This window comes from Quercus suber, unplaced genomic scaffold (genome assembly GCF_002906115.3).
Source record: "Quercus suber isolate HL8 unplaced genomic scaffold, Cork oak 2.0 scaffold_204, whole genome shotgun sequence".
NCBI classification, from domain to species: domain Eukaryota; kingdom Viridiplantae; phylum Streptophyta; class Magnoliopsida; order Fagales; family Fagaceae; genus Quercus; species Quercus suber.
In genome coordinates, this window is record NW_027069662.1 from 1 (window position 1) to 70,510 (window position 70,510).

General features: G+C 32.2%; 3 protein-coding genes across 3 annotated transcripts; 2 read left to right on the forward strand and 1 right to left on the reverse strand.

Moving 5' to 3' along the window:
• The first annotated feature begins 35,891 nt into the window (after positions 1-35,891).
• On the forward strand, positions 35,892-42,391 carry LOC111996855 (uncharacterized). Its single transcript, XM_024028892.2, has 7 exons — positions 35,892-36,583; positions 37,298-37,397; positions 37,871-37,936; positions 38,878-38,992; positions 40,356-40,438; positions 40,760-40,821; positions 41,811-42,391. Exons 1-7 carry the CDS (start codon positions 36,363-36,365, stop codon positions 41,920-41,922), a joined length of 759 nt encoding a protein of 252 aa, XP_023884660.1. The 5' UTR covers positions 35,892-36,362; the 3' UTR covers positions 41,923-42,391.
• Positions 42,392-46,894: 4,503 nt separating this feature from the next.
• Positions 46,895-54,331, forward strand: LOC111996856 (uncharacterized). Its single transcript, XM_024028893.2, has 11 exons — positions 46,895-47,697; positions 48,209-48,333; positions 50,162-50,295; positions 50,394-50,596; positions 51,146-51,427; positions 51,509-51,567; positions 51,894-51,930; positions 52,076-52,147; positions 52,296-52,446; positions 53,316-53,459; positions 53,634-54,331. Exons 2-11 carry the CDS (start codon positions 48,216-48,218, stop codon positions 54,048-54,050), a joined length of 1,617 nt encoding a protein of 538 aa, XP_023884661.1. The 5' UTR covers positions 46,895-47,697; positions 48,209-48,215; the 3' UTR covers positions 54,051-54,331.
• A 5,418-nt stretch (positions 54,332-59,749) lies between these two features.
• Positions 59,750-60,256, reverse strand: LOC111996850 (pistil-specific extensin-like protein). Its single transcript, XM_024028882.1, has one exon. It carries the CDS (start codon positions 60,254-60,256, stop codon positions 59,750-59,752), a length of 507 nt encoding a protein of 168 aa, XP_023884650.1.
• Between the last annotated feature and the right edge of the window lie 10,254 nt (positions 60,257-70,510).

Sequence of the window (70,510 nt, forward strand, 5' to 3'; positions counted from 1 at the left end):
AGTTTCTAATTTCTATTAGGAGAAAGTTATCACGGGTACCCGTACTTTCAATTAGCCTGACTTCAGGCATAAATCTCTTTCAACCGTACTTAACCCACCCAAAACTTATGATAACAGAAACACTAAAAGAATATATATTTAATTAACTTCAGCTTGAAAGGAAATACAATTAAAATGTTAGGAATTTTTATACAAATTCAAATCTGTCTTTTTTAAGATTTAGATTAGACATTATTGAAGGCTAGCTTTACCCAAATTCTATTTGACTATTAGTTAGCTGCACGTAAATTGTAAGCATGAAGTGCCATGAATTGATGACCCACTTGCCCAATTGGATATAGCTATATACAGAACTGTAAAGAAATATAACAAGTTGGGTTTTGGCTTATAAAGACTGATCTTAATTAATGGTCAAGTTTAAAACATTCATCACGAAATTAGTAAATGAAGCAACGCGTTGGCTAGCAACCGACCACTGCCATACAATATGCCCAACTCCATATGTCAAATATTAGAGTAATTGCATCAGTCTGGTCAAATTTTTCCGTTTATTTTACACTAAGAATTAATTTTTTTTTTTTTATTTTACACGGCCACTTTTTCAAAATACTCATATCAGTTTATTTATTTTACAATCCCCTCCATTTAAATAATAATATTGTTTTAATTTTTAATTATTATTTTATATTTTTATTTTGTCCTTATCTTTTTATCTTTTCTTTTATACTTATCTTTTTTTTTTCTTTGTCCTTATCCCATCTCTCGTACCAATCTTTTGTCCCTCTTCTACTTCTTTTTCTTCCTTTCACGGTAACTTCTCCTTCTTCCTTTCAAGGTCAAGGTCAGATCACCTCCCTTCAAAAGTATCCTTCTTCTTCTTTTTCATATTCTATTTCTTTGAATTTATATTTGTGCTCAATATTAGTATAATATTTTTTGCTTGAGAACGAAAGGAATTTCTAACACTTATTTTACAAATTGATATCAATTTGTAAAATAAGTGTTAGAAATTCCAACTTTTTATTTTAATGTTGTTGAAGAGACACTAATTATATTTATTGTCATGTAAATTTGTAGATATTTTGTAGTATATTTGGTAATAACTCTAGTGTTTTTTAAGAAAATAATTACAGAGGGAATCATCTTTTATCTCTGTCGGGGAAGAAAAAGTTTCCCTTTTGACAAATGAAATTTATGTTGGGTTGGGGGGTCTAAACCGAAACTCGACGATGGGCTTGACGCACAGCCCAAAGGCTATCGGTGAAGATCCAAGAAGTTCACTATTTTTATGCCTTGGGTCTAGATTGAAATTGACAAGAATGACCCATAAACAATTCCTACAGCAGACACGTTAGAATGGTAAAAATATTCAACAATAAAATGTTTCTGCAGAAAATAGCCCAGTGGTAAAGTGTTTCTGCAGAAGATAGCCTAGCAGTAAAGTATTTCTGCGGAAAAGTAAAGTAAAACAAGATAACCTCCAGTTGTTATCTACTTCACAGATTAAAGGAAATATCTACACTTTCAGACTCATCATTCGTTAGCTCTGGGGAAGAGTCTTCTAATACAACAATATGGGGAAAAAATTCTATAGTAACAGCTACATCATAACTATTAATAGTAAATGAGTAAGTAAATATCATGGGTTCCATAATAACAAATAATGGAGAAACTTAGTGTGGGATGAAGGGAGAGAGAGAGACCCCAACTAGTGCAACAAGATCATTATGGTGCCATGGCATGCTTATGGATATAGTTTATGTAGTGAGTAGAGAGAATCATTTTGTGAGTAGTAGTAATGAGTGAGAGAGTATAGTGAGTAGTATGAGTAATGAGTGAGAGAGTATAGTGTGGTTGTTGTGGAACTTTCTGCTGGGAGTAAATAAGTGTTTATGAGTAAAACTATGAGGAGTGTTTGTAAGCTAGGAGCTAGGGAAACTTATTTTCTAAGCTTGAAAACTAAGAACTCAATGACTTTTTCAGAGCTTGGAGAAAGCTTAAACAGAACGGTTAAGGAAGAGTTTCTCTCTTGGTGTCTATCTTAATCCCTTGGAGAAGTATTAATGGAGAGTTCTATTTATACCTGGGTTTTTTAGGGGGTGATTAGCAAATAATCTTTGCTAAATCTTTCTCAATTTTCATAAAATCTTTTAGAGAATCGTTCTTATGATTTTTAGCTAAGAGTAGTAAGCTCAACTTTCAGAAGGTTCTTACTGTTTTGGGTAATAACAGTTGGGATTCTGGCTTAGCATTGAATGTTGATTAGCCTTGGCTGAAGGGATTAGAGCATGCAGATTGGACCACCCCAAGCCAGATGTCAACTTTGGAGCCCTTGCTGAAAACTTAGCTGGGATCTCCTTAATGCCCTCCAAACCACATTTCCTTAAGTTTCCCCATTTGGGGTTCATGTACTTGGTCTATGAACCAGAGAATACAAGTTTTTAGTATAAAAATGAATAGATTTCATGTTGTTTCAAGAGCTTTAAAGGCCTTGTCATGGCTACTCTTGACTGGATGGGTTGGAGAAGAAAGAAAGGATTGCTGGCTGAAGCTTCCCAGCTTTCTACCACATTAGTTTCAGCTTTATGTCACATGAGAAATGATGGAATTTCAACTTGTGGAGGAAGGGTTTAACCCTTGGTGAACACGTGTCCTTTTTTGATCTGATTGGACAAGTTGGGACTTGATGGAAAGGGGTTCCAGCTGTTTGATTGTGCTGAGATTTTTCTGGTTACCTCATGTGACCTTCAGTTGCTAGAATTTATGTGTGAGTTGGGCAGGTCCAGCTGGGTTTTGTAGTTAAGCTCCCTTGGGCTTGGTTGTCCCTACAAAATGAATAGTTTTGCCATGGGTGATATTCATGGGCTTTTGTAGTTAGTTGATTTATGAGAAAGAAATATTCTTGAGAGATGAGTAATTATACTTTCCATGAGTGTGGGATTTAGTATATGTAAAACAAGTTTCAAAATAATATTTGAATTTGTAATTATGTGCCAAAATAACATTTGTACTTTATAAAATAGTTGCCAAAATATAATTTGGGCTTTATGAAATAGTGCCAAATTATTAATAGTGTCAAATATTAATGTTTGGGCTTTGTGAAATAGTTGCCAAAATAACATTTGGGCTTTATGAAAATAGTGCCAAATTAGCATTTGGGCTTTTATAAAAATAAGTGCCTAATTATTATTTGGGCTTTGTAAAAATAAATGCCAAATTATCATTTGGGCTTTGCAAAAATAGGTGCCAAATTAGTATTTGGGTTTTATAAAGTGATTTGAGATTTTGGTAAAAATATTGTCATGTAGCAACGGACTTAGTAGAGATGTCGCATCGTAGCGGGCTTTGAATTTGCCACGTTGTAGTGGGCTTTGAAGTTGTCACGTCGTGGTTCGTAGTGGGCTTTGAAGTTGCCACGTCATAGTGGGCTTTAAAGTTGCCATATTGTAGTGAGCTTTGAATTCACCACATTGTAGTGGGCTTTAGAGAGTTTGGGCTTTCTTTGGGTTTTGCCCACAAGCTAAATGATGTTGGGCTTTTTATAGAGGTGGCATAATTTTGTGGCCCAATATGGCGATGGTATGGTGAGTATTTTGTGTGAAAATTCAAGTTGGATAACATGTGGGATATAATGGGTAATATTTGTGAGAGGGCCCAAGGCAATTTATGGGCTTGTGTGTGGAGCATTTGTGAATGCCAATAACATGGAGAATATTTGGGTAATATGTGGGAAATATTTATGTGAGCTTAAAATAATGTGTGGGCTCATGTGGGTAATTTTGTGAGTGGGCTAATAAAATCAAGGCCCGAAAATTTGTACTTCAACAATCTCTAAAGAGATTGGAATAGTTCTTTAACTGAGCCACAATGGAGCACGGAGAGGCCCCCTAAAATATTGAAAAAACAAAATCTTAAGTATGTATCATTTTAAAAAAATATAAGTATCTTGTATACATTTAAAAAAAATCTTTAACTAGGTATAATGTATTTATTTATTTTTTGGTTTAATAGAAAGTATAATGTTGTTTTGTATTCATTTAAGTATAGTCATAATCTCATTTGTGATAAATTCTAAATACCAATTACTTAAATTAATTGCCCCTCAAAAATTACTTAAATTAATTGGAAACATATAAAATTATAATTACCACATAGTTATCAAACAAATATCTTTAAAAAAAAAGAAAAAAAAAAGGGATTTGAGTTCTTACACTTCAAGCCTTGTGATTTTAATTAATTGAGTTCAAGGATTAGCACAGCGATCCTCTTGTCATCATGGTGGCCATCGAGGGATTCAATACAAAAAGGGTATTGGTGGATAATAAAAGCTTTGCTAACATCATGTGTATGACGACCTACTAACAGATGAAGCTGGACCCGAAATGACTCCAGCCATTTGAGTCTCCTCTAGAAAACCTCAGTAGAAGTCGAATCTACCCCAAATGGCGTCATCTCCATATCCATCACGATAGGCAGTTATCCAACACAAGGAAAAAAACAAGTAGATTTCTTAGTGGTCAACTGTCCTTCCATTTACAATATCACCCTGGGACAATCAACTCTCAATCATCTAAAAGAAGCAACCTCCACCTATTGCCTCAAAGTGAAGTTCCCAACTCCCAATGAGATTGGAGAAATCAGTGGAGGTCGGCCCTTGACCAAAGAACGTTATAATGCTATGTTGGGATCCAAAGAAAACCATCCTTGGATGATAGAAGAAGAATTAGAGACGACTGACGAAGAATATATGCCTGCGGAGGAAACCTTCCATTTGGAACTGGTTAAAGGTGACTCATAAAAGGTCAGAAAGATTGGGGGAGAGCTCCAGTCTCCATTGAAAGAAGAAATCATAAACTTCTTAAAAATAAATTTAGATGTCTTTGCTAGAAGTTGTGAAGACAAGCACGTTATTGACAGACAAGTAATTAGACACCGCCTGAATGTCGGCCCAACCAAGAGGCCCACTTAGCAAAAATGATGAATATTCGCCCCAGAACGAAATAAAGTAGTAATGGAGGAAGTAGACAAACTCCTCATAGCAGATCTCATCTGCGAAATCTACTATCTAGAATGGCTTGCAAAACATCATCGTGGTTAAAAAGAAAAAAAAAAAAAAAAAATCCTATGGAAAATGGAGGATGTGTATTAGTTTCAAAAACCTAAGTAGTTACAATTAGATACTTAGGAATGAGGAAGACCAAGAGAAGACCCCATTAGTAACCAGCCAAGGTCCGCATTGCTACAAAGTCATGCCCTTTGGTCTGAAGAATGCAAGAACTACATACTAGAGGTTGGTAAATCACATGTCTAGCAAGCAAATAGGCAGAAATGCAGAATTCTATGTGGACAACATGCTCGCAAAGACTCGAGAGGTGTGTATTTGGCCTTAAGAAAGGATTGAACCAAACCCAAAGAAGGTAAAGGCTATACTGAACATGCTTCACAAAAGAACAGCAAAGGAGGTACAAAGACTGACGAGACGAATTGTGGCCTTGAACAAGTTCGTCTCTAAAGTTACAACTAAGTCTCTGCCCTTCTTTAAAATCCTCAAGCAGAATGGATGAGTGCGAAGTAGCCTCAAGAAGCACTTAGCAAAGCCTCCTTTCTTGAGCCGTCAATACAAGGAGAAGATCACTTCTTAAATCTGGCTGTATCCCAGACGGCAGTCGCTTCAACCTTGATTCGTGAAGAAAACAAGATCCAACGGCTGGTTTACTACACAAGTCAAGCTTTTCAAGAGGCTGAGATGAAGTACCTAAGGATGGAGAAATTGGCATTTGCTTTTCTCGTCATTTCAAGGAAGCTTTATCCATATTTTCAAACTCATGTCATCATTGTAACGACTGACCAGCCCATTAAAAATTCTATGAGTAGGCTCGATGCAGCAAGGTGCATGGTTCAACGGACGATCGAGCTTAGTCAATTCGACGTTGAGCACAAGCCAAAGACAGCAATCAAAGCCCAAGCTTTGGCAAACTTCACTATTGAATTCACGCTTCCAGAACTAGACCTTAAGATAGAATGCTGGATAGTGTATTCAGATAGCTCAACTATTACAGGCCCTGGTAGGATCAGCTATAGTCATCATCTCACTAGAGAAGGATATCCTCAAACATGGAATACAACCAAAATTCCAAGCCAACAACAATGAAGCAAAGTATGAGGTCGTCCCCACCAGCTTAAGGATAGTCAAAGCCTTGGGGGCAAAGGACTTCAAACTGAAAACTGACTCCAAGCTTGTCAATTGGACAGACGACCAACAAGCAACGAAGGCGAAAGAGGAAAGAATACAAAATAATTTAAGACTAAATGAAAAATTGGTTGACTACTTTGATGATATCAAGATTGAATAGATTCCAAGGGAAAGCAAACTCGAAGCTAAAAAAACTGGCTAGGCTAGCCTAATCTAGTAATGTCACAGACCAGCAAGGAGTACACTTGGAAATACAGACGACCTCAAGCATGGAAGGACTACAAACCTTTCCAAATCAAGGAAGATTATTGTTTGTAGGCTAGGAATCCCAAGAATGATCGTCTCTAATAATGGTTGTTAGTTCAACAACCATAAATTCAGAGAGTTCTATGGAGATTTTGGCATCAAAAACCATTATTCATCACCTAGGAAACCCCAAGTAAATGGCCAAACAAAAGTCACAAATCGAACTTTATTGAAGATCATCAAAGCTCGACTTGAGGGGGCAAAGGGCTATGAGCATTTCTTTTAAGTATGATGAGGCTCTCAACAACTAAAGCTAAAACTGAACTGCCTACCTGAAGTCAGAAACGAGGAGTGGCTTGATACTAGCAAAAGATGTCAAAACATTAGATAAGCAGAAGTTTTGTTAAAGCTTTTCTTTTGAGCATTTCTTTTTAATCAAGTTATTTCCCTTACAATCCCCTTATTAAGGTGAATGAAATAAAAGAGGTTCCAAGCTATTTAACTGCGTGATTGTTCAAAAGTAATATAAGCTCCAAGGACATTAATCAAAGCTTTACTATAAAGCACAAAGCTTTAGTTGCAAGTCCATGATACAGACTCTACTGATGAGTATAAAGCTCAAGTAGTCAATCTACATTAAATCGTCAACACATATTCTACTGATGAGCATAAAGCTCAGGTAGTCAATTTACATCAAGTCATTGATACAGATTCCACAGATAAGCATAAGCTTCGTAGACAATCTACATCGGACCAACGATATAGATTTTATTGAAGAGCATAAGCTCAAGCGGTCAATCTACATCAAAGTAGATTCTGCTGATGAGTATTAATTCAAGTTGGCAATCTATGATACAAACTCTACTGCCAAGATCAACTCTGAGGTACAAACCCCATTATGAAAGAGCAAATCGTTAGTATCCAGCTTAAACCTACGCAGTGATATAAACTCTACTGTCAACTTGTTAGTAGTCAGTTTATGTCATCTCAAAACTACAAACTTCACTGACGAGCATAAGTCCGCATAGCCAGCTCGTAACACCTTTACAAAGCTTCAACAACATGTTTTCACCGCAATTGATGGTACAAACTCAATTGATAAGCTAAACTTCACGAACAAGCTTGAACTATGCCTTTTATTGACGAGCTTAAAGCTCAAATATACATTATTCCAACTCTATTGACGAGTTTAAAGATGGTTAGCTTATGTTATCTTTATAAAGCTTTGATAGCTTATTTGTAGCATGACAATGTTACAAACTCTATTGATCACATGACAAACCTCAAAGTTGTAAAATTCCTAAGGGAATGACACCAAGGTTTAGACAACAAGCTTTAAGCTTTAAAATAGAAAGTATGATAGCAAAAGCGTTAAAGCAGAAAGCATGATGGCAAACAAAGCAGGAAATGTAAAAGCCTCAAACAAAGAGGCGACCATTGGTTTTTTTTTTTTTTTTTAACAAAAACAAAATAAGCCTCAAAACATGAAGGCCATCATTGTTTGGAAATAAAAGCCTCAAAATAGGAAGCACCCATTGTTCATAACTTTGAAATAATGGAAATAAAAAAGAACTAAGCTTGCCCTGAGGGATGATTTCTAGATGCAGTGACGGTCTGTCCATTAACACCCTCGTTAGTAGCATCACCTTCTTCGGTAACAGCAACAGCCTCCACACCAACAGCAGTTGTCTCAACTTCAACTTCAGTTTCAATTTCAACTAGAACAGAAGCAACTTTTTCAACAGCTCGTTTCTCTTCCTCCTGGGCTTCATCAGCAATCATTTCTGTGTCCATAACTTTGAAATCCAAAGCTGAGAGGTAAATGACTTCACCTTGGTGCTTCAACATCCACCTACGGAGAAGTTCAAAGCCCTTGAAATACTAGTTGAACAGAAGGTCGGAGAAATGATCGAACTCTTGGTACTAAGCAATCACCCTTTCTCTGGCCTCAGCAGTCTGAAGGAAATCAGCTTGGAGTTCATCATCCTTTTGAGCAATGAGCTTCTTCTCAATCTTTAAAACCTTTTGAGCTCATCCGCCTTCTCTTTGGATTTCAAGGCCTAGTCCATAGCTTCCACTAAGTCCTTTCTTAGATGAGAACTTTCAGCCCCAGTAGACTTAGCCTTAGATTGAGTGACGACCACTTTCTCCTTAACACTCAAGTAGTCAATCATTAGTCGAAGGGACTCACTAAGGACCTAGAAGACAAAGACATGGCCAAATCTCACATCTTTACAGAATGAAATCCAAAGAAGCGCTGAAGGAAAAGTAAATAACATACCTGTACCAATTTTTGGATATGACAACCAACAAGCTCGTGAGAAGGTATAGAAGAAAGGCCCCTTAGCTCCTCGTCAATGACGATGTTGTGGGCTCGGTTAACGATGGTAGCTAGGTCCTCCCAAACACTCTTCCCAACCTTGCCTTTACCTTTGGAACAAGTAACAGGAGGAGCGGCAGCTGATGAAGGAAGTGCAGGCACCACCTCCAGAGAAGGAGTTTGGGAAACAGGAGCCTGGAGCAACATCGAGGGGTAGGCTCACTTTTCATGCTCCTTAAACGAGTGTACTTGTCCTTACTTTACTTAGTCTCCATTTCTGCACAAGTCGAACACTTGTCATTATAAAGATATTTTCTCGTCATAAGAAGTGCGTAATCATCAGTATAAGGAAAATTGTTTGTCATTCAAAAGTAAAAAGAAAAAGAAAAGAAGAGCATGCTCTTTTCTTGGAGATCAATTTTTTCCAGCGCTAATTCGGAAGGTTGAGGTCCAAGATAGCACTTGTGTAACCGACGAGCACCTACAAGACCCTTAAAGTCCTCAGACGAGAGAGTAAGAGCAAACTCCAAAGCAGCTTCAACGCATCCTTGGTATCACTCCTCCAACTCAGGTTGATTAACAGCTGTAAAGCAAATAAGAAAGAAGGTTAGAAAATCATAAATGAGCAAAACGAAAAGAATACAAAAACAAGAAGAGAAAAGAGTGCACCAAGAGTGGGTATTTCCCATCTTTGCAATAACCTCAGGACCTCACCCCAAAGGTCGTTGCTCAACGTCTCAAATTCTCCAGACACTAAAAAGTAACATGATTTCCAATCACGAAAAGACGTAGGAAATTCGTGGACTATCTTGGTCTGCTTATCCCAAGGAGAGAGTTCAAAGTACCCGTAGTGGGTATAAGGTTTCAACTTATATAAAAACAGAAATTCATTTAGGGTGATCATTTCCCCGTCATGAACCATGAACCATATGGCCATACAACTAATGACTGTCCTCTAGGCATTAGGAACAAGCTGCCTGGGAGGGATATTAAGATTGGATAGAAGGTGGTGTATGAAAGGGTGAACAAGAAACCTTAATCCATAGGAGAAAGTAGCCTCATAAAAGCTCACCACCATATGAGCAAAGCTATAAGCTTTCTCACCATTATGAGGCAGCTTAGAGATGACCTCACCAGGAATTTGGAATCTCCCCCTAATGGATTCCAAATCCTTAACCATCTAAAAAACATTCCTTAAAAAGAGCATGGAATGGAGTCACAGATGAGGATGAAGAAGCTCGCAATGAAGAGTGAGCACGTGAAGAAGGAGTTGAAGACTTAGGAAGTTTAGAAGGAACTGAAGGTCTCAAAGAAGAGGATGGCTTTGCCGAAGTAATTTCAAAAACCGAATTGCTGCTAGAAGAGGAACTAGACTCGAATTCACTAACCCTAACCTCAATTTCTCTATCACCCATCTCTACATGATAAGAAATCAAGGAATGACGAATCAAGGGGTAAAAATAAAGAAGCACTGGCCTAAAAGCAGCACAATTATGGGGAAGAAACAAGCCAACTCGAGGACATTTTCCACCAGTCTTCTCACGAAAAACTCCTAATCTAGCAAAGAAGAAGGAAACAAAAGGACACTCATGTTCAACCAAAGACAAATCAACCATAAATGGATTTCTAAGAAGGAGAATCTTACCAAGATTTTGAGAAGTAAGGAATTTTGATACTTCAAACCTCAAATATGGAATCGGTGCAAAAAGAGGAAGAAAGAAGATGAAGAGTTTTCGTTTATCTAAAAATAAAAGCTTGGTTTATGGTGCCAAAAGCTCAAAACACATAAAAACCCTCACATGCACAACCAAGGCCTGAACTACACGTGGCCAGTACTTGACAAAAAATCACATCTCCATTAATGAGATAGGATGGAAATTTCGGGAAAAGGAAAAGCAATCAGAAAACACCAGAGTTATTCCTCTACTTGTCTCAAAGAAGGAACGACTAAGGAATAAGGGGGCAACTGAAGAGCCACATTTGATCAGCAAACCATCAGTTAATTTGGTCAACTGAGAGATTGTAGGTTGTCAGTAAAATGGGTTGTCAATAACACTGATGGCTATTACACACATTAATAATCCGGTTTTAAATCCTTTCCTTAACAAGGTCTAAACGTTACGGGCTTTAGAAGACAGCCTTAGTTAGCTAAGTTGTCCGTTGTAAAACTGTTACAAGACTTTAAAAAAAGGATATAATGGCATTCAACAGGCTATTCAAAGCCTCCAATGTCTGGCACAATAAATGCCCCAAGCATTTATTCACAGACATGCTAATAAGGCAAACAACAACAAGTGAGCAAAGGGGAACGTATACACTTATGCACTATACTCAGACTATATCTTACTTTATTATGTTTTTCAAGGAGATAAACTGACTTAAGCATCGGAGGTTCCCTTGGGACCCTAGGTGCCCTCTTACATTATTTCTTTGAAACAGGTACTAACAGTCTTCCATACTAGTGACGAGGAGCATACTAACAAGCAGCAGTTTTCTGCTTCGTCATGTACTATTGGAACTTGCCATGGCAATTATTGGAGAGGTTAATGGGATAGTTTGCTTCACTCCATATCAATTTTATGAATGATTCCATCTAAAAACAAATGCATGACTTGTAGCAGGAATAGACACCTCATAGAAATGTGTTCACATCTCTAACCTCCTACCCAAATGAGTAACACTAAATTATGAACAACTTTTTGGGCCTGGGTACTATGTTTAAAATATATAGATTTGCTAGCATCCATCATTTAATTAAGAGGAGTAAATGCAGGAAATATTTTTAGAAACTGATAATATGATTTGTGATTGAAGTAACATCACTCTCACGTTATTCTACCACTAATATCACTTTATGATGAGAAACAACTGAACAAGGTTGAATATACCCAACACCATGTTTCAAGGAAAAAAAAAATTATAAATATCAAAGATATTTGGAGAAATTTGAAAAAATAACATAACAAATTACTTTACTTATAACATTTTTAGATATAGATTTTATTCTACTATAAAAAAAAAAAAAAAAGTTTAAGAATATTTTTTAGTACACTTATAATATGCTTCATCACTTCTTTTGTAAATATTTCCCCTCCATCGTTCAAGATGTTGAATGTGAGAAATGGTATATGACAATTGTTTATGGCACAATTCTCCCATTTTTTTGAGTCTCAAGCAGCAATTGTTGTCCAAGCTCTCTCTCCTGTAAAAAATATAATTATACAATTGGTGCCCACATTGGACAGTAAAAACATTTATGCATTTTCCTAAACGTCTGTAATATCCTCTCCAAGGTTGTGGAGGAAATTTGTGGCCATGCCAATATATTGGCTTTCCTTGATCTTCTGGTGCAATTGGTTTACGGCCCTCTGAGGCTACAAAAAGCACTGCCACAAATATAAAGAACATTGCCAAAATGGCTGGGAGCTTGCAATTCAGATTTGCCATGATGTGAATCAATGGACAAAGCTACCTTTCTTGGTGGAAGAAAAAGTTTTTGAGATGGTTATGTTATGCATAGTTTGGGGTATTGGGTTTATATATGATTTGTGCAAGAGGTAAAAAGAAACTGTCATTATGTTTTCATCGAAATGCATTTATTCTTCATCTATGAGTTTTTATATAGGCGAACTTCTGAACAGACGAATTAAATGCAAAGTAATTAATTCAGTATTTTTTTTTGAAACTCATTTATACTAATTGCACTCCAATTTTGTGTAAGTGTCATTTTATTCTTACTTATAGCTAGATTCATGAATTAAAATTGGGTCCTGTTAACGTGTGTTATCATGACATTTGTTAATTACCATTTTTATATAGTTTTGATACCTTTTTTTTTTTTACAGAAAATATAAAAAATTGCCAAAAAAATGAGTTAATTTTTCATTTTTCCATAAAAGTTTCTAAAAATTATTTTAAAACCAATTTCCTTAAGGTATCCATTAGCTTTTCCCATCAAAATTTCAAAAAAGTAAAAAGACTTGTTAAAATTTATTAAACTTTTATATGACATTTTTTTTTTTGTAATGTAGCACTAATACTTCTAACATATTAAAATTATTTAAAATCCATGTAAAACTACTTCTAGTTTTTTCTATATATATATATATATATATATATATAGCCAAAACTCAGAGAAAATACAATTAGATATAAGGATGACAATTTTTCGCCGCATATCCATGTAAGATTTTAATTTTTGTGGCAAGTGAATTATTTGGTGCAAAAAACGAAGAGTTTAAAATCAACTAAATTCTAAATCATATATATAATGAGAAACTATTATATATTTTATAAATATATGGTTTGAAAAAGCATAAATTAATACCATGTATAAAAAGTTTAACTGTATAATTGTGATTATTTTTAATTGTACCCGTGTATATGCATGAGACTAGATACTAGTTTAAATAACATTTGAAACCATTTCCAATCCATTTTAAAAAAATTTAGATTTACTTTAAAAAAAAATAAAAACAAAAATTTCGATGAAAATTTTAATCATGATCTTAAAAGTCAATTATTCATATCTTATCTGTAAAGTTTACACATAAAATAATTTTTCACTTCACAATAACAAAATTAAGTTAAGAAGTAATTTTTTTTTCATTAAAAAAAAACCATTAAGAATGAAAAATTGTTTTGGCAGGTCATCAAGAATTAATAATTTGAATATTCTACTAAATAATATCCTTACAATTCTAAAAATGGTTATCAATATTATTTGTAAAGTTTACATATAAAATAATTTTTTTGCTTCACAACAACAAAATTAAGTTAAGAAGTAATTTTCTTTTTTTTTTTTGATAAAACAAAACCATTAAGAATGAAAACTTGTTCTGACAGGTCATCAAGAACTTATAATTTGAATATTCTACTAAATAATATCTTTACAATTCTAAAAATGGTCATCAATATTATTAAACTTAAATAGAAATTTTAATATACATCTAATGATGTTTATTTTTAAACACTTCCTTGTGTATACATGAGTCACAAGTTAGTTATAGATAATATGTAGCGGAAAATATTCTTTTTGCATAAACCAACACTTGATATAAAAGGCTATTTATATATTCACTTTCTTAAGTGGTGAAGTAAGTCAATAATTATCTTATGCATATGATATATGTATTATTTTCTCATATATAATATGTATATGTGTAGATCCTATAGTCATGTAAGACCTACATTAATAGGAATAATGCGAGTATCAAATACATGGAATATGTCCATCTCAAAATATGTTCAGTTCTCTTGCTTCCTCTCCTCCAAACATGTGCAGAGGGCCCGTGTCTAGTCTTCATTGACTTTAATTTCAAGTCCAGGATAATCACCATGACTACTTCACTAGTGAGATCAAGACCAATATAACCTATTGGACCTCGCTCTGGCAATTGTTAGAGAGGTTGATAGAATGGCCTGCTTCACTCCATATTAATTTTATGCATGATTCCACAAAGGCATGATTCGAAGCAGGAGTAGCCAACTCGTAGAAAATGTGTTCATATCTTTAAGCTCCTACCCAATTGAGCAACACTGTGAATTTTGTGCAACTTTTTGGGACTGGGTACTATGTTTAAATTAAATTTATAGATTTTCTAGAACCCATCATTTAATTAAGAGAAAAATAATTGCAGGAAATGTTTTCAAAAACTGATTACATGACTTGTAATTAAAGTAACATCATTTTCATGTGATTTTATGAGTAGCATCATTTTTATTATTATAAACAACTCAACAAGGCTGTATACACCCAACACCATGATTCAAGAAAATAAATAACAATAACAATAAATATAAATACTAAAGATATTTGGAGAAATTTGAAAAATAACATAACAAATTACTTTATGTATGATAGAGTTAGATATAAATTTATTCCACTTAAAAAAATAATAATCAAAGGTTACATCAATTTAAGAATATTTTTTAGCACACTTATAATAGGCTTCATCACTTCTTGTGTAAATATTTCTCCTCCATTCTTTAAGTTGTGGAATGTGAGAAAGGGTATATGCCAATTGTCTAGTGCACAATTTTCCCATTTTTTTGAGTCTCAGGCAGCAATTGTTGTCCAAACTCTCTCTCCTGTGAAAAATATAATCGTACAGTTGGTGCCCACATTCGATAGTTAAAACATTTAAGCATTTTCCTAAATGTTTGTAATATCCTTTCCAAGGCTGTGGGGGAAATTGGTGGCCATGCCAATATATTGGCTTTCCTTGATCTTGTGCTGCAACTGGTTTACGACCCTCTGAGGCTACAAAGAGCATTGCTACAAATATAAAGAACATTGCCAAAATGGCTGGGAGCTTGCAATGCAAATTTGCCATGATGTGAATCAATTGACAAAGCTTCCTTTCTTGGTAGAAGAAAAAGTTTTTGAGATTGTTATGCAGAGTGTGGGGTATTGGGTTTATATATATTCATTCATTTGTGCATGAGATAGAAAGAAACTGTCTAAGTTTTCATTAAAATGCACTTATGCTTTAGTGACTTTATGTGAATTTCTAACTGGACCAATTAATGCAAAGTAATTAATATAGTATGGTTTTTTGAAACTCCTTCATTTTATGCTATTTATGGGTAAGAATTTATTTTCCCACTCTTAATGTTTCATTCTATAGTTTAAATTTTACTAATTACAACTTGTCACGCATTATTTTTTTCTCTATAATATAATTATAAAAAAAAAGGGAACATATGACAAATATCAAATAGAACATCGTAAGAATATTATAGAAGATTTTTATTAATTACCTATACAAAATATATTTAAAATCTTATGACAAATTTTATATTTCATTATTTATTTTTTGTAAGGAAGTGATGCTTCTCAAGTGCAAAAGGCCAAATTCATGTTGGATGAATTCCAAACGGCCAACTTGCAGATATCTCGGGCTACAGTTGTGGTGGAAATAAGATGGAATCGCCAGCACCTTTGAGGTATAAAATGAATTGCGATGATGCCACTTTTGCAGTAGCTCAGTTAGCTGGGGTTGGCGTGGTTATCCGAGATAATACAGGCTAGGTAGTAGCAGCATCGAGTAAGCGAATACCTTATCCGTTAGGTCCATTGGAAAGTGAGGCTATGGCAATGGAGGAGAGAGTTCTTTTCGCCTGGGATGTTGGTGTTTGTGAAGTAGTGTTTTAGTGTGACTCAGATTGTTCGCGACGCGCTTCTTGGACCAAGTGAACCTCCAGTAGTTATAGCTAATATCATTGAAGGAATTCAGCATTACCTCAGAGATTTTAGGCAGTTTTTGGTATCTCATATTAGAAGACAAGACAATTGTCCGGCTCATATCTTGATTCCATATGTCAAGCATGTTAATTCTTATGTAACTTGAATAGATGAAAATTCTAATATTATTGAGCTTTCATTGGCTCAAGATGTAACGGTTTTATTTTCTTCTTAATAAAATTTTGATCTTCTTACAAAAAAGAAAAAAGAAAAGGAATTACAAGTATTTTGAACATTCAAGCTTAAACCCCTCCCACTAAGGCCCCCCCCCCCCCCCCCCCCCCAACACCAAAAAAAAAAAAAAAAAACTTTATTTGGGTAAGTACATTTCAGAGGAACAAGATTTTCTTCATTACATGATTTTTTTTTTTAATTAATAGTGTGCGGAATGTTGTACTATTTAATTTTTAAACAAATACTACTAAATACATTTTCAAATTTTTTTATATTTAATCTAACTATAAAATGGATAATTTTTCTTAATAAAAAAAAAATGTTTACCTACTAAACATTTTCAATCCAGAAATTTCAGATCAGCATTATTAGTCTTTAAAATTTTAATTCCTTTAATGGTTCCAAGGTGTCTAAGGTACTCTAGGATGTGGAAACCCCGCTAATAAAAAATGGTTGAATCTTGCGGTCTACCTCAAGCCTACTTTTCCAATACAAAGTATATTTTGGTGCAACACTATTGGAAGCAAAAGAGGTGGCAAAAAGGCAAAAGGGAGAGGGAGGATTCATGGTCTAGATTCTATGGGATGAAAAAGAAAAAAGAAAAAAAAGGCTATTTGAGTGACTTTTGCATGTATAAATTATAATACATGCACAAAATTTTAACTCTATCATTTCCCATAAAATTATAAAATAAAATAAAACTCCATGTATTTCTTAAAATTAAGAATGAAGTTGAGTGTGTGTAGTGTATTTAACTTCAAGCATGTATTTAACATAATCTATATATACTATAAAACTGAAGTGTATTTGATATAGTCTATATATACTATAAAACCGAAGTCTTTGACCAATATTTGACTTTTTTTAAAGCTTCTATATTTTTACACATCAGTATTATTAAAAAAAAAAAAAAAAAAACTATTCGTAACTAGGGGTGGCAATTTGTGTTCATGTGTTAGGTTCGTGTCGTGTCAACTCATGAATATTCGACTATATAGATCAATACTAACCCGACATATTTATTAAACGAGTCAAGATTCCTCAACCCTAACATGATCCATTTATTAAACGGATCAGTATATCAGATTTTATCAAAATGAAAAAAAAAATGAAAAAAAATAAATATTTTTAATTAAAATACAGAACTAATGAGTAACTACATCATAAATAATAATTCAAAACTAAAGTATATTTCAATATCACAAATAATCAATCATAATATGTCAAAGAAAATAAACTACAACAACTATATGTTAAATACTAACCCAACCCGTTTATTAAATGAGTCAATCATGACAATCCGAATATAACACAAATCTATTAAACCTTAATTCATAATCTGCTAATTTTGTGTAATATCTTGTCATATCAAATTCGCAAGCCATGTCCAATTTTGCCGCTCCATTCCTGACCCCCGAAATTAATGTGAAATTAACAGAGGAGAAGCTGATGAAGTTCTTAAAGGTAAAGTCAGAAAGGGACTTCTTTTTTTTGTTTTTGAGAAAAGTCAGAAAGGGACATTGAGAAGTGGGAAAGCAAAATTTAAAACTAAAAAGTAGAGGAGAGTCACGTGGGATGGAAAATTCCAGAAAGGAACATACTTTGTAAATACCATTACATGCCTGCATATATACAAAAATGCCACATTTTTTTTTCTCTTTAAAGAATCAATCAGTTTGGATTCTTTGGAATAAACAAAAACATAGATCAGCAGTTTCAAACACGAATTTGTGGGCCTTATATTTGGGTTGTTATATATGTATATATATATATATATATAGGAGGAGTGTCTATGACTGATGACCAGTTAACTGTTGAAAAAGACGATGTCCTCCATCCTAAACCGTCTCCACCTCCACCTCCACCTCCACCTCCAACTCCAATTTTTCCTCTATCACCTTTTGTCCCCAACAGCCAAACCCATTTAACCCACTCATCAAGCACATATTCAAGACATCTATTTACCATTGATAATATTCCTCCTTCCAGATGGCATGATGAATTTATATATATATATATATATATATATGAAATTCACTTAAATCACCCCATAAAATCAATAAATAAAAAAAAGATCCTCAAACTCATATAAACCGGAATTGACTCCAATCTGAGTGATTCGAGGCGAAATTTTTATTTATACTGGGAGGACTGCTGATGTGGTCCTCCCTAACCAATAAGATGATATCATCTATGCAAATGTGTGTGTGAGCTTCCTAATCAGCACAAAGAATAAAAAATAAAAATTACCAAATGATGTTACATTTGCATAAATAACAACATTTTATTGGTTGAAAGGTCAGGGAAGGCCACGTCTATAGTCCTCCTGATAGGCCTAATAATTTCTCCAAAATCAAACTTTTTGAAGAGAGAAAAAAAAAAAAGAAAAAAAGAAAAAAACAAAACAAATCTCAAAGTTAACAAAATGATACCAGAAGAAGAAAAGAAAAAAAGAAAAAAAAAATTGGGGGAATGAAATTGAAAAGAATATACTTGCGATGTGATAGAAGAGAAAGTCTAATTTGAAGCCTGGGCTAAAATTTGTTAAGTTAAACTTATAACAACCTTCACGATAGTCCTTTTGGCCGGCCTTCGTATCCATTTTGTGGTGTCTTCAACTTGAACCATAGAAATTCATGTAGATGCCTTATAATTGGTTATCTTTAAAACAGAAAACATATATTGGTGTGTAGTATACGTACTCTGTCCTTGCCGTAACATGTAGTCTATAGTTATATCTGTAGTGTGAGTCAAGCATAAGTTGCTTAAATTGCTTTCTTTTATAATTTTAAGTATTCTTTTCTTCAAAAACAATATAATATAAAACACCCGAAAAGAACCTACTTGATTCTATTTTTCAACCTCAAATTCCCAGCAAACAAATATGTTTGTATTTTTTATAAATCTGATAAGCGCATTACTTTTTTTTTTTTTTTTTTTGAGAATTGAAGATAAGACCATTACTAAGTGAGAGATAAAAGGAAAAAAAAAATCTTTTGAAAATATATTACTACTATTTTTGTTTTTATATCTCTTTAAGTATTCTTCCTATACATCGTATGAGTTAACAACTAGTTTACTATATACATTACTACCAATCCATGTAATATTCATGTTGAGTCCAATACTATGTGGAATCTATGCATGAGCACAAGCCAAACGCTTAAGTTTTATCTTTATTAGCTTACCAAAGTCAATAGCGGGTAGGGGTGTGCGCGGTTCGGTAGGGGTGGTTTTTTTTCCAAATTTATTACCGAACCAATAGAGATCGGTTTTTTCATAATTGGAACCGATGCACACCGCCTAGGGTCAGTTTTCCAACCTATAGCGGTGTGGTTTTTTTGTAGTTGGTTTAGTTGGTTTGGTCGGTTTGAAATATTAAAAAAAAAAAAAATTATTTTTTTTAATAATAAAAAAATTGGGCTTTCAAACCCAATATCAATATATCAACCTGTTCCAGATTTCAAGTAAATACAAACTGTTTTTTTATTTATTTAGCAAGCCATCAAAAATCTAGTTACACATAAAACAAAAGCAAAAGAAAAATCAAATTAAAAAAAATAAAAATAAAAATGCCTAATAATATTTTTCTACATCCATCCAACACACAAATGCATTTTCCAACTCATACTTATACCATAATTACTCATTACTCAATGAGACACTAGCAATATACATTCTCAATCTCAATATATATAACCTAAACAACTACAATCAGAATGTAATCCAAATAAAATTAATATCGACTTCCATGTAAAAATAAATAAACTAAAGCCAATGCCTAATAGGTAGTATGACAGTACCACAGTAGTTACACTAAGTAGCTCAAAATCCCCAAGTCAAAAAATATAAAAATAAAAATACAAAAATACTGAAAAAAAAAATATATTGAAATACTAAGCAATATTTTGAATCATTAGTGATTATAGCTCAAAATCTTTCTCAGTGAATGGTTGAAGAGTGATAGCTCTCTCAGTCTCCCTCAAAATCAAATTGCTGAAAAAAAAAAAAAAAAAAGTTGAAGAGTGATAGCTCTCTCAGTCTCCCTCAAAATCAAAAAAAAAAAAAAAAAAAAAAAAAAAAGATGTCAGTTCTCGTGGACTTAGAGTATAGAGAAAGAGAAGAAAGGTTAATTGTTTGTGACTATGAAACTCACTGGCGGTGTTGCAGCGGATTGGCAGGGGGTGAGTACTTAGCAGCCGCAGAGTGGCGAGAGAGAAAGAGAGAGTTCTGAGGTAGGGTATGTGAAAAGAACCATTTGTATACTTGTTAAAATTTGTAACCCTAAAGTAAAACTACATCGTTTTATTTTTTTATTTTTTAAATAGCCCTATTAAACTGAAACGTTCCGTTTCATTAAGTCATATATTAGGAAATAAGAATCATAGATTCATAGCATCATCATCTTTATTAGAACTGTACTCAGATTAGAAGAACTAGAGAAGTCGAGAAGTGGAGAATGATATACATGCAGGTATCGGCTCGGTTCAGCATGTATCGGTTTTGGATTTCTAGCTCTGGTGACCGCACTACACCGGCATCGAGATTCCCTTCGCGCTTCAATCGCCGGCATCGGCTTCGTCGGTCGGTTGCAATGGCGATGCGGGACAATCGGCGCTGGTCAGTAGGATCGGTGTCGGTGACTTTCTGCTCACCCCTAATAGCAGGTGTGTCATTATGAATCAATATATAACAAGAAACGACTTAGTAATGTCAATAGATGATGTATCTTGATGAACATATTTTTTTTATAGATAATTTCAACGTATAGGATATGATGCCCAATAATAGAAAACTTTATCAATTAAGATAATTAGAACCTACTGTCTTGATGAACTTGTTAATATAAAAATTATAAGTTAATAATATATGATATGGCCAAATATAGGTCGTGCACGTACCATATATAAAAGACAAGAAGATGAGGAAGAAAGGTAGGCGCACGAAGAGAAAGAAGGGTATGCAGTATATGTAGAGACTAGAGAGGTTTTATTTGAAGAGAACAATTAAATCTAAGTGTACTTTTAATATTGATGGAGGAGAAGAACCCTCCTTGTGTTGAGCATATTCTGGCTTACTATGTATAACTTTTAACAATTTTAATAAAATTTATGTCGTCTTTACCTCAAAGTAAATCTATGTGTATTTTTTCTTTTATTAATTTTATTTTTATTTTGATAATCTGATTGTTGAGGAAGGGAATTTGAGTTTGAATGTGTTTATTAGAAACACCAGAAGGTATAAGTTGAAAATCTAAAGAAAGAGTAATACAACCAGATTTGTAAATAATCTGGAATAAAGCAAGTATAAAGTTAAAAGGTGGATGGCAATGGATTATGGATATGCTTGAGATAATTTGTAAACAAATGAACATAAATTTAATTTAGATTCATCACTACTGAATGCTACATTACCTTGAGTTTCTCAAAGCCTAAGCCCTAGAGTTAAGAAGAAATTATTAAGTGCTCTTGGAATACATTAATGTGATAATTTATTCTTTTACATTTATGGTAGATTTCACAAAAAGTTTAATTAATATTATGTCATCGTACTCCGAAAGTATATAATAATTACTTAGAATTACGACAGAGGAGTTTTGACCTTGAATGATAGATTTTTCAGTTTTTTTATTATTAGATCACCAAGTCCTCTGCCCAAAGTTAACTTCGATGGAGCTCTGTTTATGGGTACTTCTTATGCTGGCATCGGTGTAGTGATAAGGGATTTAGTAGGAAAAGTTATAGGTGCGCTGTCGGAAAGGATTGCACTCCCTACAACAGTGGATGATGTTGAAACTCTGGCTTGTAGGAGAGCAATAGAATTTGCGATGGAGAAAGGCATGCAGCAGGTTATTTTCGAAGGAGACTCGGCAACTGTCCTAAATTGTATTCAGGCTGGCTCACCTTGTCTGGCACCTTTTGGGAAAGTTATTGAGGATTCCTTCTCCTTGGCTTCGCACCTCAGCCACTACTCGTTCTCCCATGTTCGACGAAAGGGCAATGTTATGGCTGATAAGCTAGCTAAATTAGCTAAGTATCCTATGCACCCAAAGTTTGGTTGGAGGTCATCCCTAGTAATGTTAACTTCCTTGTATTGATTGACAGCAGTTTTGCTGAAGTTTGAATAAAATTTCTTGATGGATTTCTCAAAAAAAAAAAAAAAAAAAAATCACCAACACAATGTTGTATAAAGGGTTTCAATGGATTAGGCCCAACGACAAAGGATGGAAGAACTAAAGTGAGTGGGTTAGCAACGTTTTTGGACCAAAGTGATAAATTTTAAACATAAAGGACTAAAATGACAATTGAACAAAGTTATCAAGTGTAAATTTGAAAATTTTGCAAAAAAAATAAAATAAAATAATAATTATTAGAGAGACTTACAGATTGGAGTCATTGGACTGGGATTTAGAGGCAAACTAGGATACTAAAAAAAGGGAAGAGTACAATTGGGAAAATTTTGGTATCCTAGGAAAACACTACTTTTTCGAATTTTATATTTATATATGTATTAAAGTATAAGTGTTTGTAGAGTGTGGAGAGCAGGAGCCAGGGTTCAAGTTTTTAAGAGGGAATTTCACACACATATACACTTAGATTAGACTATAGTAGAATTTCTATCTTGTATATAAAAAATATATATATTTATACATGTGTTAAAATTAAAATTTGTGAATTTTGTACAACCATTTCGGTGTTGGTACTATGCTTAAAATTTATAAATTTTCCAGCATCAATCATTTAATTAAGAGAATAGTAATGGTCTCATAAAAAAAATAAAAAAGAGTAATGGTAGGATTTTTTTTTTCTTCAAAAATTGATAACATGACTTGTGATTGAAGCAATATCACTTTTCATGTGATTCTACCTAATGCCACTTTTATTATGAGAAACAACTCTACAAGGACAAATTTACCCAATAGGTCAACACCATGATTCAAAATAATAAATAACAATAAAAATAAATCTAAATGCCGAAGATATTTGGAGAACATTGAACAAATAATATAACAAATTACTTCTAACAATTAGATATAGATTTTATTCCACTATAAAAAAGAGTAATAATATACTTATAACAGGTTTCATCACTTCTTGTGCAAATAATTCCCCTCCATCGTTCTAACTGTTGAATGTGAGAAAGAGCATTGCTACATATATAAAGCTTCCTTTCTTGGTGGAAGAAAAAGTTTTTTTGAGATGGTTATGCATAGTTTGAGATATTGGGTTTGTTACTTTATATATGATTTGTGCATGAGATAGAAAGAAACTGTCTTTATGTTTTAATCAAAATGCATTTATGTGTCATCTATGAGGCTTTATGTGAACTTCTAACTGGACAAATTAAATGCAAAGTAGTTAATACGATATGCTTTTTTGAAACTCATTCATACTAATTGCACTCCAATTTTGTGCCAAATGTTATTCCATCATTACGTATAGCTAGATTCATGAATCAAAACTTTAAAAATGTAAAAAGACTCTTAAAATTTATTATACTTTCATATAGCATTTTTTTAATGTAAAACTTTAAAAATATAATCATAGGTTACATTAGTTTAAGAATATTTTTTAGCACACTTATAATAGGCTTCATCACTTCTTTTGTAAATATTTCCCTTCCATCGTTCAAGATGTTTAATGTGAGAAATCGTATATGACAATTGTTTACTGCACAGTTCCCCCATTTTTTTGAGTCTCAGACAGCAATTGTTGTCCAAGCTCTCTCTATTGTGAAAAATATAATCATACAGTTGATGACCACATTGGATAGTTAAAACATCTATGCATTTTCCTAAATGTACATAAAATCCTTTCCAAGGCTGTGGAGGAAATCGGTGGTCATGCCAATATATTGGCTTTCCTTGATCTTGTGCTGCAATTGGGTTCCGACCCTCTGAGGTTACAAAAAGCATTGCTGCACATATAAAGAACATTGCCAAAATGGCCGGGAGCTTGCAAAGAAGTTTTGCCATGATGTGATTCACTCGATAAGGATTCCTTTCTTGGTGGAAGAAAATGTTTTTTGAGATGGGTTAGTCCATGATTTAGGTTATTGGGTTTATATATCATTTGTGCATGAGGTTGAAAGAAACTGTCTTAAGTTTTCATTAATGTGCACTTTTGCTTTAGTGACTTTATGTGAATTTCTAACTGACCAATTAATGCAAATAATAATTAATATTGTATGGTTTTTTTTGGGAACTCATTCATTCTATGCCAGTTATGAGTGAAAATTTATTGTCCCACTCTTAATGTTTCATTTTAGGGTTATACTAACAAGTGTCTTTAGGGCATTGTTTAACAATCCAGTTAAAAAAAGTTTTTATGAGAAAAGAAAAGAAAAAAAAAACAATTAATGTTTAGAAAGTTTTTTTTATTTCTCATAAAAGTGATGTCAAAACTTTCTTAAAATATATTGTTAACCAATGTCTTAAGGGCACTCGTTAGCATTTCCCTTCATTTTATAGTTTAAAGTCTACTAATTAAAACTTGCCACTTATAAAATAATTTTTTTTGAAAAAAATTCTAATAAAATAATTATTAAAAAAAACACATATAACAAATATAAAGCGAATCATTAAGAATAGTATAAAAAAAATTTTATTAATTACCTATACGATTCCATTTAAAATCTTATGACAATTTTTATATTTCATTTCTTTTGTGTGGAAGCGACACTTCTTACAGATTCACACAATTTTGAGTATTCAAGCTTGATACCACACTTTTAGAGGTACAAGATCCTCTTTATTTCATGACCAAGAGCTCTTTTTTTTTTTTTAATCTAACAACATACAGAATGTCATACTATTTAAAAATACTACTAAATACATTTTCAAATTTGTTATATTTAATCTAACTATAAAATCGATAATTTTCCTCAAAAAAAAAAAAAAACACCTATTAAACATTTTGAGTCCCTAAAATTTTAGAAGTATTATTAGTCTTTATAGTTTTAAAAATGAGTGTAATTAGTCTCTTTGATTACTTATGTTAGTTTCTTTGCATATATGTCTAACAGAGTAATAATGTGACATTGTTTGACAATGTGACAGCTTCTTGTATTTAAAAAATGTATCTAAGTTTTGTCCATAAAACTGTACCTAAGTTTCTTTGCATATATGTACCCATAGTTGTCAAAATCTCAATCTGGATCTTACGATCCTACAATTTTATGATTCCACCTACTCAAAACAATCTGGATCTTTCAAGGATATATTAACGATCGTTCAAGATTGGTAGGAGCGTACAATTTTGATGATCCTAAACAACCTTAGTTTCTTATAATCTTCTTTAACTTGACAGAAGACTCAATTGATCCCAAATGAAAAATAAAATCTCAATAGATCAAATTTTTCCACTCCAATGCAGAGAGAGTGTCAGTTGGACCCAAATAAAAGGTATCCCAATAAAGTGTCACATTTTGAGATTTTTTACCTCTTTAAATAATGCTTACAAATGGATGTAGTAATGTATGATAATTATATCAATGAATGTATAATTTATGTAATTATTTAACATACTAATATGTTTTTTTTTTCTTAAATAATGTAGGATTTTATGATCCACAATCTAATCTTATGATCTACGATCCCATTTACCTCTCACGATCCTACGTAAGATCCTGATTCTGACTATCTTGTATATATCTAAGTTTTGTCCTTAAAAAATTATACATAAACACCCATCAACCCAAACCCATTTTATTTGGTGTACCCACACAATTCAAACCTAAACCAATTTCTAACAAGTTGATTTATTCTCAAATTCAAACACACACACTTAAACACCTATACCACATTGACGGCTCCGATGTGGGTCTAACGCACTTTGTGCACACTATTAAATTCACGTAGTACCATTTTGGTGCAGAATCATTTCAGGCTATACCCAAATCCCATCCCCCACTACTCTTCCTCACTTTGTGGACACTTTACATTAAATTTGTACGAGTTTTTTTTAAGTAATATTTGTTTTGTACCTATATAATATCTAAAGAAATTAATTCCCTCAAATAAACTTGATCTTGAATGAAAAGAAGGTCCAAATTAATATATAATTTTCCACTTTCTCTTACAACCTTTACAAGTGGTTCTAGGGTTTCTAAGGCCCTCTAAGAAGTCGAAACCTCGCTAATAGAAAGTGTTTGATTCTTTTGGTCGACGTCAACCTAACTTCTCCACTACGTAGTAGATGTTGGTGCAACACTATTGGCAGCAAAAGAGATGACAGAAAGGCAAAAGTGAAAGGGAGAATTCATGGTCTAGATTATAAGGGGAAAAAAAAGCTAGCTATTGAGTGACTTTTGCATGTATAAATTATAATATATGCACAAAATTTTAACTCTATCATTTCACATTATAAAAAAAAAAAAAAAAAATACCTCCATGTATTTCTTAATAAAATCAAGAAGGAAATTTTTTTTTTTTATATATAAGATAAAAATCATACTTTAGCCTAATTTAAGTATAAATGTATGTAAACTCCCTTTTGGAGACTTGAACTCCGGCTTTTACCCCCTATACCCTATAAGTACTTAAACTTGGGGAATAACCATTGCACCAAGAATGTGTAATAGTAAATGAAGAATGAAGTTGAGTGTGTAGTGGAATTTTTACTTAAAAGAATGTGTTTAACATTAGTTATTATATGCATTATGTTCTTGTACCGTTATACATAAGAAAATTTTATTAAGTCAGTTTTCTCTAATTTATAATTATATGCACTACCAATGAATGTCATGTTCATGTTGGTCCAAAATTCTGTGCACTAGCACAAGCCAAACCCTTAAGTTTTATCTTTAGTTTAATAAAGTCAATCGAGGGTGTGTCATTATGAATCAATATATAACAAGGCACGACTTAGTAATGTCAAAAGATGATGTGTCATGATGAACATGATTAAAATAACTGAATATCACTGTCAATATAATAATTATGAGTTAATAATATATCATATAGCCATATATATTAAGTGCACCATATATAAAAGACAAGAAGATGAGGAAGAAGGGTAGACGCAAGAAGGGAAAGAAGAGTATGTAGTATATGTAGGGAGGTTTTATCTGAAGAGAACAATTAAATCCATGTTTACTTTAATATGGATGGAGAACCTTCACTGTGTTGAGCATATTCTGGCTCACTATGTATAAGTTCTTACAATTTTAATATATTTTCCTGTTGTCTTTACTCAAAGTAAATTTATGTGTATTTTTTCTTTTATTCAATTTATTTTTATTTTGATAATTTGATAATTGGAAAAGGGGATTTAAGTTTGAAAGTGTTTGTTGAAAACACAAAAAAATCTAAGTAAAAAATTTAAAGGAATAATAATACAACCAACTTTGTAAATAATATGGAATAAAGCAACTCTAAAGTTTAAAAAGTCGATGGCAATGGATTACGGATATGCTTGAGATAGTCTATAAACAAATAAACATAAATTTAGTTTAATCTCTAATGAATGCTACATCACATTGAGTTTCTCAAAGCTTGGGCCCTATAGTTAAGGGAAAATTACTAAGTGCTTTGAGGATACGTTAAAGTGATAATCTGTTCTCTTACATTTATGATAAATCTCACTAAATTTTCCTCTAAAAGTATCTAATAATTACTCAAAATTAAGATAAATTTTCTTTTTAAAAAAATGTATATTTAGTTCTAATAAAATTTTCAATGCAAAATTTAATCATGATCTTAAAAATCAATTGTTTGGAACTTATCTAAGAAGTTTAAACAAAAAATAAATAAGTGCTTCATAATAACAAAATTAAGTTAAGTATCAATTTTTTTTTCTAGTAAAACAAAACTAGTAGGAATGAACATTTTTTTTCTGATAGGTCATTAAGAATTAATAATTTAAATACTCTACTAAATAATTAATATCCTTACAAGTTTAAAAAAAAAAAAAAAAAGAATATCCTTACAAATTTGAAAATGACCATCAATAGTATAAAATTTGGGCAGGAATTTTAATATATAACTAATTATTTTTATTTTTCAATACATCCATGCGAATGCATGGATTACAAGTTAATTATAGATAATATGTTGTGGATTTTTTTTTTTTTTGGCATATATGGGCCAGCACTTGATAAAAACACTATTTACATATTCTCCTCCCTAGGTGATGAAGTAGGAAAATAGTTATTTTATGCTCATGATGAGATATGTATTATTTTCTCATAATGTGTATTTATAGACCCTACAGTCAAGTAAGACCTACATTAAAAAGGAATAATGTGTATATCAAATACATGAAATATGTCTATCTCAAAATCAATTTGGTTCCCTCCCCCCTCTCCTCCAAACATTTGTAAAGGGCCTATATCTAGTCTCCATTAACTTTAATTGCAAGCATGGGATAATCTCCATGGCTACTTCACTAGTGAGAAACAAGACCAATTACTTCACTAGTGAGAAACAAGACCAATATGACTTACTGGACCTTGCCATCAATGCCATGGCAATTATAGCAAAAGTTGATGGGATGGTCTGATTCACTCCATATTAATTTTATGCATGACTCCATCTATGAAAAAAAATACAAAAACAAATGCATGGCTCGAATTAGGATTAGCCACCTCATAGAAAATGTGAACAAATCTCCAAGCTCCTACCCAAATGAGTAATACTTTGAATTTTGTACAAGTTTTTTGGGCCTGGGAGTATGTTTAAAATTTATTGATTTGCCAGCATCCATCATTTAATTAAGAGAAGAGTAAAGGTAGAAAATGTACATGTTTTCATATACTGATAACATTGCTGAAGCAACATCATTTTGTTGAGTCCCAAATAATATTATCAACAATATTAGTAATCTAAAATAGCAATCACCCACAACACACAAATTTTTACTTGGAAAACCATTTCTCCTTAAAGGAAAAAAACCACGGGACAAACTCCAAATAATTTCACTATTCTCAAATCAATTATAATATCTCTTGTATATGTCTCATGGCTAAAGGAAAATTTTCTTTTATTTTTCTTTGCTCTCACACACACTAATTATCTCTCTTAAAGGCGGCAACACTTTGCTCTCTCTTTTCTATTTTTTTATTCACGTACAGCTCTCTCTTGGTTGTCTTCTTTTCTCTAAGAAGCTCCCTCTTGGCTTCTCTCTCTTTTTTCTTGTGTGGCTTCCACTTTCTTTTCTTTCTCCTCAATATGCGGCGCACCGACATGCTTTTCATACATAAAAAAGCTTCAACTACCTTAGACTTCTTTTCCTATCATAATATGAATTCCTAACATGACTTGAGTTAGGAATTAACACAACTCCTACTTACATTTGGAGTAGGATTCTAGGACTTGTCAACCATGTTCACCTATTTCTAATTGAAATAGAATTCCATCAATGCTTGCATGGCAAGCTCATTATCTTGGGCACAAATTCTACATGACTAGACTTCTATTAGGTGTCGTGCACCTCCTAACACATTTCACATGATTCTACTACTAACATCACTTTTATTATGATAAACAACTCAATAAGGGTGCATATACCCAACACCATGATTGAAGAAAATAAATAACAATAAAAATAAATCTAAATACTGAAGATATTTGGAGAAATTTGAAAAAATAACATAACAAATTACTTTACGTATGATAGAGTTAGATATAAATTTATTCCACTTTAAAATAATAATAATAATCAAAGGTTACATCAATTTAAGAGTATTTTTTAGCACACTTATAATAGGCTTCATCACTTCTTGTGTAAATATTTCTCCTCCATTCTTTAAGTTGTGGAATGTGAGAAAGGGTATATGCCAATTGTCTAGTGCAAAACTTTCCCATTATTTTGAGTCTCAGGTAGCAATTGTTGTCCAAACTCTCTCTCCTGTGAAAAATATATATAATCGTACAGTTGGTGCCCACATTGGATAGTTAAAACATTTAAGCATTTTCCTAAATGTTTGTAATATCCTTTCCATGGCTGTGGAGGACATTGGTGGCCATGCCAATATATTGGCTTTCCTTGATCTTGTGGTGCGCACTTGGTTTACGACCCTCTGAGGCTACAAAGAGCATTGCCACAAATATAAAGAACATTGCCAAAATGGCTGGTAGCTTGCAATGCAAATTTGCCACAATGTGAATCAATTGAAAAAGCTTCCTTTCTTGGTGGAAGAAAAAGGTTTTTGAGATGGTTATGCATAGTTTGGGGTAATTAATATGGTAAGAAACTGTCTAAGTTTTCATTAAAATGCACTTAGGCTTTAATTTAGTGACTTTATGTGAATTTCTAACTGGACCAATTAATGTAAAGTAATTAATATAGTATGGTTTTTTGAAACTCCTTCATTCTATGCTATTTATGGGTAAGAATTTATTGTGCCACTCTTAATTTTTCATTTTATAGATTAAACTCCACTAATTAGAACTTGTGACAGATTCCTTTTTTCCTTATAAAATAATTTTTTTAAAAGAAGAACATATGACATATATATATATATATATATATTTTTTTTTTTTTTTGAGAAAGAGAACATATGACAAATATAAAATGGAACTTCAAGAATAGTATAGAAGATTTTTATTAATTAAAAAAAAAAAAAAATCTTTATTTGGGTAAGCACATTTTTGAGTAACAAGATCCTCTTTATTTCATGATTAAGTTTTTTTTTTTTTTTTTTGGGAACTAATAGTGTACGGAATGTCATACTATTTAAAATTTTAAACAAATAATACTAAATACATTTTCAAATTTTTTATATTTAATCTAAATATGAAATGAATAATTTTTCTTAGTAAAAAAAATGTTTGCCTACTAAACATTTTCAGTCCTAGAAATTTCAGATGACCATTATTAGTCATTAAAATATAAAAAATTAGTGCAATTAGACCCTCTAATAACTTCTATTAGTTTCCTTGCATATAAGTAATTTTTTGAAGTCTAACCGACTAATAATGTGACATTTTTTAATGCCGTGACAACTTTTTATATTTAAAAAATTACACATAAGCAACTAGCAACCCAAAACCCAATTTATTTGGTCTAACCACACAATTCAAATCTAAACCCATTTTTAAGAGCATCCACATTGGTGGAGCTATAATTTTAGCTATTTAACTCCACTAAAAGTTATTTTATCTATTTTACCTTTTGACTTTACAAAATATCTAATATCAGTGGTTTTATTTTAACTTTCAATACAATAAAATAATATAAAAAACACAATAAAATAATATTTTTTGGCTTCATTTTAGTATTCAACATAGCACCAATAACAGAGCACCCACCACCACCACCACCACCGCTTGCAACAAACCAACCCACAAAAGCCACAAAACCCAACAGCCCAAATCCCTCAAAACCCAGCAACAAACCAATACACACCACCACTACCACCCACACCCCCACAAATCACAAATCACAACCCATAGCCGTCACAAGACTCACAACCACACAATCAACACAACCAGACCACACAAACCCACACCGCCACTAAAACCACCGATCCAAACCACCAACCACACAAACGTAGACAGACCTAACCAACACCGGCCCACCACCATGAACCCACCAAGCCGACCCACACCACGAACCCACACAGTGCCTTAAACATCCATACTTCAATGTGTGTCTACTGCACTTTGTGCACACTATTAAATTCACTTTGTACCATTTTGGTGCAGAATCATTTCAGGCTATACCCAAATCCCCTACTACTCTTCCTCACTTTGTGACACTTTACATTCACTTTGTACGAGTTTTGTTAAGTAATTCTTGTTTTGTACCTATAATATGTGAAGAAACTAATGCCCTCAAACTTGATCTTGAATAAAAGAGGTCCAAATTAAAAAATCATTTTCCACTTTCCCTTACTTTCCTTTACAATGGTTCCAAGGTGGCTAAGCCCCCTAAGAAGTGGAAACCCCGCTACTAAAAAATGGTTGAATCTTGCGGTCTACCTCAAGTTACTTTTCCACAACAAAGTATATTTTGGTGCAACACTATTGGCAGCAAAAGAGGTGACAGAACGGAAAAAGTGAGGGGGAGGATTCATGATCTAGATTCTAAAGGAAAAGGAAAAAAATTGTTATTTGAGTGACTTTTGTATGTATAAATTATAATATTCACAATATTTTAACTCTATCATTTCCCATAAAATTAAAAAATTAAAAAAAAAATCCATGTATTTCTTAAAATCAAGAAATATATATATATATATATATATATTTTAAGTTTTAACCTATAACGTCCATTCTTGATGATAGCTTTTTATCATCATACTAAAACCAAAAGTGTAATTGAGTGAATGTGTTATGTAATTTATGCTCAAACCATATATTTAACATAATTTATTATATCAGTGTGTTCTCTAATTTATGCACCATAAAGGACATGAAGATGAGGACGAAAGGGTAGGCGCACAATGAGAACAATTTGAATCTACGTCTACTTTAATATGTATGGAGGAGAACCCTCCTTGTGTTGGGCATATTCTGGCTCATGATGTATAAGTTCTTTCAATTTAAATAAAATTTTTGTAGTCTTTCCCTCAAAGTAAATCTATGTGTACTTTTTCTTTTATTCAATTTATTTTTGTTTTGATAGTTAGATAGATAGATTTGAGTTTGAACGTCTTTATTAAAAATACTAAGAAGTATAAATAGTAAATCTAAAGAAAGAATAAGACAAGTGGCATTGGGGTGTATTTTGAGGTGCTGAATACATTCCAATGCCACTTGTATGGCTAAAAAGAATACTTTCAAGAATACTAGCCGTACAAGTGGCATTGGGGCTTTGGTAAGTGACTGTAAGAATGGCTTGAGGGAGATCCCAATGGTCCAAATTCAACATTACTTATGTCAAAAAAAAAAAAAAAATAATTAAACATTACTACTGGGAAGCAAACAAATGTGTCGAGACTCTTGGTAGGAAGGGAGCTTTGCTGCCCCAAGATTTTGTTATTTTTTTAGAACCCTCAACTGAGGTGCTGTTTTTGCTTAGTTTGGATGTAACTGGGGTGTATTCTGAACGTTTTGTTTTTGCTGCTTAGTTTTTATTAAAGCTTCCTTTAAACCAAAAAAAAAAAAAGAATAATACAATGACGTTTGTAAATAATATGGAATAAAGCAAGTATGAAGTTTAAAAGTTCGATAGCAATGGATTATGGATATGCTTGAGATAATCTGTCAACAAATAAACATAAATTTACTTTGAACTCTACTGAATGTGATATCACATTAAATTTCTCAAAACCTGGACCCTAGAGTTATCGTTAACTTGATAATTCATTTTTTCATATTTATGATAAATTTCATCAAAAATTTAATTAGTGCTATGTCAGCGTACTTGTGGTTTTTATTTTATTTTATTTTATTTATTATTAGTTTAAATAGTTTGGTTAAAGTAGTATAACAGTACTTTAAATGATTTTTTTTTTTTTTTAATTGCAAAGTAACCAATACAATGTCGTTTAAAGGGTTTTAATAGAGCAGGCCTAACGACAATGGATGGGAGAATTGAAACGTGTGGGCTAGCAATATTTTTGGACCAAAATAATAAACTTTGAACTCAACGGACTAAAATGACAATTAAGCAAAGTTATTGAGTTTAAATTGAAATTTTGCTATAAATAAATAAACACTAATCAGAGAGACTTAGAGGTAAACTAGGATACCAAAAAGGGAGGAGTACAATTAGGAAAAACAGGCGTACCAATACAATATGCATTAATTGTTTCTCATCTAAAAAATTAATTGAAATTTCTAGAAGTTTGCTGAAATATTCTGTCACAATCTCATCAAGTTGCTGCAAACTACAAAATATTGGATAAGCTTGCTGCCTATTGATAGTTCCCTACCAAGTCTTCCATCCCCGTACAGAATTTTCCTCATTCGGTTTCGTGAAGAAGTGGCAGAGAGAAAAAAAGAGAGACATTTAAGGATAGTTGCCACTTTTCCTGTCCAAATCTTCTGTCATATTTTTCTTGTTCTACTTTATTATTTTATCAATAAATATTTGTCACATGTTCACATAATTAATTAAATATTATCATTATTAACTTATTAATACTATAGTTATTAACTAATAGTAGTATTTAATTAATTAGGTAAATACGTAACAAATATTTATTGATAAAGTATAGAATGGAATATGAAAAGTGAGACAGAAGATTTGGACTCACAACTAGAAAGGAGTGAATAAGGGAATTGTGTCCTACATAAATACTAATTTTCTCAACTTTGATGTGGATTTAAGTACCAACACACTCCAATCTTCATTAATTGTTACTTATATCTATAAGATTATTTTTCGAAAATCTAGAGATATCATTTTTGTGTTACAATTTTTGCAATAATTTTTGAGGTCATAAAAATTTATAATATTTTTACAACACTTTTACAATAAATTCTAAGTAATAGGTTATTACTAGTGGGCAAAAAAATAATTTCAATAGTAAGTTCAAATTAAAACTAATAACAACCAATCACCTAGAATTTGTTATAAAAATGTTATGAAAATACTGTGGGCGTGACATTTCTAAAAAAAAAAAAAAAGAAGTAAATTCTTAAGAAAATGGTTGTGAAAATACTATGGGCATGACAGATGGTATGGTTATAAGACTGTGAGTCTTTTTTATATTTTATTTTATTTTTTAGTGAATAAAACGGCTGAAAGAGCGAATGACGTCTCCTACCATGTTATATGAAAGTTGCTCCATGTGAGAGAGACACAAAGATATTTTAAACTCCGGGATTTAGCTAAAGAGCTTGGTGTTCTGATAAAATTTAAAGTTTCATTAAAAAATTAAATTACGTATTGTGGTAAGCTCAATATTATAAAATAGTTATAAACTTTTAGTGGCGGCTCTACTGGTAAGCAAAATTGTTCACTACACTACCTTTTTAGAAACACAAGGCTACCATATTTTCCAAAAAAACCAATTATATAAATAATTATTTTTAAACTAATCTGTTTTTGTCAGCCTTACAAATAGTTATTGACTACCCTAACTTGAGAATCTAAATAATTTGAGTTCAATAAAAATAGATTTGCGCGTACATCCATAACACTTTTATGATAATATAACAAAAAATATTTGCTAATAAGTTATTACTAGTTTTAAGTTGAGTCGACTATAAACATTAATTTTTTATCTTCTAATAAAAATTTGTCACATAAAATTTAATGTAAAAATATTATGAACGCAGTATTTCTTGCAAAAATAATTTTGACCCCCAAACATAATTTCTCAATTTATCTTTCATTCATTTTTTTGCTTTTTTATTTCGTTAGTTGAAGAAAATTATAAAATATTCATACATTTACATTTTAAAAAAAAAAAATTTAAGAAGAATTTTTTATTTTTTATCATATTTTATATAATTTAAGTTTCTTAACAAATATTTTTTTTAATAAAATTCCTATAATAGCTACGATAAAGTTTTGTTATGATCTAATATATTGCTAAAATATTTGCTCACACACTCACACACGCACAATCTCACAAAGTGACACGTTGGAAAATGGAATCTACAAATATCAAATTCAGATTTAATAAATAAACAAAACAAAACATGGATTAAAAATTAATAAGATATAATTAAACTTAGATTAATCCCAAAAAAGTTAAAAGGAAGATTAAATAAAAAAGGAAATTTAATCCAAAAAAAGAAAAAAGAAAGAAGAAAAAAGAAAGAAAGAAAAGGAATCTTTAATATTATTGAAGTCCAATACAACTCAACTGTACCTTCAAACGCCAAAAGACTCTCAAAACCCTCTCTCTCTCTCTCTCTCTCTCTATCTATATCCATCTGGTTTCCGTACAGACCTTTCCTTTCTCTCTCTCTCTCTCTCTCTCTCTCAACAATTTTCAATAATTTCAGCTTCTCATAGTAGAGCTCCCTTCAGTCTCATAAGAATAATATATACATAGTAGTTCAACTGTGTATGTCTGTGTAAATATTTATATATATTCATATAAATTGTATAATCTCTTTGGTTTCTCTCTCTCTCTCTCTCCCTGTCAATATATATATCTTACCCAAATCTTTGATTTTTCAATTAATTTCTCTATCTGGGTTCTTGCTATTTTGTGGCGGGAAGAGTCTAATTGGTGGGAACCAACGGTCAATTCTGAGCTTTCTGGGAATTGGGTTTTGCTTGTAATTGCAAAATTTGAAGGGTGTTTTTGTTTTTGGAAAATTCTGATTGGGAAATTGGATGGCAAACCCGACTGGGAATCATCAAGAAGCGTCGTCTTCTTCGTTCAACGGACACGTGGCAGCAGCTGCCGGAGCCGGAGGAGGAGGGAACCAGAGCAACGGGAACTCTACAGGGGCGGCGGCGCCGGAGAGTTCAGCCTCGGCTATGAAGCACAACCCGGGTATTTCATTGGATTGGACCTCAGAGGAGCAGGCCATTCTTGATGATGGGCTAGCTAAGTGAGTAAAGATTACTTTTTTTCTTCTTCTTCTTTGGTTTGCTTTGTTGGATTCTTTTGAGGTTGTTTTGAAGGTTTATTGCAATTGGGTTTTGAGAAGTGTGATTGGATTTTGGGTTGTGAGTGGTCTTTTGAGTTCTTGAAGTTATTAGGTGAGATGGGTTTTGAGAATTAAGGATTAAATTTTGGGTTGTGAGTGGTAAATTGAGTTCTGAAATGGGTTTTTGAGAATTAGGATTGGATTTTGGGTTATGATTAGTAATTTTTATTTTTATTTTTTGTGTTCTTTGTTGGATTCTTTTGAGGCCCTCTTGTAGGTTTAGTGCAATTGGGTTTTGAGATTTATGTTTGGATTTTGGGTTGTGAATGGAGAGTTGGATTTTTTTTTTTTTTTGGTTGCTAATTTGAGGTTTTTGTATGTTGAATTCAATTGGTTTTTGAAAAATATGATGGATTTTGAGTTATGAAAATTTATCTTTTCTGTAATTTTATTAACTATGTGTGTAGTTTGGGTTTAAGGATTTCAAAATCTAATTTATATTATACTTTTAAACCCATATAATGTGATTGAAGTTGCAATATTTTGACTTTTTTTGTTGTTGTTATTGTTGCTCTTGACACCAAATCTTTGGTTTCTAATATATTTTCCATGTTAATTCTAGTTCTTTCGTGGTTTTTTCATCCAAATAATACGGCCTTGGTACATACCTTGCAGATTTCCCTCAGAATCAAACATCATTCGGTATGCAAAGATAGCTATGCTGCTGCAAAATAAGACAGTTCGAGATGTGGCTTTGCGTTGCAGATGGATGACTGTAAGCTCTTTTACACTTCTTGCTTGCATATTTTCTGAATAAGCATCAAATTAGTATTTCTGAAAAAAGAAAAATGCAGATGCATTAGTCAAAAAATGAATTGATAACATGCAAGAATAGTCAAGTGGGCTGAGGTAATGGCTTATCTGTCCATGGGGGATTATTCTCAACTAGAAATGGGTTGGTGACACCCTTCTGTAATTGTTTTTATAGAGAGAGGGAGAATAGACCTAAATCTTTAAGAAGCTTGCACTAGGAAATGTGCTAGGTTCAAAGAATCTTCTATTTTTTGTTAGTAGATATCTTTTAGTTCATTCAACATCTTCCAATTGAGTACACACATGATATCTCATTGTATGTGAGCCATCTCATTCAGCATCAGAGTATCAAGTTTATGAGTTGATTTACCTCTGTACTTGTTCTCTCTCTCTCTCTCTCTCTTTTTCTTTTTCTTTTTTTTTTTTTTTTTCTAGAAAAAGGAAAATAGCAAGAGAAGGAAAGAAGACCATAATTTAACAAGGAAAAACAAAGATAAAAAGGTATGATTACGATGATTTTGTGCTATCTATTATGCGATATTTTGGTAAGTGTTGAAGATTCTAATTTTTTTGTACATGTTGACTGTTGTGCAAATGTATGTTTGATTTATTCTTATTAGTTCCCTTGCTTAATCAATGTATCTATGCATCATGCCTAGAGAATTTTTTAGTACTAAATTTTTTTTCCATCTCTCTCTGTCTCTCTCTCTCTCTCTCCTAACTTTGTAAGCTTGAGAACATGCGGCAATTGTTCTAGAATGTTCCAAGCATTTCATAGCACGTTGGATATTTAATGTTATGTATGACTCTTGCAGCTGATTTTGCCTACATGGAACCGCAAATATTATGTTTAATACCCTAAATATGAATTTCACCACATCTCTGAATATTGTGTTGGAATTGCTTTACATGTGTAGAGTAGTAACTGTAAAATTATGCTTAATTGTTAGTGGAATTTGCATCTTTGGAGTAAATGAAATATTATGCCATGAATGCTCAGGTACCAATTTTGCTTTTTTGGAAAAGGCCTTTCTGCATATTGAAGAATTATCAGATGGCAGTTCATCTTTTGTGACATTTATGCAATTATTATTGCGTGTTTCTTGATTGTTTAGTGGAAGACTTTAATGATTTCTTTTGAACATAGTCTTGAATTGGAAATTGTATGTGTGACGTGTGTTTTTTCTTTTTCTTTTTCATTTTTCAACTAGCCCAAGGATTGTAATTCTTTTCTCATTACCTGAAAGAAATGAGGGTTGAGTGTTTGGATTACCAGTTTTATTTGCAGCATCATTTTTTCTTCTTCTCCCATTATCTTGTGAAGATAGGGATGTCTACATGTGTATATCTTGCTGCAATATTTTGGTTCTTCTTATCTGTACAGTACCTGTTTCTTCAGTCACCAGATGCTCTGCTAAATTATTCTTGTATTTGTTTCTCAGGAAAGAGTCAATGATCCTTCAGCTAAACCATCTCACTTTGCAGCACGGCCAAATGTTCCACCATATGCTCCACCAATGATTCCAGTGGACAATGATGATGGCATCTCATTCAAAGGTCAGGTCATATAATTTGTTTCCCAATTTCTGTGTAGTTCTCAGTAGTTCCAATTCACAGCATCACATGCTTGCACTATTCATGGATGCTTTTCTTGCATCTATATAAACTCATTTCCATAGTTTGTCTACACCTGCTTTTATATCATTATAACTGAAGGCTTCTCTATTCTGTCATCATCTTGTCTGATCTAACCTCAAATTTAAAATAATTACAAGCTTCAAGTTTACATTATCAGTTTCATCATTAAGTTGGCTGAAGATATTTGAATCATACATTTTACTGTTGCTATTAAGTTGCTGGCAGTCGTATCCTACACTCAATTGTCATTTGAACTTGCAATACATGTCTTTTGCATGTGTTTCTAAGTAAACTAGGGGTCTATTATGTCTAGGCTTTTCTATACATGCATCATGCTTCTCAGTTATGTTGGTGGATGAATTTTTTTCCTTTGTTAGATTATGGAAAATTACTACCAAAGAGCTGATATAAAAGAATTGATATCACCTTGGTTTCCTTCTTTATTAAGGAATTAAGATTTTCCCTTTGTTGATGACACTAGTTTTCTGATTTGTAGTTTTGAAGCTGTGGTTTTAATATAAATGCAAATTCCAATCTTTTTAGTTAATAAATATTATTGCAGTTCAGTTGGTGTGTGCAGTGAACCTTTATCAAGCCAATAATTTTTGAACACGTTGGATTAAGTACTCATATATAACTCTATGATGAATAAGAAAATCCATTAGAAGGCAGCAAGATGCCGCCTTGTTACCTGGCAAATATACAGGAGTGCCTGATGAAATGACAAATAAGAAGGCAATTTGAAGATTTGCAAAGCCAATGTTGAGTTCACCCAAATGAAATTTTCCATCTAATCCCACATGTTGGAAATTTTTTATTTGTATATTTTTTTTGGTTAATTTTAATTTCTTTGGACAAAAAATTTGGGTAACAATATTACTTTCTTGTCTAGTATTTGTAATATTAATTTCTACATTGGGTAGAAAAGATGAGTTAAGTGAAGAAAATGAAGAAAATTATTGGGTTGAAAAAAGTGTCAAACATTGGCTCAAGTGTTGAGTTCTCGAGTATTTGACACACCTGATATTCAATGGGTTAACTGTCCCGCAAATAATAGGTTATAATATGTGTTTTGAAGCAGAGACTGTTTTCTTTGCAATAAACAAAATTTCATTCTTTAACTTGTATGGCCTCCTCCATGTCAAGCATATTTGGAAGCAGAGTTTGTTTTGTTTGCAAGGAAGAAAGCCTTATTGTTTAAATTTGTATATCCTCATTTTTGGAAACTGTTTATTCTATGCCTTTGTCTATTATGTTGAAATTTCGATTATGCTGTTCGCAGCTATTGGTGGTCCTACAGGAGAGCTTCTTGAGCAAAATGCACAGGCCTTAAATCAAATTTCTGTAAACCTACAAGCTTTACAGGTGAGGAAGAACTTACACCAAATGTTTATTGATTTTACATTAGCTTTTATTTTAGTATGAAAATCATAGACGAAAGTAAAACTAAAAATCCAGACATATCATTATTCATTGATGATGAAAATTAGCAGTCCTCTCTGGAGGATCTTGATATACTTTTTTCTGTGATGTTATTAAAGAATATTTTAAATTTCTATGCTTGAATCAACATTATACAATTCAAGCTGATATGACTTAACATTTTGAAAGGAGTGCGTTTTTCCATTATGGTGCACTCTTGCTGATTATCTAACTAAATTGGGCATATTTTCTTTTTGATTTCAGATACCGGAGAACATCAATCTTCTCTGTCAAACTCGTGATAACATCCACAAAATCATGAATGAGTATGTTGAATTTGATTGATGTTTGTTTAGTTTTTTATTATACTGTTGCTTGCATGGATTGAGATGGATGTGCATATATGTAGTTTTCATCATGTACATGTAAATATATGTTTCTTAAATGTTTTTGCAGTGCATGTTTTTATGGCCATCAGTAGAAATTTAATTCTACTGGCCTTCATTGCTAATCCCGTGTACCGTGACTACCATCATTGTTTCAGTGGCAATTTTATTAATATCAGGGCACATTTAGTTTTGGGCATTTGGCTCATATGCATACATTGGCTTCAATAAATCTACCAATCTTGGGCCTTTGTCTTAGTGGACTTGCATGTTATTGGCCCTCTCTAATTTGCATGTGCCAAAATCACCTTGATTATATATACAGACATTTGTATAAGATTGGACATCATTATAAGATTTTGTATTCTACTTTTACCTGCATTCTGAATGTTTTTTAGTTTAAAGATTAGAACATCAGGCTCAAGGATCTTCTCAGCTATAAGAATGCTGTCTTCTCTCTCTTAGCCAGTGGTCGGACCTGATCCCATCCCTTTGGTGGAGAGCCTGCGGTGGTACTTGGCAAAGGAGCCTTACTTTAAAACCTGAATGAAACAATACCCTTTTTTTTGTCGTCTCAAACAAATTTTTATGCTTTCTAATGCTCCTTTGTGCTTCCATCTAGGTTGGTTGAATTTATTGTTATGGTTATAGACTACTTATCAAAATGACAAGATTTATGATCTCTAGAGGTTGCCAAGCATGCATATGTGTTTAGTAGGATTTAAATCTTTTAGCCGTTACCATTTCTGACTCATTTCCTAGTGGAGAGAATGTTAATGTGGTTAATAATTTTCTTCTACAAAATCTGAGATTGGTTTGTTTGAATTTTCTGTTGAGAGAGTTTTGGTCCTCAATTTGTGTACTGAATATAAGAATGACAAATTATTCATGCACATGTAAATTCTCTTATGATGCTTTGTCTACTTCAGCTTGAATGACACTCCAGAAGTAATGAAGCAGATGCCACCACTTCCAGTGAAGTTGAATGAAGAGCTAGCTAATTCGATCCTTCCACTGCCAAACCTCTCAATGCAATCATGATGGACCTCTATCGTTGTCTAGTTCGTGGATCTGTCCTGAAGAATGATCCAGCTTCTCAGTCCAACACTGGTCCTGCTCAACTGGGATTTCTTAAAGAAACCCTGACCTTGAAATGAAGAAAATAACTCTGCCAAGTTGACCCACCAGGTCCTGATTCCGAAAAATTGTCTGACCCAATTGTTTCAGTGTGCAGAAGTCAGTTTCTTTTTTTCTTTGTAAGCTGTTCATGTTTGGTTCTAAAATTAGCCATAGATTGTGACTTAGATGTTGATTAGAAATTAGGGAATAAGGGTTCTTTTTTGTCATAAAAATCAGTACTCATTTTGATTAAATGTTACTGTGTTCATGTTCATAGTGCTTTTTTATGTTCTGATACTATATAAGTCTACTCACTGACTTGTGATTTTATGTAGTACTTTCAGCACTTGAATAATTTCACGTGAAGTATTACTGAGTGAGGTTACTGGCATGTGATTCTTAACCCTTTTTTTTTTTTTTTAGTCTAACCTAAGTGTATATATATATATATGTATGTATGTATGTGAAGTTCTCTTCTAGATATACCTTTGCCTCCACCTCACAAGAATTTTGTACTTATAAAATGATCATCATATCAAGAGTATACAGTGGTGATTCATACTTTGGAAAATTTGAGTATGCAACCACCTGATTTTGTTTTACAAGAACCTTCTTTTGATTTTTCACCATACATGGTTTTGCTTTGTAGTTATTTTTCCTTAAAAGGCCAAAAATAGTTCATAGAGCACGTTTCCCAACGTTTTTCAACAGTTATTAAATTTGTTTATTTATGTTCAAAATTTTAAAGTGTAATCTTTTTAAAGTCTAATATTTTTATTGGACTTACAAACTTTTCTTTTTAACAAAATTTTTATTAAAAATGAGACTCACAGTACTATTTACACATTTAAAAATTATTTTATTATAGTATTTTTAGTTTTTAATTTTTAATAAAATAAGCAGTATTCAAATGGACCCTTAACAAAAAGAAAAATCATCTAAATGAACAATCATAAGTTGGGATTATATAGTTGTTTTGAGAAAAGAAAATGATTGTCCACTCATTACTTATTGTCCAATAATGATTGCATTACTCATGGGAGTGGGGTTTTGACCAAGGGACTCTTTCCCACTTTATATATATATATATATATATATATATTTTTTTTATGTGGGTGTTCACTCATGGGAGTGGGGTTTTGACCAAGGGACTCTTTCCCACTTTATATATATATATATATATATATATATTTTTTTTATGTGGGTGTTCTTTGAAAATTTTCTTTTCTATTTTGTTTTTCCCGCCAGTCAAGTCAAGTTCTAACTTCACTGTTTTGGTGTACGGCAATTTCATTTTTGGCAGTTTGGTTTAGCAGCCGGCGGCGATTACAAAACAGTGACAAGAGTTTTTCTTTATTTTTTATTCCAAGCTTTGTCATCTAGAAGATAAATTTAATTAAACGACATAATAAATGAATAAAAAAATGTTACAGATTTAGAAAAAAAATAATAATAAATAAATGTTAAAAAGATAACCCATGGCACATTATTTTGCAACAACTCACTCTCTTTCTCTAAAATGTAAACTGTTTCAGGGGGAAAAAATTGGTGCAAATAGTTACTTTACTGTTATCTTTATACGTTCTCAATAAAAAAATATTTAATATTTTTTTTTCAAACTTTGTTTTTAAGAAATAGAATAGCTTCTAACCAAATAAATTTTGCATCCAGGACAAGTTACTTATCTTTACAAGTTTCAAATTATAATTTTTTTGTCACTAATATTATAAAAATAAATTTATAAAGTCATAAAATTAATATAAAAATTGATAAAAATAAGCATGTCTAAATTGTTAACTAAAATTAAGTGTAAAAAAAACAAATCACCTAATAATAATGGGTAATTCTTACATGCTCTGAGAACAATACTCCCTCCTCTCACATGAGAGGTGGGCCTCATGGTGAGACCCATGTGTGGGGCCCACCTCTCATATGAGAGAAGAGAGCATTGCTCCCAAAGTACCTAAATTTTTTCCAATAATAATATAATACAAACTCTAGATCTCACATATAACATCACTAAAAAAGATACAAAAAAGATTTCAAATTGTAGCAAAGTCTTTGTTAAAAAATCTTATTGTACTATATTTCTTAAAATTATAGGAATAAAAACATATCTTACAATTCGAAGTCATATATATGCTTATTGCATATCTCATATGTTCCTCTAATCTCATGGATTACAATCTGGGTTAAAACTTGAAGCTCTATGCTTATTGAAAAGTCAAGCATTAGAATAAAAAAAACAAAGGTAGTACAATGAACCCATAAAAGTAATTTGCTTTCAAAATTACAAAACTGGATGAGTCACAACAACCCATTTGTGTTGCACAAGTTGTAAGAAAACCATTGGGTCTTGCTGAATTTTACGTGTTCAATTGAATAGGTGGTTCAATTAAACAACCGGATCGACTTAAGCACTGATTTACTTGGTTATTGGTCCAGTCATGTTTAATAACTATGATTGCATAAGCTTTGCCACACTGCTCAGATGTCAATCCAAGCAGCCGTTTGACTTGAATATATAGAATTAACTTATCCGGAAAAAAAGAAGAAAGAGTTGAATAAATTTGCGATTAAAGAAGCTCAATATTGTCTAATAAGTTGTCATGTGCATAGCAAAATCTTCTTGTTTTGTGTTTATTACAAAGATTATTCGCCTTTTATTTTTATGGACCCGAGTATTGACAAAAATTTCCACAACCAAATCTATCTTCAGGTCTTGTCGGCTAAGAAAAAAGATCTATATTAATTGGAGGTTCTTTGAATTTGGTTTGGACTGGTTAAACTTTATTGACCAAACTTATTTATTTTTGCTAATTTGAAAGTTATAATGGAAAATGGGGATTCAAGCGCTTAATATGTTTGAAAAGGAAAGATGTAGAGACCGGAAAGAGGAGAAAGGAAAATGATCATGGCTTAGTTAGAATTGGTGTCAAAAGTAAAACATGTTTTATGCATGCTAAGTATGTAGATACCGTAACCTTTTTAACTTTTGACTTTAGTGTATATATATATATATATTTAATACATATGATAATATTTCAAATTTATGAGGTCTGCTTTATGAAGAATGTTATATATTATCATATTAAGATACAAATTAGTTTTTGCATTTTTGGTGTATACTCATTGAACCTTAGATTTTTTTTTTTTTTCTTTTTTGGTGTGTGTGTTTGGCGAAGTTTAAATCTCTTATTTGATAGTATATAGTTTACTTCTCCATAAAAATTTAAATGAAATTCTGTTCATTCATTCACAGAATAAGATAGAACATATGCTAGATGGGTATTTATCGCCATTAACAATAAATTGTCCTAATTCTTGATTTACTTTTATTTAACATTTGCTCCTACTAGTGTGTTCGCTTGGCGGCACCAAATACCAAACCGTAGGCTGCTTTTTACTATTAATTAACAAACTTAATAAGCGCCATGGATTACATTGGACATTGAAAGATAAAGAATGACGATGCATGCATCACTTTAAAGATGGATGGTTACACACGGAATTAGTTGAGTTGCTTTCAAGAAAAAATGTGTCATTACTCACTATCATAAATAGAGTTTTAGGACCATCTTATACGAAAAGTTTAAGTGGCCCTCTTTATTAGGAGAAAGTATACCTCTTTATTAGCATAAGAATTTGAGTTTCATAGGTTGGTCTCCAAGATCATTTTTATTGGTTTAATTTGCTTTCGGGTTCATCTATCGACTTGACAATTAATAATGGAAAAAATGTGCACAAATACCTAATTAGCTTCATAATTTCTCATGGAAACTAAGGTTGGATTGTTACATATTCATTAATGTACATGATTGCCCAAAGAATCTCCACTGTTTTTTTTTTCAACCTTATGAAAGAGACAAACCAAATTGCTATATGCTTTTGAATCTCAGATAAAGTTAAGTTAAAAACATTTTATACATGCACAAAATACGGCATGAAAGTGTAAATGGTATAAATACGCTATAAAAAAGCCTCTTTTTGCTACTTTCTTCGAGCCGAAAGAAAAAGAAAAGTATCTTCAAGAAATTCTGTTAGCTTCTAAAATACGTAGAATAAATCCAGTTTATTTAGCATCCCTTTTTTTTTTTTTTTACATTGTTTGACTTATTAAAGTTTTGTACTTTTGACAATAATAATCTCCGTTATTTTTGTAAAATTGATATAAAATTTCCCAATAAATATACTTTCTCTCAACTTTTGGATACTCGTTCCTTTATGTAGATGGCATATTGGCATAATCTAGATAATAGATATACATATTATTTATTTATTTATTTATTTTGACTCTTCCACAAACTTACCCAAGTTGTAACTCCAAAATTCTTGATAGAAAATTTGCGTGCAACCACCAATGCCAATGTCATTATCTTTCTTTGTCCTGGAAAATTATTCAACATTTCATAAACAATGTTCCCTATCTTCACATGAAATTATAGGGGGATTCCAACATAAATTTATTAAATAAAGCTTATTATTATTATTATTATTATTATTATGTAAGAAGAAAGAGGATTAACTCTTTAGTATGTAACTCTACAGTTACGAACTTACCAGACAAAGTACCTTACCAATTCCTTGACTGCCATCCTTTGAATATGCTTTTTGGGTACCAAATAAAGCAAAAAAATAAAAAATAACTGTCTATGTCATTTTATTTTTTCCTGTTTCTCTTTATCTCTTTCTAATGTGAAGGGAAGCTAGTTTGCTTTAAAAATATATATATATATATATATATATCCCAATGTGAGTACTTTCCTTTCTACCAAAAAAAAAAAATGTGAGTACTTTAGTTATTTTTTTTTTTTTTTTTGGGCTGAATCAAAGTAAAGGGAAGTTTTGCTTTTGTAATCTTACCAAACAAGATGTCACACCTAGTTAAGAAAACTAAAAGAGAGAGAGAGAGAGAGAGAGAGAGGGAAATCTGCGACTGCATCCATCATCCATGACCAAATTGTCGTTAAAAGACATTTGAGGCTTTTGACTTTGAAGAGAAGAGAGAGAGAGAGAGAGGTTTGGTTGGAATCAGATAAATTTCAGACCACCCCACTAGAATTCATTGATATATGTTTAGAAAGCCTTAATTCTGGAGTAGTTGCATATTAGAGAAAGTGGAGTAAGTTGAAAAAACTCGCCCTCCCTTTCCTCTATTTCTATATGTTATAATGGGAGTGTTTGACACGGTTTTGTTTAGTCCTTAGAGCATGGAAGAGACCAAAGTGGAAGGTCTGAAATGGGTTCTGGTGTTTGAAATAAAATAAAAGAATAATGAGAGGAGTAGTGGAGTTCTGACGAAGGTGTTTCAGTTGAGATGCTTGACTTGAACTTTGCTTTAAAAGCTTTGAAAACTCAGAAGAAAGAGAGAAGTTGAAGTCTTGGGCTTCTAGATATATAATATTTGCACTCAACGAATATCTTTATAAAGCTCCTCTTATAACAGAGAATGAGATGGTTCACTTGACAGAAAAGCCTCAGCTAAAGTTTTGATCAAGTATATTATAAGTTGGGACTTTTGGGATATATCTGAGAAGCTTTGATATGTGTTTTCACTGCATTTGAATGTAAGCCTTTTGAGAGGATCAAGTTACATAGAATAAGAGAGAAGTCTTTGGGAGAACCCTTTATCCAAGTTAATGCAGAGAACTCGCCATTGAAGCTTTGTGGAAGAACCTTTCATCTGTATTAGTTCAGGTAAGTTCATGAAATAGTATGGTTCTTCTATAGTCCAAATACTTCTGTGTATAAGAACTCTCTCTTGCTCATGTTTGAAAAACCTGCATTTGTCTTCAGAAATAAGTCTGTTTCTTATCCATATGTTCATATATTCTGTTGGCTTAAGATGTGCTTTACTTGCAAAGAACTCATTCTATACAAATGAGGTTGCTTTTAGAATAGTTCTGTGCCATTAAAAAAACAAATCTATCTCAGTTTAGTTTTAACATAAATTCTACTTTTTGGAGTAGTATGTAGTCAAAGTTTCCTTGTTTGCAACTATGTTTGCTAATATAAGCATCTAAAGAGTGAAAAGCTCCATCATTCTCTCTCCCTCTCGGACCGGTTACTTTGGTTCATGTTTGGGTTTGATTAAGAGCTTGTTCAATGAGTTTTGGTTCACATACCAGTTTAGTTATTAATGGGTTAGTTGGAAAAGAAATGGGTCAGCTTTGGTACATTTGTTGACTATTGTAAACTTCTTTGACAGGTTAATTATGGGATCCGCACATGAAATGCAAGTCATCCTCTCCCTAACTTCCATGATGGTAATTTTCGCCTTGAGTTTCCCAGAAATTGCTGGACAGACAATCTCATCTAGTGGATACATAACAGGTGAGTTTTATATTCTTATGATTTTAAAATTTTATTTGAAATAATTTAAGGTTATGCTTGTTTAGAAAGAAATTGTCTGTTGTATCAGAATTGTTCTTACATAGTAATAATTTAGTAACGGTTGGAGATAATTAATCAAATTATAGATTTAATTTGAATTTTCTTAGTTCAGTTTTTATTACAAACTACGGAAAGAGAATTATTGGTTAGAAAACATCATTAAATTATGTGGAAATTATTAAAACAAAGAATATTGCTAATAAGATTGTGTTCGTATTAATTAGCTATATTTTAAGTTTAAAATGAATGTTTGTAAAAAAACTAGGAGAAGTTATAATCGCAAAATAGAGTTCTGAGTTTTAAAAACACTTATTTAATCTCCCAAAACGTTTTACCAAACAGGTTTTAAAAAGAAATGATTATATTGTGCACTCCTGATATGATAAATTAGATGCCGTGAATATAAAATTCAAAAAATAAAAAAAGATGCTAAGTATGTGTTATATTGCAAATTTGCAATGGATTATAGCCCATTAAATAATATAAGTGCACTCTTTCATTAAAAAAATTAAATAAAAAAATAAGATCGGTGCCTAAGACTAAAAGTGTTTTTTATTTTATTTTTCCTTTATGGTGAAAAAGGATAACTCTCTATCCACGGCATCGGGGGGAGAATAATCATGTGAATGGTATGACCCATAACCCATCCACATTTAGGGAATGGCAACCCATTCTGTTTGGGGTGAAAGAATTCTTTTCAAACTCAAATCTTCTAAATATTTTACATATCACATCCGATTAAATTTTAGAATTTTCATCCAAAATCCATTCCATCTTTTTTGCAAAACTATATCTGTTATAATGTTCCATTTGTTTAACTATGAATCTCCGTGCCAATTTCATAGGGAACATAACATTTTTTTTTATTAACTTTTTAAGAATTTTTTTAAAATGCAGGTTATAAGTGCTGCACAATCACTTTTACATAGACCACTTAATTTTTATTCTCCCCCACAAGTTATGGTAAAAGTTGTCACCACTAGACTTTTTTAAACTCTTCTCTTAATAAAAAAAAAATAGACCACGTCATTGAGTTATAAAGCTTTTCATATTTTGACTGGACTTATTCAATTGGGTCCAACTTAAATTAACGATGCATCTAAATTTAGACACTATTAAATACTATTACACTTTTCATCAAAACATATACTATTACACTATACCAAACAATATTTGTTATTAAAAAAGTCAAACAATATATTAAGGCATAAAGAAGGACACACTTACTTTTGTTATAAAAACTTTAATGGCAATATCTTAGTAATTTAAATACAGAGTTGGGTTTAGTACCTAAATGATAAAATCCAAACCTTTTCCAAATTCTAGCATGTTTACAAATTTGAAGCCCAAATCCATCTAAATAATCCTAAACCCTCACCATTAGGGTTGAGTTGGGTCAAAAAAATATACTAAACCTAACCCATTGCCATTCCTATCCACCTATTGATTCAATGCCTAATAGTTAAGACTTGCTTTATATATCCTAATAGTTAAGACTTGCTTTATATATATATATATATAAAAGGTCTTTAATTTTCAGAATGTTAGGAGCAACAAGGATAAGAATGGCATATATAGTGCAAAAGTAGAAAGCAAGTTAAAAAATCTTTTTTTTTTTTTTAATTTTAATGTTGGCTCATAAATTCATATGAAGAAGATTTCAAGGTCAATTAGGTAGCTGGATTCAGAGTCCATACTAGTTAACTTAATTGAGCTACTAATTTTTCTTTGTCCAGTAAACTAATGTTCCTTTTACCTGGTTTCATAGGGAGAAATTTGCTTCAGACAGACAGTGTCTCAGAACCCATTGGACAATCAGATGATACTGTGAGGGTGGATCCTTTAGACCATTTTAAGAAATACAGAGGAGGATATAACATTACCAACAAGCATTATTGGAGTGTAAATCTCTCTCTCTCTCTCTCTCTCTCTCTCTCTCTCTCTCTCCTCCTAAATTCTAATGTAACTCGGTATTTAGAATTGTTGTTTATTTTGTGCAGTCAACTATATTTACTGGAAGTTATGGATATTTCATTGGGGTGTTGTGGCTTTTGTGTGGACTTGCATATGGAGGATTTCTATTGGCAAATATATATTGTAGTAAAACTAGAAAGAGTGGAAAGCTGAGGAAAAGATCACCTTGTCATAGGCAGTGTTACCTCTGGCATATTCTCGTGGTCATATTCTTGACAATCCTGGCAATGTAAGTCATTCAAATTTGTAGTCCACACAGAATACAATGCTAAAAGCACTACACCAAAATTTGCATAAATCTATGGTACTTTTTTTTTTTTTGGCTGACAAGGGTGTCCAGGGCTCTTATAGCACCTGACTAATCTCCAAGTTTGTGTAATTCAAGTTTCAAACCTTACCATCTTCTAAATTTCAGAAAACCTGATCGTAAAACACAAATGTTTAATTCCATTCTCAGATTCTTCATTGTCACATGTAGACTGTTTGCATTTCTAACTGAATTAAACAAAACTAACTACAAAATTTGGTCCCCATGATATGGAAGTTAAAAGGACTTGTGCTTGGTAAGGGTGTTAAGAGAGCCATAGTTAGTTGGAGATGACCTGATGAACATATTTCATGGATGATCAAAACCAAATAAATGTATTGACAACAAAACAAGTTTACAATTTGCGTTGTCAAGTAAATCATCCACACATTAGACATTGAAACAAGGTGATAAGAGACATCCTGCTGCGGTCCAAGTATAACTGTGGTTATATCTTTCTATTATTTTCAGAGCTGCATCTGGGTTAGTTCTGGCGGGCAGTGCAAAATTTCACTCACAAGCAAAAACTGTTGTGAACATTATCATTAACACCGCAAATGAGGCATCAGAAACTATACACAACACAACGGAGGCAATGAATAACATTGCAAATAACTTAGAAACATCCAGTGAAAACAGTGAAGCTTCTAGCTTCCTTACCTCCACATCCAAGAAACTAAATGTTGAAGCTGCAGACATACAAATGCAGGCTAAGAAGAACAGGCGTCTGATTGACAAGGGTCTACGGATAGTGTAATTCTCTCTCGCTCTCTCTTTCTCTCCATTGGATACCAAAATGAAATTTTTATGCTAATGACATTTTTATACTTGCAGGTACATACTAACCACATTCATTATTTCGTTGAACCTGGTTGCGGTCATAGCTTTATCAGGTGTGGGGCTGTGTGTGTGTGTGTGTGTGTGTTTCCAAGTATTAGTGATTTAGAGCTAAATAGTTAAGAGGGTCAACTTTAATTAAGTTCTAAGGTTTGCTTGGGACTTCAATTCAAACCTGCTCAATGTTAAAAAAGAATCCAAAGACTGCAAGTAAGCTACCTCAAATTAACTTGAGCAGAAAATTTTCTACTAAAAAAAGTGAAAATTCTAAACATCTAGTTTCTAGAACTTGCCTTGAATTTAGCAACATAAAAATTTCAGTAGTTCCAGTCCATCATCAATGACATAAAATCACTGAAGTCAAAATTATTCTTGTTTGCAGTCTTTGGAACTCTGAGGGTTCGCCGTGCTCTTCACTTGTGAGTATATGGAACCATTTGAACATGGACAAACTATCATAGCTGTTATTTTAGCCCATTTGTATCCGTTTGCTAACAGCTTTTGATTTTAGCTTATTTGCTATTGTACAGTTTTTTAAAACTCATTATGTAACTTCTGTTGCAGATTCATCATACTATGCTGGTTCCTTACAGTTCTATGCTGGTTGTTCTTTGGAATGTACTTCTTCTTGGAAAAGTAAGTTTTTTTTTTTTTTTTTTGCTATTTCTCATGTGTTCTATACTTCTATCTCTACAAAATATTATAATATTTCCCAAAATAAGAAATTGACATAGGAAAGGAAGTTTGCACATAATAATTGAAAAGAAGATCAATTCTATTTCAGGTTCTCAGGTGATACTTGCACAGCTCTTGAAAACTTCCAACAAAATCCCGACAACAACAGCTTGAGCTCAATCCTTCCTTGTGATGAATTGCTCTCAGCTAAATCAGTCCTATTTGATGTCAGTGCAGGGATATACAGCCTTGTAAATGAGGTAAAATTATTAGTTTCCTTTGGTCACATAATTAATGGAAAATTGTCTTAAGTTGCTAAGTAAATGTCTCCTATTCTATGATTAATTGCATAATAAGCGCCTAAAAAGTTGATCTTGGTGTCAAATTAAATCTTAAAAGCCTTAATTGCATCAATATTTGCCATAGAGTTTCAAACTATGGGGTTTATTATATAATTACTTTACTAACCTTGCCTGCATATTTAATTAGCTATGAGTTGCATCTTTGTCAGTTGATTCTTTTTTTTGCTCACAACATGAGAGCATTTGAACCCAGGTTCTTCTCATGAAGAGACTCTGCAATATCACCTAGCCACAGGGCTCTTGTCATTTTCTTCAAGTGGGATTGGTCATCTATAATTCCTTCTTGCCTTCTCTATGCTGCTTAAAATGAAATTTCCTAAACACATTACATATCAGCCAATGGAATATAATTTGATATAGAAAATAGATACTAGGTACAATCCTAAAATGATTTAGTTTAACATAGCGTGTAAATCATTACAATGCCAAAATCAGGGAAGAGTTCAATTAGCCTAAAATAGTATCTTTTTGGAAATGTACTATTTAAAGTCATAAAGTAGAAAAAAAGGATCAAGTCAAGGAAAGAACAGAAAGGGGCCAATGCTCTAATTGATTCAACCACTTTGTACTTTGTAGCCTCTTCAAAATGTGCCCTTTTATGAATGATCTCTAACAATAAGTAAAGAATCAAAATTGGAAGAGCACACTGACGTAACAAAATATTAAGTACTTACCAGTCCAATTTCAAGTTGAACCTCATTAACTTTATCATGTACACAAAATACTGAAAATTCATAATTTTCTTTTGTTGGTAAATCGCTCTCCAGGTGAACTTGAATATATCAGTTCTACAGGCAACATCTTATCCAAATCTTGTTCATGTCTGCAATCCTTTCTCTTCACCACCAAAGTACCAATACCAGCCAGACAACTGTCCAGCTGATACAATTCGAATAGGTGACATCCCAAAGGTATGCCAGTTGAAATTGAGAAAAATTTGCGCTTTCTTTATTGACAATTTATCTCTACTATTTAGCGATAATCTGCATTATGAATCCCCGGGATCTTGTAATATCACTGAAATCAGTGACAAAATCTGTCTAATCCATTATCTCTGATTATTTTTATCTATTTTGTTTTGGAAGGTATTGAAGTTACTTACTTGTTCTGAAGCCAACAATGCGACATGTGAATATGGATTTATATCCAATACCGATTATAAGACAGTGGAGTCTTACTCAAGTTCAGTACAAAATCTGCTAAATGCGTACCCAGGTATGGAAAGTCTGGTAGAATGTCAGTCAGTGAAGGATGCCTTTTCTGAGATCCTGCTAAACCACTGCAAACCTTTGAAGAGAAATGTTCATATGGTTTGGGTGTCAATGGTCTTTCTGTCAATGATCATGGTGTTTTTAATGTTGATATGGATAGCACAAGCTAATCATGAGAAGAATCATCATATTTCAGATGGTTCTGTGAAACCCAATTTAGCTAAAGCAAATATGCTGGATGCAGGAACAGCTAAAGAAATTAACTGTTACCCAAATTCTAGCGTAGTCTAGAGCTAGCAATTAGTTTCAAGGAAAATACTGGAAGACAAACGCGCAAGCAACTTCCAAAATCTCTAGAATAGGATTGGATTATCATATACAAGATTATATATGTACATAAAGAAAGCAGAGATCAAGAAGAAATTGAGATGGGTGCAACGAAATTATTGTACTAGAAAACTGGAACACAATTCTTTGTTTTTTTGATACAGTAGAAGGCCAAAGCAGGGGACCAACCCCATAACGAAGTGTAAGGAAATATGTCAAGCAATAATATATTTTACTTGATTCAATTCTTAATTGCAGCATGCAGCACTTTAATAGTACCAAAACAGTAAACACACGTGCATATCTGTCCCTGCATTTGTGAAGGACTACCTTTCCAATCAAACTTTTAGTGAGTTTTCAACAATGAAGACTAGTTCCAACACTAAAATATTTCAACAACTTATTCTGCTGCAGTTTAATGATTATTGAAACTATAATATGAAGTAGTCGAATGTGTGGTGTAATACCTCAAATGGTGTGGATTGTAATGAATTTGATTGTATGAGTATATGCTGATTGATTATGTGTTGAGTCTCACACCAATTGTGTACTATATCGATCTAGACATATTTGGTTATAACGTAAATGTGATTAACATTTTCCCAGATTGTGACACATGCTTAAATAATGCTAAAGTTTTAGTCTAGCAGTTTTCTTTTCAAATAGCGCTATAAACCAACCGCGAGATGAATAGCTTGGTAAAAAGAAAGAGTGAGAACCTACACATAATGTCAACATTCTTTAAGAACATGGTTGGAATTAGCAAACTATATCCATAGACTGTAATAGCTAGATAGCCTAGATGGTATGGATTTGTGTGCTGATTTCGGACCACAATGTCACAGCAACTTCTGTTTTTATACCTCTGGGAACCATAGTGCACATATCTCAAGATAGATCAGGCAGGAGTCAAGACCACTAATCTTCATTGTTTTGAGAGATTTTTGAGTTGTTTTCTTTTGTCTTTTATAGGCTAAAAATATATTGACCTCTTGTGATAAATTAACCAATTGATATAACTAAGTTAATTAATTAATTCAATTAATATGCAAAATGCATGGTAGTACAAACAAATCACCAATTAATTAAAATGCAGCGAAAATTAAATTGACACGGTGATTTATTTACGAATGAGAAAAACCTACACGACAAAAATCTCACTGAGTGATTTTAAGGTCACTACTCCCGAGAATCCACTATTATCAAAATAAGCAGTTACAAATAAAAGAATTACATTATCTTATACCAACTTACAGTTAAACCCTTACCCCAATACCCAATTGGACTTGTTCTATAGTGATAATCTTTCATTTTCAATGCATAGCTCCTCATACATGACTAACCAATAGATGCGTGGATCCAAGTACGTGACTTAATAACCAACTTAAGAAAGATGTTGGCTACAAATTTCTTCAGTTCATCACATGATGAAAATCACGAAACTCCTTGATCACAAAACCCTAAAATATACAAACACAACAACTTCTTCAAGAGAAAGATGAATTAGGGTAAATCCTATCTCTGGTCACAATTTGCATGAACACAACTTTACTTCACACTTGCACAACCTTTGAAGGCCTTTAAAATAATCCTTATATATGTTTAGGGTTGTGAGAAAAGAAAATCTAAACACATACTCACGGATTGGAGTGAAATCAGTTATGAAAAACTGAATTTCATAAATCTCAATAGATAGGGTATCTATTGAGCTAGTTGTCGAGCTTTGGGTTTCAGCAGCTTTTTAAACTTCGATAGATGCTAACTGTCAAGCTAGTTGTCGAGTTTTAAAATCCAGCACTTTCTCACTTGTTTTTTGGACAGACTTGCATGACTTTAACACTTAAACTTGAAACATTATTTCTTGAAGCATTAAACACGTCCTAAATCTACCAAATTACAAGTAAAGTGCATTTTGTCAAAGGATTAGCCAATTCTAAAATGACTTAACATTAAATCATATATGTCCTAACAGTCTTCAACATTTTTGGATACTAAAAACTAAGACTCAAATATATGACTTGGATTTGCCAACACAACAACATTTGACCCTAACAATCTCCCAATCCATGACAAAACCACAATAGTACATGAATGTCCTTTGATATATTCTACTTGCAATACATCAAAATTAGCCTAATCTAAAACTTGAACTCCGGAAAACTTTGCAACAATAGAGCTCGAGTCTTGATACGGCTTAGAAACCTATCTTTGTTGGAATACATTAAACAAGAAGCATTAAGGAATCTTTGGAAAACTGACAAGGAATAATATCATTGCTCAAATGAATCAACACATGCACAATATAATAATCAATAAGAACAAACATGTGGAAAAAATACACGATCTCATAAATATAGCAATAAAGCATCAAGTGTAAAAAAAAAAATAAACGGTTACAAAAACCAAATGTAGAAGAGATAAGAAAAGCAAGTACATCAAAATGAATCCCCCAGAACAAAAAATGTACGCTACTCTCTCACTCTCCCATAAGTGAGGCCTAATATATGGGATTTTTAATTTTTTTTGAAATGTTAAATTTAATCAATATTATAACACTCTCCCTCCCTTCACATGTGACCCTAAATTCATCTTTAATAAATGGAGCTCAAAACGTGGAATAAAAATTGTGTGAACTAAAACTCACCCTTAAAAAGTGGGTCCCAATGTGTGAGATTTTAAAATTATATTTTGAAATAATGAATTTAATCACTTAATTAATATTCTGACACTCCTCTTTCAAGTGTCGACCTAAATTGGTTTGTTTTATTTTTCCCTGAAGAAACTCTTAAGACAAGCCAACTTGGGCCCATCCTTTGTTCATCCTTCATCGGTGTGATATTGAGATGTTTTAGATGCCATGTGGAAACTTTCTTGATAAGTTTTGTGAAGTAATACACTAATAACAGAGAAGAAGCCAACCTAAATGAGTCAATTTAACTATATAAGACCAAGCTGTCAAATGGTTCATACGTTAGTGAGTTCGTTAATAGTAGAGCTTGAGACAAATTTTCCATAAAAAATGAAAAACCTACATTTTCTTGCAGAGCAATTATAATTACAGACTCTGCCCAGCCAATAATATTGTGTTTTGAACACACAATTTCAACCTCTTTGCTGACGGGTTGTGTAACACGTGTTACACGTCTGCAATAATAATTTTCCTTCCTTGTATTGCACACATGTCTGCATATATGTGTGCAACGATACTAATTTTCCTTTATTGTATTGTATGTTATAGAGACATATATATATATATATATATTAGTAATTTTCAGCATTATTTTCTTATCATTTAGAACTTCCACATTTTAATTGAGGGCAAATTTTCAGCCTTATTTTCTCCTCCTTCTTCTTATCACCAATTTTCTGTTTGTCTCTACCATTAGATTCTGCCTGCTGATATTGTCACTTATTGTGGGAATGGTCTCCGTTCAGTTGTCCTCTAGATTGTATACAGCATCATGGACTAAAGCCCTTTCAACCACTAAATCGGCTGGGGACTCTGCAGTGTCAAGTGATACACGCATGGCCTCATGACTGTTTTGCGAATGTAACTCATCTCTCACTTCTTCTTCTTCTTCTTTTTTTTATTCATTTGCATTTTATTTGTTGCACATATAATTAATATATATACACACACACAGATTTTATATTACCCTATTCATACTGTTACAAAAGTATACACCTTGTTTCGGATGTATGTTTCCAGCTGTGAGGGGGAGGAAGCATACACCCGAAACAAGGTATACTTCCTCTTTCAAGAGGGAGAGAGATAGACGAATAATAGAGGGTGTGCAGAGAGGCAGAGAGAGCGGCAATGGTGTCCTCAAAGAGTACAACAAAGACCTTTTTATGAGAGATTTTGTTTTTTAAAGAGAGAGACGATGAGAGAATATAACACATCGAGGGTACTTCTACAGTACTTTTGAAGGGGTTCTTCAATCATCCTGCACTCAATCACTCTCTATATATATGCACTCTCCATGGGTTTAATGTAGTTTCCCCTTTTCCCATTACATATGCAAACGAATGTCTACAAGCTTTGTACCATCTATTTTTCTTTTCTTTCTTTCTTTTTTTAAAGACTTATGTTTTTTGAAAAAAGTCTACTCACATGTTTTGTTTATGGAAAATTGTTGTTGCACAAATGGAATTGCATACAACTGTACACACAAGAGGCGAGATCGTGTTTTAAAAACTCAATTTCAGTTATGATTTTGAAATAGTTAAATTGTGAAATTTTATTTTGCACCCACAATTTCAACTAACATGTTGCGCACACACCCGTCTGTAATTAACATTACCTTATATAGTTCCAAACACAATCTTTAACCGTGTTGAGTAATATTGCATGGGTTTATATGCACTCTCCAAAGAGGGGTTCTTCAATCATCCTGCACTCAATCACTATCCATATATATATAAGGTAATACGCAATATGTATCGCGTATTCGTACAATACGCGATACATATCATATCATTTACAAAAATTTCCGTATTGTAAGACAAGACATCATTATAAATTTTGATTTTTGTGTTAAAAAATACAAATTGTTTGGTGCATCATCATGTGAGAGCTTAGGTAGTTAGTGTTGTCAATCTAACATGAAAAATGTTGGTTTCCAAAAATTAAAGTCTTAAAACATTTTTCTTTGCCAAGCAATTTATGGTTTTCAAAAGGATAGGTTTCAACTACATAACAAAAGAATGTTTCAATTTTTTTATTTTTTATTTTTATTGACAACACATTAGTTTGTAAATTTTATGTAGTAAAATTTGTGGTATCCTTAACACTATTTTACAATTTTGTGTCTTTTAATTTTATCATGGGATGGGGTCTTTTGTAAAGGGGCTAGAACTTATTATTAATTGGGGCCTTAGGCTTAGGCTTTAATCTGCCAATGACCTCATGAATTAGTATCGGGATTTGGGACTAATAAGTATAATTTTCTTTTTAGGTTGGATGGATCGATCCATTTAATTCGTAACAAAGAATGATGTTTGAATAATAAAATGAATGTGCAGAATAATGATTCTAGAAGGATTACAAGGATTTGTTGTATGGTTAGTACATACATATATGAGCAAAACTTATGTATAGTTTCTTAATCGATGGATCTTATCTTATGTATTTCAGTTAAATTTAAAACATAGTCATATTGATCAATACAACAAAAATTGTGATATTTTTCTAAGGAATATTTTAATTCAACAATATAATATGCATTGACAATATAGCGCATTTTAAATAAAACATTTAAGGATGATTCTAAAAATAAATTATATATATATATATATATTAATGCAACCAAATGGTTGAATTTAATTAGAAAACTTAAAGTACAATGGCTAAATAATTGTACATAAGTTTTAGCTTATACATGAGATAGGTTCAAATTATGTATTTTTTACACCTAGGCCAGACAACCCAATAACCTGGTGATAAAATTATTTAATACAAGGAAAATATATAACAAGTTTTGGGTAACATTCTATTACAGGGACGTGATGCATGGGCTTTGTTGGAGTACATAGGGAGACTGGTAAGCATGTTGAAGCTCATATCAACTCATGATCCATGGTCATTCATTAGTTCATTTCGAGTGTGCTTCAATGAAAATGAAATATTGTTGTGCTCTAAAGAGATGCCTAGTGAGCAGCACTTAAAGAGTTGTTGTACCTGACAGTAGTGTTGAAGGCAATTTTGGAGGTGTAGGGTTAAGAGTAGACAAAAGTGATGGAGAAAGTGAAAGTGGAGGAGAAGGTGGAGGCTGTGGTGAAGGCCAAGGTGAACTCAGAGCTGAAGACAGAGGTGGCAGTAGAGGCAGAAGTGAAGGTGAAGGGGAAGGGGGAGGGGGAGATGGAAGAGGAGGCCGAGGTAACATGGAAGATGGAGGTGGAGGTGGAGATGTAGACAAGAACTGGAGGTCAACCATATCCAAACTAGCAAAGATGTCCATCATGGTCACAGTCCAATCAACCGCTGCTAGCATTGGCTTTCGCTCCTGTGGCCAACATTCCCCGAATAGGATCTTCCTAGTTGCTATTTTGGTCACTAACTTAGAGGGATACCTTTGTTGCATAATTTCTATCTTGCTAATCCATAAGAAGCCACGAATTTCAGAAACTTTGGGAGGGATTGGATCTATTGTTGTTTCCTTCGGGTTCATACTATTGACATCTATGTTCTTTGTTGAGTCTCTTGTTTGTTAAGAAAATAAGGAGCGGCTTTGTTCATATGATTTTGATCATGAAAAAATGCGTGTATTATTGACAAATATTACCCGATGTCCCCATGATATACGGATATGCTATAGTTCATTTTAAAATATTTTATAAGAAATATTTTAAGTGTTATAATATTTGGGAAATTAGTTGGAGTTATACTCTATGTCATGATGTCATAAAAAACAGAGCAAATGTAAACTTTTAAGAATAATAAATTTAAAATATAAACTTATTGCTTTAGTGAATTGAAATTTTTTTTAATAAATTCCACTAATTTAAACAGACAATAATTATTTTGTATTCTTTATTGCCTGTGATTAAATTTTCTTTTGCATTTTCTTGGATTATGTTTTAATTGTTCCCAAAGCAACTCAATTTGAGTAATAATGTCATATTCCAAACCCATTGTTACTCATATAAATTTTAGAAAAAATAATACAAAATGATTTATTAAAACCCTAAGCCAATACAAAAATAGGCCCAATTATAAATCAAATTCGCTAAGCTCATGTACACAAAAGGCCCAATCCGAGAAATGAACCAAACCCACCAAGCTCAATTCCACTTAATTAAACTAAGCATAACCTATCAGGTTGTAAACTAACAAGGAACCAAACAAACCCCATTAAAAATTAAGCCTAATATGTACCCAGCCTTACAAGGCCCACCAGCCCCTATATTTCTAAAGTTACAATCAAACCCAACAAACAATCTCAAAAACCACATTTTAACCTTGTAACTTTTCCAAATTATATTTTGACCACAAAATTTCTCTAAAATTACGAATTTAATTCCAAAACTTTCTAAAAAGCACTTCGACACTAGAGCTTCCCCAAAATTACACTTTGACCCTTGAGACTTTCGAAATTACACTTTGACCCCTAAAATTTTTAAAAATTATATGAAAACCCATATGATCAAATACATTACCATTTCAAACTCAAATTTTAAATAAATCAAATGCCTGCAAGTTTGATAATATTGTTGAGTGTAACATGGAATTAACCTATTTGTGTTTTCCTTTGTCTTTGTTTCACATGACTTTGCTCACCATGAGGACAGTGCACTTTATATGTGATGGCAAGTCTGAGTTGCCTCGACTCGACTTCTTCAAATGTTTGAGCATGAAACTAAACACAAGTTTCTCATTTTAGAGGAGACTAGATATGTCACACCCCAAACCCAAAAGGGTCCAAAACATGAAAAACCAAGCCTTCAAGAGATATTGTAGGGGGATTTTTTTTTTTTCTTTTCCATTTGATAAAATAAATAAATATATTGATCTCTCCACAATATAAATCAGAGGTCTATGACACACTAACAAACAATACAAACTACAAATCATGTGTCTCCAAATATACATGAAAATCCAAAACTCTAAATAAATAAAAACAAAATCATGATCCTTTTTAAGATATGTAACCTCAACAGAAAATCTAGCCCTATTATGTCCAAGGCCTCCAGTAAAATTAACTATGGCCTCAAATAATTTAGTAAGTTGTGCACCAACAATTTATAGCACAAAACTCCCACTTAGCATAATACTCCAATAACCACCAATAAACTAAGCTCCATACTTGACATATAGCTAATTTATTTGAAAACACTACAAGAAAATGTATTTTCAATGATGAAAATTTTCGTCACTAAAAGTCCAATTTTTCGTCGCTAAAGACCTTTTGCGATGAAATCTACTAATTAGCGACGAAACTCATTTTGCAGTTTAAAATCTCGTTGCTAAAAGTCTTGGCAATGAAAAATTTCGTCACTAAAAGTCCGATTAGTGTTTTTTTTTTTTTTTTTTTAACTTTTAGCAACAAAAACGTTTCATCACTAAATGTTTTCCTCACTAAAAACACTATTCAGGGACAAAAATATTTCATTGCAAAAAACACTTTAGTTTATTAAATTATATTTAGTGACGAACAATTTCGTCAGTAAAACTATTTTCGGGAACATATAATGACAAAAAAGTTCGTCACTAAAACTATTTTTAAGAAAATCCAGGCATATATAGTGACGAAAATTTTTGTCACTAAAACTATATCTTACAAAATTCTGCTACATTTAGCAGTGAAATATTTCATTATTAAAACAATTTTTTGTTCCTATATTTGGTGACAGAAAAATTCGTCGCTAAAACTTATTTTCTGTTTTTATTTTTTTCATGGCTTTGATATTAACCTGTAACGCTTGATTACATTACTAAAACCATACATTTGAATAATACCTTTATTTCAACAACACATTTATAAAAAAAACGATCCATATATTCTACAAGTAAAAAATAAAACAAGTATCCAATTCAAACTGCTTCCATACAATAACTGTTTGCAACACATACAATAACACAAGATGTTTTATAACAATACAAAAAGTGTAGCATAATAAAATTAGGACTAATAAGAAATCTTCACAAATATAAAAACAATACTACATTAAAACCGTAAAGTAAAAAAATTAACTATGTTATAAGAAACATTTCTAACAATGCTTACCACTTTTTTCAATAAGTGCCCGTACAACTATACCACGTGTTGTTCCACGGGTATTTCTACTAATATATCGTATTTAGACATTATCAATGTTAAAAAAATTATACATTCCATGTATATTATAACTAAATTAAGTGAAGTATAATCTCAATAGTAAAGACAAGATGTAGTTGTAATTAAGTATGTTCTATATAATTACCAATCATGCTAGCTAATGTGCCAGTAGACTGCGTTTCCACATTAGAAGAATTTTGGGCGAGAGGATTTGCTTCAAGAGGTGTTCCCGTAGATTGGACCACCAGAATAGATGCCTCACCCTGCGAGCGTGTAATTCGTCCTGATGCCATATGTAACTAACAAACATACATATAATGGAACAACAAAATTATTACACATAATGAAACAACAAAATTATTACAAATAATGAAATAACAAAGTTATTATCTAACATAATAATTCTATTAAGAATAACATCAATTGTAGCAAGCAATATATCACATTTATAGTACCTTATAGATTAAAGAATTAGATAACTCATTATCATTGTCATCGTCATCAATAGGTGGTACATAATCATCATCTACCACAATACTAGCTTTATTTCTTTTTCCTTTTGCACAATTAGACTGAGTAAAATCCTTTAAAGAAGTTGAGATGTGCTTCAATCCCAAAGCATTAATTCTCTCTTGATTTTGCCTCATTTTATCCAATCTTGTCATCTCATACTTCGGTATATGAGTGTATTTGGCATTTTTGGGCATTTTTTGAAACTATGTATTGACATGAAAGATAAGTATAATTGCTACTAACTTTACATATCATAGTCCACACCATTATCCATATCAAGCAATTCACAAGTGCAAAATTTGAACACAATTGCTACTAACTCAACATAACAAATGACCACATCAATATCCATATCAAGTTCAAGTTAAGTACAAAACTATAAGAAATTAATACTAACTTTACATATTATAGTCCACATCATTATTCATATCAAGCAATTTACAAGTTCAAAATTTGAACATAATTGCTACTAACTCAACACAATAAATGACCACATCAATATCCATATTCAGTTTAAGATAAGTACAAAACTATAAGAAATTAGTACTAACTTTACATATCATAGTCCACACCATTATCCATATCAAGCAATTCACAAGTGCAAAATTTGAATACAATTGCTACTAACTCAACACAACAAATGACCACATCAATATCCATATCAAGTTTAAGATAGACACAAAACTTTAAAACAATTGCTACTTAGACAAGTATAAAACTTTAAGACAAGCATAAAACATTTAAGACAATTGTTATGAACTCTATATATCATAATCCATATCAACATCAACATCAGGTATGTCATGCTCTACATTTTGGTTAGCGTCTCTTGAAATTCCACCTTCACACCATTATCCATATCAAGCAATTCATAAGTTCAAAATTTGAACACAATTGCTACTAACTCAACACAATAAATGACCACATCAATATCCATATTCAGTTCAAGATAAGTACAAAACTATAAGAAATTACTACAAACTTTACATGTCATAGTCCACACCATTATCCATATCAAACAATTCACACAAGTGCAAAATTTGAAAACAATTGCTATTAACTCAACACAATAAATAACCACATCAATATCCATATCAAGTTCAAGATAGGCACAAAACTTTAAAACAATTGCTACTTAGACAAGCATAAAACATTTAAGACAATTGTTATGAACTCTACATATCATAATTCATATCAAGATAAACATCAAGTATGTCATGCTCTACATTTTGATTAGCATCTTTTGAAATTCCACCTTCAGGAACAACCTCAGTTTTAACATCACCCATACAATACTTAATATTGTCTTCAACATTGCTACATGTGATATTGACCACATAAGGTCTCACTTCTAAATACATCAAAGCAACATACACTTCACGTTTAAGTCCTCCTCTTTCTCAAGATTAAGAGTTAAAAGATAGGGCTATTGAAAAAAAATGGTGGACCAAACTGACTGATAGGACAGACCATTCTAATTAGTTTTGGTAAGTTTTTTGCTAGTTCTGATCTGTACTAGTTTTAGAAATTGAAAATTTTTATCTTCCAATGCTGTTTTGATGTTGTGAAAAATGTAACAACAAAACAAACCGATGTAATATATATATATATATATATAGAGAGAGAGAGAGAGAGAGAGAGAGAGAGAGAGAGAGAGAGAGAGAGAGAGAGAGAGAGAGAGAGAGGTAATTCCGAAGTAGAATATCAATATATATCAATACCAAAATATTACATTATAGTTACCGGCCCTTTCTAGTATTATTGTTATATGAGGCTCCAATTTTGTTTTTCTGATGGGCATGAAATATAACATTACTTCAATGACAAGAAAATTTAAAAGGCAATCACAAAAATTTTCACAATTCATTATTTGTTGTGGTGACAATTTTAGGGTTTTTTTTTTTTTTTTTCCCTTTATTTCTTTTTTTTTGAAAATAAAGAGAAAAGTGGCAAGTTGGTATTGGTGCAATATCATTTTTATATGATCCCAATTTATATATCATTGTTATTATTTTCTAATTAGAATATGATGAGGTGACATATCAACATGTTATGAAACAAATGATGTGAATAGAATTATTGAGATGCAAATAGATAATCAAGTCACAATAAAAAGTTCAAAAAAGTTCTAAATATTTTTAATTTTTAACATCTTGGGTAAGAATGACACAAAGTATCGAGATTTGAAAATGTTGAAAAATTCAAAATATATCGTGTTCAACCCCATCAGATTATAGTCATGAAAATTGTAAAAACCAGAGATGAATGAAACAACATCTGGAGTTCAAATTATAGCAATCGAGATAAGGTTTGACTTGAAACAATGGCAGCAATGACAACAAAATATGCTGCTATATGCTTTTTGAAATTGGTGTCTGATTTGCTTCACTGCAAAACCTTGAATATGACAAATTTTTTAAACTTATCATTCTACATAGTTTACTTGTATTTGTCTCACCCGTAACATTGGCCAATAAAACGTGGGAGGGTGGAGCTAGAGATTGCTTATTTATTCATTAATACGAGGTTCCCAACAATTTAGAATTCTAATCAAGATTAAAAGACAAAAACAATGAAAGAAAGAAAGAACTTTAATTTCTATAGCAATTAAAAGTCAATGACCAAAGACTTTATAATTCTCTTTCTTATGCACTTTTCTTTTATTAGTGACCCCTTCATGTTCATGGCGTCTCATTATCCAAAATCTCTCTACTTCTATAGCATTTCGGCTGGGAATTCAACCAGCTATTAAATCCCACCTGAAAGGAATCTTTATGTGTTAATATTTAACATTACTAGTAAGCACTAACAAGTATATGAAATATCAAGATCTTTGTGATTCTATGTATTATTTGGTTCTTTCTACTTTTGGTTTCGATTCTCCTCATCAATTTTTGTGAGAATATGAACATTGTACATTAGGGGAAAAAAAAAAAAAACCATTACTCAACCAATATATATATATATATATACAGTAGTTAGGTGGATATTATAAGATCAGGTAAAGCCACCACTTAGGCATCTCCTCCATCATGTCTATAAGAAGTTTTCTTAGTCTAGGCTAGGTTGAATTGAAGATGGGAACTATTCATATAGGTTTTTTTTTTTTTTTTTTTTGGGAGAAAGTATTCATATGGGTTGAACTATATATGGCCACTATAGTTTCCATGGTGTGGCCAGTGATATTTGAAACATATACACGTGAATAAGCAAATGGTGTGTTATTTGATTCTCTTCGTATTCCCCTTTTTTATTGCAGGAACATGTCCTAGATTTTGAGCATTCATGTCTCATATATGACTGACAACGATCAAATTTGAGATGATTAAACAAAAGGGTGTGCCCTCTCTCATTCCCACGTGATAGAATTAATATATATATATATATATTACGAAAATGGGCAATTTTGGTCTAAAAAATAATAATAATTCCCTTAAAACAAGTAGTTTTGGATATTTGGTTTCTTACTTTCTCGTTAGAGTTGGCTATAGCGACGAAGTCTAGTTTTTTTCACTAAAAAATTTCAATTTTTTTTAATAATTAGCGACGAAATCTAGTTTTTGTCGCTATAGGTCACCTTTTTGTGATGAAAAAAATTTACTCGCTAAATTTCATCACTGAAAAAACATTTTGTTGTAGTGAAAACTGTTGGAAAGTGGAATGAGCTAAAGTCTAGTAAGTAGCATAATTAATGGGGTGGGAGAAATATAAGTTTTATGTTTTAATCAGGAAAATTCTAACTGAATATTGAAAGGTTATTTCAATAATAGTATAACAAGAATGATTAAATAATGAAATACAAAGTTTCTCAAAGTAAATACCTTAAAACTATATATACCATAATTTGTGAGCACTAACAATATAATTCCAAAGCCATAAAATCTATCATACAGTAATTTATCACAAAAATACCACACTACCACATAAACTAGTCAGGGGATCCACCCATTCACAACTGACATGATATTGTCCTCTTTGATATGCAATCTCTTAGTTTCATGGGCAGCAGCCTCACCAATACCCTCAAGGTTTTTCTCTTCTCTCATGGGCAATAGGGAGGACGCATTAAATAGGACTTCCTTTGAGTGTGGTCTTTTGGCCCCATGGGTAGTAGTCTTGCCTACACACAATCAAGAAACCTTTTCCCCCTATGAGCAGTAAGAACGAACACATCATTTAAAGTGAAAGGGCACTAACCTAGATCTGATTCCGTTGTCACAAAGACTACGAAAACCAAATCGGGTGATCACCGGGAAATCACACATGGCATAAGGTTAAAATCAAGGTTTTCAAACTCGGACCGTTCATTGAACCGTAAAAGGGAGAGGTTCAAGGTTTTTAAGGTCAAACCGAGGTCAAACCGGGGTTGAACCGTGACGACGTCATAATTAATTTAATAATGATTTAAATTATAAATAAATATATTAAATAAATAAAATTTGAAAATTTAACTAAAAAAATCCAAAACAAATATAGATAATATTTTTTATAACATAACTTTCATAATACAAATAAGATTTATTAAATTCTAAAAAAACATAAATAGCTATTGAATTTTTAAATAATTTTTAAGTCATGACAAAGTACACTTTAGTACCCAATAATTTTTATTTTATGAAACTCAATAAAATAGTTAAGAGATAAGTTAGTTCACTTGCTCATGGCCAAGCCCATTTGACAACGGATCAATTTTTTTTCCCAACTCTCAAGCCCATTTGAATAGTCAATGTTCACCATTTATTATGAATTAAATAAAAAAATTCAAAAGCCAGATGAAGGTATCCATGTATTTAAAAATTGTTAAAGTTAAATAAATAACAAAACCTAAGAAGGAAGTGCTTGACAGCAAGCAAGCATTATATGTTAGAAGTTGACAGCAAAGCAAATATAAGTGGTTGAGACTAAAGCACGCAGCAGCAAAAAAAAAAAAAAAAACTGTTCAGAAGTGGTAAAGAAGTTTACAACATTTTTAGCAATATTTTCACAACAAAATTTATATAAAAGTTATCACTAGTTCTAATTTGAACCCATCATTGAAATTATTTTTTTACTTATTAATATTAACTAATAACTATCTATTACTTAAAATTTATTGTGAAATATTGTGAAAATATTATGGTAACATTTTATTGTGATTTTTTATTCTTTTTCCTTTCTTTCCTTGCATCCATACGGACCATACTTTTCTTTTCTTTTTTCTTTCTGTTATTTTTTATCCTCCACACATGTATCCCCATTCCCATCCCCATCCCCATCCCACTCCTCTCATCTGACTCCTCTCTGCTTTTATTTGTCTTTCTTCATCTCTAGCTTTCTTTCTCATTCTCTTTCTCTCAAACTCTCATCCTGTCACACACACATCACCGGCGGAAAACAAAGCCAGAAGATCTCCCCTCTCATCTCCAGTTCCCTTCCTCCTCCAAACTCAATGAAGATCTCCCTTTCTTGTTCAAATCCCTAAATTACCCTTTCAAATTCAACAAATCCATTCTCAAAGCCCCTGGTACTCCTCACCACTGGCCTTCCATTCTCGCCATCATTCACTGGCTCGTTTAGATCGCTCTTTTCAACAACAATCACTCCTCTTCTGTGTTTTTTTTTTTTTTTTTTTTAAGTTCAGATTCAAAGAAAGTAGGGAACCGTGAGGAATGGTCTGATCATGGTTCTCAAAACCATGAGGTCCGATTGCGGTTCTCACGGATCCCTGCTTTTTTCACATAAAACAATTCTTAATGCTAAAGGAACCGCAAAAATGAGCAGTTCAAGGTTTTTCCAATCGGATCGTACAGTCCGGTCCGGGTTTCAAAACCTTGGTTAAAACAAGATAAAGCTCATAGGTTATATGTACTTTGAAACACATAGTTTATATCCAGATAATTTTAGAAGAACCTTAAACAGCCAAAACTTCCAAAAGCTTGTAAGGTTTTCAACTTTATTCTTTGTCGAAAAGATTTTCTTTCAATTTCCCAAATAATACAAGACAAGATAAGCATCTTTAAATTTTCTAGTAAATCATAAAATCGATGAATTCATTTTGATTTATAAAAAAATCTATTTCAATAATGGCATGACAAGAATGCTTTAAAACAACATAGCACAAAGCTTCTTTGAAATATCTCAACGTGAAACTACATAAGTATATATTTCTCAAAATATCTCAACATGAAATTACATACTATACACTGTGAGTAATATTAACAACACTAATCCAAACCAGAAAATCCAACTCAGGGCCACATGACAATCGCCGACACAAAGCTGAAACTCATAACCATCAGAAATGGTTGCTAAGATACCAATGTCACATAGACTATAATATCTAGTTGGGTAATCACTGGGTAATCATATGTCACAGCCTAAGGGTAAAATATGAAGAGCTCACAATTTACATGAAATCAAAACATAATTCAATTTCAAGTAGTTTCACAAAAACCTTTGAAATACCATACTCAATATGTTCACAGGGTTCTCAAAGCCTTCAACTCATTTCATGTCAAGAAGATTTTGTATCAATTTTCCCAAATATCACAAGTCAAGATAAAAGCATCTTTAAAATTTGTAAATAATGCAATAAATCCGTAAAATCCATTACCAAGAATTAAATCAAAGTTGCTTGTCATTTCCATGCTAACAAATCATGCATCTCCCCATATGAAATAACAAATATGATGCACTTTTCATAAACAATCATATCTGTTAAGGTTACAACATGACACTTTTTAGGAAAAATACAGTTTCCATAACCAATTTCTAAAAATGTGTTTAACCCAAGAACAATGTTTTATGCAATATGATTATTTTTTAAAAAATCCCATTAAAAAACTACTTATCTTGAGAGGCCAACCAATTTTGCAGGGCCAACCAAGTTTACCTCAACCAGGTACCATGAAATCAACCAATCCCATCACTAGGTCCATCATCAAAAATCTAGGAACCTAGAAACAAAAGGATCAAGTCTATCAAAAACAATGTCCATCACAAAGTACTGTCAAACTTGTCTCCATAGATTGAAAATGTTCCCTAAAGTCAAATTGAGGGCCTAGAGCTTAACTTGACTATCCAAAGGCACCTATTCCCAAAGGATACTAAACAAGCATAAAAATGGTCCAAAGGACCGAAACACAACCAAAGCAT

What these genes read in the sequence shown, in the direction of transcription:
- LOC111996855 (XM_024028892.2), top strand. Translation starts at nt 36,363, where the DNA reads ATGGCAAACCCGACTGGGAATCATCAAGAAGCGTCGTCTTCTTCGTTC. An exon ending in GGAAAAACAAAGATAAAAAG is followed by an intron (nt 37,937 to 38,877) that starts GTATGATTACGA and finishes TTTGTTTCTCAG; the next exon opens with GAAAGAGTCAATGATCCTTC. An exon ending in TGATGGCATCTCATTCAAAG is followed by an intron (nt 38,993 to 40,355) that starts GTCAGGTCATAT and finishes TGCTGTTCGCAG; the next exon opens with CTATTGGTGGTCCTACAGGA.
- LOC111996856 (XM_024028893.2), top strand. Translation starts at nt 48,216, where the DNA reads ATGGGATCCGCACATGAAATGCAAGTCATCCTCTCCCTAACTTCCATG. An exon ending in TTCTTGACAATCCTGGCAAT is followed by an intron (nt 50,597 to 51,145) that starts GTAAGTCATTCA and finishes TATTATTTTCAG; the next exon opens with AGCTGCATCTGGGTTAGTTC. An exon ending in GAATAGGTGACATCCCAAAG is followed by an intron (nt 53,460 to 53,633) that starts GTATGCCAGTTG and finishes TTGTTTTGGAAG; the next exon opens with GTATTGAAGTTACTTACTTG.
- LOC111996850 (XM_024028882.1), bottom strand. Translation starts at nt 60,256, where the DNA reads ATGAACCCGAAGGAAACAACAATAGATCCAATCCCTCCCAAAGTTTCT.